The following is a 72,089-nucleotide window of genomic DNA, read 5'->3' on the forward strand; positions in this document are numbered from 1 at the left end:
TGGATGAAAAGCTAAGTTAAGGAGACATCTTCTACCTGGAAGAAGTGGTTCGTGATTTCGTCCATTGATTAGCTTGGAATCAGTCCTGGAAGTATGGTGGTAAAAACTCCTCTCTCTACTCAAATGGAAAAATTGTGAATGCTGAAAAATAATTTACTATTCCCACTTTTATATGGTTTTTGAAGCTAAAAAATATCATTTTTTATACTTAAACAATTTTGGGAAGGAAAATTATATTTTCGAGCAGTTATGATGATTTATTGAGTTTGAATGTGCAGGATAGGTGAAAAGGCGAGGATAAATCATTTTGACTATTTAATAGACTTTTATCAATTTTCATGCTCTTAAAAAATTACGAAAAGCGAAAATCATGGGGTCCTCTTTTAAGCCCTTTTCAAACTCTTTTTAAAATGAAAATATTGTTGAGTACTTGCTTGTTTGAACTCATAAAACTAAATGAACAATTGTCCACTCAATATAAGTTTACCCTTTTTACGGACTGAGTTAGGACTATTTACGAAAATGGTATACGTTGACCGAACATGGTCAATAGAGTTCGCTCTTCTATTATTTTATCCTTTTTCGGACCTATGAGACTAAAACTTACGTAAAAGAAATTGATGGAGTCTACTTATATTTTTCTTTTGACTCCCTAAAACTGAAAAATGTCGAGATTTACTTTCTCCAAGCTCATTAAAAATTTTACGTTAAAATAACTAAATGAGTTTCCTTTTTGTGTCCTTTTCAAACTCTTAAAAAGAAAATGACATTGAGTTACTCCTTTACTGGACTCGTAAAAAATCTAAATAGTATAGGACCCGTTAAGCATAGTAGGACCGAACGATTCCTTCTTAGGGTTCGTTAAAATTACTTTGATGGACTCATCTAAAGGATGAGCTTACAGTCCAAGCATATGTTATCCTCCTCAAGCTTGTAAAAAATAAAGAGGTACTTGCTAGTAATGGTGGGGGGGAATTGGGAAATGGTGTCCATTTTACATTGTCATTTCTAAAGGTAGCATGTCGCTCTTGAACACAGCACTTCGTCACACTCATGTCTGGGTTAGGAAATCCGTTTTTCTTACAATTAATCCAACTTCATTGAAAGTCTTCATGGTTTTTGCTATTATCATTAAGTCAAACGTTTCCAAGTCAATTGTCGTGCCATTATGTGTTCAAGGGAAATTCAACCTCAGTTCAAATCTTTTTTTCAATTTTCAATTGTGTCGGTCATCTTTGAGTCAGTCCTTGCAAAATATTTTCAAAACTTGACATTGGGTTTTGTGTCATAGGCTTTCCTAAGACGGGTCGCTTCCTATCGACTTCAACTCATTATCTAAGAAGCTGATCTAGAAACCTTTAGTACCTTGAGACTTGCATGCCTTAATGACAGGTTTCTTGCCTTCGATGACAGGTTCTCATCATAGAATTTTGATTGAATGATTTTATGAGTATTCGACTTCAGATCACTTATTCACACTTCATAGATTGTACTGGAAGTACCTTGAGAACCATTGTCATTATTGGTGGTTTCTCTCTCACTTGTTAACAATTCATATCATTGATCGGTAATTAAGTGGTTTTTGTCATGTCTGAATTTGAAACATTCACTTGCATGGCTAGATGCATACTATGGATCGAGAGATAGAGATCAAGACCCTGACTCTAGCTTCATCAATCTAGATTGCGAGGACATTTCATATTCATGATTATGTAGACCCATTTATGGAAGATGGTTGCGCCCATGCTATGTCTAGTATCTATAATATTTTGGTTTTTCCATGCTTGTTCATTGGGTTCGCTTTGTTTAGAGTATGGGAATGGCTACCTCAATGATGATTTTTGATATACAGTTACATTTTAATCCTTGAATGTTCCCTGCAATTTTCCAACCATTGTCTCTAATCTGATCCTTGGAATGATAAAAGCACTTGAATCTTTTAAACATATTTTACAGACTTCACACTTTAGGGGGAAATCTGTTACATGTCAATTTGTCGCCATGACACTTCATCAATTTATGGGTATTTTTACCATCCATGAACATGTTTGAATGAACTCCCTTAGAAGTTAAACAACACAAAATATCTTGAAGTAGATGAGAAGTTTGGGGAAAATATCTGTCACAGCTTGTCATGTTTCACTTGCGATGATTTTTCTATATTTTCCCATGCATTCGCTAGAATTAACTCTAGGAACAACGCAGAGCTGCACTTTGTCTACCACTATAAACCTGTGCAGGTTAATTCAAGAAAGTAAAAATAAAAAGTACATTCTAGAAACGTAGTTGGTCAAATATTTCCCAACTAAAAGCTTGCAGGTGATGTGATCCAGGTGGATATTGGTGGCCACCTGCCAAGTCCACTTGGACCCCCACCATTGTTTCTTTCAACTTTTTAGTTTCCTTAATTGTAGCACAATTTACTATTTTTAGCAGTTTTTTGGGTCCTGAACTTTTGGAGCCGTTCTAAGACCCTAAACGACATTTTTTGAGAAAAATGGGAGCACATGGGTCCATGGACTGATGTTCCTCTTCCCAAAGTTGTAGTTCTTCGACAGATCTTTCTAACGAGATACTGTGCACTTCAAACAGAGATGATATGCTAAAGTTACGATCCCGGGAAGTTGATGTACCAATTTACCTAAACGGGGCCCACAATTTGGCATTTCATCTTCTAGGGTTAGGTTTTTGGATGTTTAGGGATTTCCATTGTTTCTCAAAAATAAATAGGCCTTAGAGCCTCAATGTAACATAGTTCAGAGGCATGTAGCCACCACACCTCTTCCCAGAGATAAGCTACCATCGCCCTAGCTAGTTTATTTCCATTTATGTTCGTAAGCATATTTCAATATTTTACATTAATGAAATGAAGTATTATTTCCACTGCATCTTTGTGTATATGGTTATCTCTGTATTTTGTTGCGTTCTTGTTTAAATCCGGATCAGTGGTATTAGAGTAGTCTGCTTTTTTTCTCTGTTTTTCTTTGTATGTCCCTAACGAGGTCAAGATATAAGGAGTTAGGGCTTGAACTGGTTGAACCTTTGCAATAAAAACCTCGCAAATCCTGACGGCCTCCCATGGTGGATGAAAAGAAAGACGAGGGGGTAGGAGATCCTATCAAAATCTTTCTCGAAGAAGCCCTTGAGCGACAAAGGAACGTGATGACGGACAACTTTTCCCAGATCCTTCAATGGCTACCCAGGGGCAACGCATCGGCTTCCAATATCTACTCTAGAAATGCCACATCGTTTAAGGTACAAGTTAATTTTGAAATTCCCATATTCGAGGGTCAGATAGACGCAGATGTCGTTGATAAATGGTTAAATCTGCTAGAGGGTTATTTTTCTGGTCATGATTTTTCCAGTTGGTAAAAGATTATTTTCACTCTTCTTAAAGTAGCCCCCCACGTCAAGGACTGGTGGAAAACCTACTGCGAGCATAAGGATGAAAGTACAGGCTCACTATTTTTGGCTGCACCCACTTGGAATTCATTTCGGGATGCCATCAAGGAGTAGTACTACCCTGTCGGAAGCTATGAGGATCAATACATAAAGTGGACCACGTTGCGGCAGGGAAGGGACCAAGACGTGCCGAAGTTCACCAATATTTTCCATACCCTTCGCACAAAGTTGGGTATCAAGGATTCAAAGCAACATTTGGTCCTCAAATACTGCGGCTGCCTCCACAAGTACATCCAGGAAGAAATAGAATTCCTGAACATCTCCTCACTTAGCACCGCATACCAATATGCCGTCAGGGTCGAGCAAAAGTTTAAATAGAAGAAGCGAGACTTTGGATCTGCAAATCCGAAGCAAGGGAAAGGTGCCCCCAAATCGCAGAACAAAGGAAAAAGCCAAGGCGGGGAAACCCAAGACAACCCGCCAAAGTTGCAAGCAAAGAACAATGCCGCGAAGCCGAAAAAGGACACAGGTGTTGATTGATAAAAGGTTCCTTTTAAACTCCTAATTATCTTCACATTAATTATCAATCCGGGCAAGTCTTTCTATTTAAAGAGTGTACACAATATGTGGCGGCTATTTAACTCAGAGAGTAATGTTTCTAAATTACAGTATAGATCTTTTAAATACAAGAGTAAACAGATGCAGCAAGTAAATTCTAATTGCAATTAAAAGAAAACTCAATCCTTTAATGAAATCAAATCCTACAACAATTTAGGTAACAAAATATGCGATTCAAGTAACAACAGTATCAGTTAAGAGTATACAAGTGATAACTCTTCTCTTAGAAACTGATTTAATTTAAATCAAACGAATTCCTCTGTAAAACAACGATGATATCAATCTGAAAGCCTAACAGAAGTAGTTAATACTCATTATAGTTGATTACATCAAGCAGGATATTTATCTAGGAAACTCAATCCGAAGCGAAAGGAAACTAATTAAACAACAATGTTGTAAATTATATAAAACAGAGCTATTCTGTTAATGCAAAGAAATAAGGAACAACAACGAAATAAAATAACAGAAAGAAATAATACTATCAAACTGTCACACTTGCAATAATTGAAAATATATGACACTAGTGAAGTAGTGAATTCCACCAGAAGACGGGCCCTTAGCCACCAGCGTACACTACTGGTTACTTCAGATAAATTTAAAGGAACAACAACTCCTCTTATGTATTAGTCATGAAAGAGTATTACAACGTATTTGTTTTCTTTGCTACAACGAGAGTCTATAATTAAGAATTACAATAATAATAATAAACGTCGCCCCCCTTTTGCTTACAATCATTGCCTTTTATAATGAGAAAGGGGTAAAAATATAAATGGTAAATGCGATCACTCAAGATCTCTTGATCCTGAAGGATTCACACAATTTTCTAACTTCAGACATCTTTCCCTTCCCCGCTGATCCTTCTGATTTGTTTTGGTCTTATCTGTAACTGCCACGCTCCTTCCTTAGCTTGCTTCTTTTTCATTGTTCCTTAGTTAGGGAATAGTATTTGTCCCTTTTCTTACTTTCCTGCATAAAGAAGGATAATAATCAGCTAAGTCGTAACTGCAGATAATTTCTTCATTCTTACCACAATTCTTTGATATATTAACATATTAGGATAGAGAAAGGATACGAATGAAGAAAAAGGATAATAATTTAATAGTAAATGAATACCTTTTCCATGACCCAACATACTCCCCTGCTTACCCTTTTTCATGTCCTCATGAAAAACATGTAGTTCGTATGCAGAGTAGTCAAGGAATAAGCTAGAGAAGAAATGTCGTAAAGTGGTCTGAAACCATGGTTCTTGGCCAAGAGCTCAAAGATGTGCCCTATCTGTCCTTTAGGCAGTTCATATATAGCCTTATAACCTTCGTTAGGATACCAAACAATAGGGATATGGAAACGATAGCCTAGCCAATAAGGACCTTCCCTTAAGATGAGGTTGTTGTAAGTGACAAAACCTTTTGCAGCAAGCTTAAAATTTTTATAATTGAATGGCTCCCTATTTTGTACATTACTATTAGAAACTGTCCACCTAAACTTGGCTGCAGCCAAGGAGCTTTCCTGAATGGAGAGGAAGTATTCCACTCCCTTCTAGACAATCTCTTTCTGAATGGGCCCCAAGATTTTGATTACTCCTTCCCTTTTCATCAAACTTTTGTGATTGGCCAGCATTTGTAACGAGTGTTTTGGTTCACCTCTGACCCAAAGGTCCAGTCCATTTTCCCACCTTTGGAACGTGTTATGAGCCTTGAACCATTTCAGTGGATTAACAGTGAATGAAATGAAAGCCTAGAATTGCACACCCCCCACAAAAGGATTGGGTTTCTTTTCAATTTCTTCCTCTAATACAAAATTATGTAGATAAAATTCACAAAGCAATTTTTGAACTTTTACCCCATGTTGTTTACAACAATTTATAAAATCTTCAATTGTTTTCAACTCTATTGGTTTTCCAGCTTTGACAGCTTTGATCTTCAACTGTAAGTATCTTTCCAACAAAAATAGGGCATAATTATTGTCAGGAGATCTGCATGCCAATACATCAGTGTATAATGAGCAAATATTATCCATTTGACTCCTGACCTTTTCTAATTTGAGCTTCATTTTCTCAGTCCTCTCTTCTGCCTTTTGGTATTTATCAAATGCCTCACTTTCTAAGATGTTCATGTCTCGAAGTTGCTTCTATAATTCCTGGTATTTTTGCTGGGAGATTGTTTCTAGTTCAAGGTGTTCTATGGTAAGCCGAGCTTGTGTTAAATATTTTTGAAGATTCGATATACCAGGGTCATTTTTTGTCATAACCTCTTGAGCCTAAATGGTTTTCTGCGAATCCCTGCTGTAAGAAGAAATGATTATTGTCTGAGTTCCTTTATTATGGGAGGTCTAAGCCGCCGTCTGAGTAGCCATGCTGGAGGAGGGTACCATCTCCGTTTGAATAGCTAGGTCATAAGAGGGTACAACCTCTGTTTGGGTGGCTCCTTCTGAAAAAATTGCCTGTTGTTCCTTAACAGGTTGAGTAAGTATGGGATCCGTTTGAGTCCTTGCATATCTTCTTTCATCCTCTTCAGTTGTATTGCTACGTTTATTGTCTCTAGGGTTTTGTCTAGGACTTTCCCTGTTGATAACTCCCTTATTTTTTGTTTGAGCCTCTTCACTTTTTTTTGCAGCCTCTGTTGTTCCTTCCTGAGATTTTTAATTGTGGCTCTATTCTTTTTAGGGGGGGTGAGTGTTTGTTGGTCGTTTATACCCCCAATGAGCCTGGTTTCTCGTCTTGACATTGCTCTAAGAGGACTGTGTCCCCAGATTGATTGTCATCGTCTTGGTCTATCTCCATGTCCTCTGTTTGATCTATATTTTCTATATTTAGGTCTACCTAGATGGGTTCTTTTGGGGGTATATCGCTAGGTTGGCCCGCCTCTTCCTGAGTGACTTTTGCCCCTATTTCTACTTCACAAGTTACATTTTCTGATCTGCTCCTTTTGTGGCCAGAGTTTTCTTCTGATTGGGCTGCTCCAATGTTAAAATTGAGTGGGCTTTCAAGTTGTATAAATTCATTCATATTGGCCAAAATATGGGCCAATTCGATATCATGTAATAAGTCTCGTGGGGGACTTGTATTTGGTGTTGAGGGGAGTTCTATTTCATTTCTTTCCTTTTCACTAGAGTGCTTTATTTCTTCCTCATATTTTGACTCGAGGTCATCCCATCCTTCCAACTGTAAATATTGCTCATTTTCTGGACTAGATAGTTTTATGGGCTGGCTGCTACTACCCTGGGGATTTTCAACTGTTCCTAATCTTGTCCTTAATCTGGCAGAGTGTCTGCGTTTTTGTGGAATGTTTGCTGTGTGGGTAGTCCTCTTCCTTTTTGGAATAGGGTTAGGAGCAGGTATAGCTAAACCCCCTTCTATGGTGAATATTAATTCTCCCAACTTGTTTGCTGCTGGGCGAGATTGTAGCTAACTATCAACCTAATTAAACAATGATGACTTACGAATGTTTCTATGTGTCAGGATTTCCTTATTCTTTTAGCAAAATCATGCAGTAAGAAATTCAAAATGCAGGTAGATTTACTAAAAAATCTTGTTTCAATACTACTAACATTTTATGTTGACGTGGCCTTACCATGTATTTTCGCCCGTCACATGTAATGAAATTCTGAATGACTCTAGCTAGTTCTCCCCATAGTTCTCCAAGCGATGATGGTCGAACTCCTTTTCCTTTGATGATCAACTCTTGCCCTTCATATTTAAAGGATTCAATGGCATCCTGTAGATTTAATCGTTTATTCATCCACATGGGTCCTCCAGCTGGTAATCCAGAAACTTCTGCAATCACAACATCTGATACTATGATTTGTCTGCCCCTCGCCATAGACTGGTTGTTCTGTAAATTCAGTAGGAATTCAATGGAGATTGTTTCGTTGGGTTGCTGAAATCATGTGAAGTATGCAACCCACCCGACTCAAACTAGAATTTCTCTGGCAGCATTAGAAACAACTAGTATCAGTAGCTCCCTGCGCACTGTTCTTCCTCCCATATTACCTGAATTTTGCACACTATAAGTTAGCACAGGTAACACAGCAATAGACGAAGCCAACGATGGAACAATAAGTTGTTATGATCATTATATCAGATGATACTTTTTAGCATAAATACCGTTAAATACTTGCTATTATGGATTGTCATATATTCTTGCATAATCAAATAAAGGACTGACACACATGCATAAGTACTTTGGGAGTCACCCTCGCCCCCCTTTGAAATGATAGATTGCCTTTGACCAAATAAATGAAGGAAAATCATGCTGGTGGCGATGTACAGGGATGATGGAAGTGGTAAGGTACGCTATTTATGAAAGGATTGCAAGAGATATCAGAGTGCTGAAATCAATGCATATACGATAATTATCAATTAGTGAGGAGATGCTATGCGGTGATTTCGAAAAGGGAAAAAGGACATCTGACACAAAAAAAAAGATACTTTACCATCATCATTCCACTTAAAGCTTATTATGATTGATTTTTTAGAAGATATCCATGCATAAATGTTCAACATAAATTAGGAATATAATCACTTTGTAGTATAGATACCAAATAAGGAAAGGGACTTATAATAACTATTGATGTTGGAAATATGACTTCAATACCATCAACAGAGCTTCTGTTACCTGCAGGCATCTATAGCCTCGACAAAGTTTCTTTCTAACCCTTTGGAACCATGGTCCTTTATGTATAATAGGGAAAGTGCATTATGATATTAGAATGGAGACCAATGTGCTAGTTTGGTGACTAGATGAACATATTGCCATTCACTAGGAAGGAGAAAAAGGTGGGCAGGCTGGCTCGTGATGAGAGCTCCTGTTCCAAGGACTTTTTATTTCTTGATTCATCCATTGGATCATGTCCCTGGTGTGGTTGCCATAGTGGGAATTCCTCTTTGCTACTTCCTTATGATCATGGTAGGTTGGCTCATGATGAGACCCCCTATCCTCCATCTGTAACAAAATCATACAATCATTAATAAACATATGTATATATATATACATTTTTAGAACAACACTTCCTATATATACATAGAGGGTGGCTCAACTCTCCTTAGGAGTAGGAATGGTGGAAGAAGTCTAAACATATCAAATAGAAGAAAGTATGCCCTTCACCTTATTTGATGATAATGAACAGAGGGAGTTATAGGGTTTAGGGAAGAACCAACATGGTACAAGTAATCAATCACTTTGATTTATAATGGAAATGAGGACAATGAAGTGATATAGATGGCTGTGTCCTTTCTTTTTCGATCAACACAAAGAAATCTTGTTTAAAGATGATAATATTCAATACTTGTTTATTCCAGTAATCCTCAGATTTGTATCCTTTCATATCTATTTGTACCCTTGTGCCTAATAGAGTATCATAAAAAGTGAAATAATATTCACAAAACGCTTCTTTCCTAAAGAAAACCTCACACAAAGAGTGTTGTTCCTTGTAGGGAACAAAAAGAAAAGACACACAAAAAGGTGTTCTTCCTTAAAGGGAACAACACCTGTTCCTTAGGAGGAACAACAAGAAGAAAAACTACACACCGAAATTGTTGTTCCTTAGAGGGAACAACAACTATTCCTTAGGGAAAAACAACTGTTCCTTATAAGGAACAACAAAAAGAAAGAAAAATAATTGGACGTGAAATTGTTGTTCCTTATAGGGAACAACAGTTGTTTCTTAAAGGGAACGCCAACTGTTCCTTAGATGGAACAAAGGAAAAACAGATGCAAACAAAACTGTTTTTCCTTAGAGGGAACAAAGACTGTTCCTTAGAGGGAACAACAATTGTTCCTTAAAGGTAATAGCAACTGTTCCTTAAAGGGAACAACAAGAAAACAAATCCAGACAAAACTGTTGTTCCTTAGAGGGAATAGCAGTTGTTCCTTAGAGGGAACAATAGTTGTTCCTTAAAGGGAACATCAAAAAGAAAATACTCACGAAAGTATTGTTCCTTAGAGGGAACAACAACTGTTCCTTAAAGGGAACAACAAAAAGAAAATACACACGAAACTGCTATTCCTTAGATGGAATGATAACTGTTCCTTAGAGGGAACGACAGTTGTTCCTTAGAGGGAACAAAAACTGTTCCTTAAAGGGAACAACACAAAGCAAATATACGCGAAATTGTTTTTCCTTAGAGGGAACGACAATTGTTCCTTAGAGGGAACAACAACTGTTCCTTAAAGGGAACAACACGAAAATCAAATATACAGGGAACTGTTGTTCCTTAGAGGGAATGACAGCTATTCCTTAGAGGGAACAACAACTATTCCTTAAAGGGAACAACAAAAAGCAAATACACATGAAAGTGTTATTCCTTAGAGGGAACAATAGCTGTTCTTTAGAGGGAACAACAACTGTTCCTTAAAGGGAACAACACGAAAATCAAATATAGAGGGAACTACTATTCTTAGAGGGAACGATGACTGTTCCTTAGAGGGAACAATCACTGTTCCTTAAAGGGAACAACATGAAAATCTGTACACAAAATTGTTGTTCCTTAGAGGGAACGACAATTGTTCTTTGGAGGGAATAACAGTTGTTCCTTAGAGGGAACAATGAAGGAAAACTAGAAAAAAGGAGAATTTATATACAATTTATACAAGAAAATTCAATCAAAATAGAAAGAAAAATTTATGTACAAAGTTCAAAAACAAATGAATTATTTATTGGGTCGATGTTGAGGATGGATTGCCCTCCTCAACAAGAATTTGTATAGAGGAATCTTCCCGTAATTGTTGGCAAAAGGACTCCCTAGTAAGCGGTTTATGATAAAGTCATACTCGATGTCCATTTGCTTTAAAAGAGTAGCCAGACCCATCAATGGTGGCTAATGTGAGGGTGCCATTATCATGCACCTTTTGTATCTCATAAGGTCCTAACCATCTGGTCTGGAGTTTTCCCGGGAAATCCTGGAACCTAGAATCATACAGGAGTGCCCAATCTCCTTCATGGAAGATCTTCTTTTTAATAAGGGCATCATGCCATTTCTCTCTTTGTTGTTGGATCAGTGTAGTGTGCTGAAGAGCTGATAGCCGGATTTCATCCAATTCATTGATTTGATGTAGCCTATTAATCTGTGCTTCGTTTAAGTCTAAGCCTACCTCTAATGTTTGGATTTCAAATTCAATTGGGAAGATAGGTTCTTTGCTAAACACTAGTTGATATGGGGAATATCCTATGGTATTTCTCCATGTCGTGTGATATTCCCATAGGGCTTCTGGCAAATTGGATAGCCCAATCATGTCTATGTGATGCGACTGTCTTTGTGAGTATTGCCTCAATCACTTTATTTGTGCTTTCTACCTGGCCATTTGCCTGTGGGTGGTATGGAGTCGTGATTCTGCGAATGATATGATGATGCTTTAGTGTTGTAGTGATCTTATGGCCTATGAATTGTGGCCCTCCTTTCATAATTACCTCTATAGGCAAGCCATATCGCATGAATAGTTGGAAAAGAAAGTGGATTATCGAGTCCTCTGTTGCCCTTGGTAGTGCCTCTGCCTCCACCCATTTAGTCACATACTTTGTTGCAACTAATATATATGTCTTTTGATTAGATGATGGGTTTATTGGACAGATGAAATCTAACACCCATCGCTCAAAAGGTTCAATGACTATCTGTGGGTGCAGGGGCATCTCATTAGACTGGCCAGGGAATCCCATTCTTTGGCAACTGTCACATGCATGGACAAACTTCTTAGCATATTTAAAAATGGTGGGCCAATAATAGCCCATCTCTAAGAATTTGTGACTAGTCCTGTGATTTGCAAAATGTCTGCTACAAGGCCCATTGTGGCAAGCTTTCAGGATGTCGAAGATCTCGTCTTCCCTGACGCATCTTCTAATGTGCATATCGGCCCTTGTATGAAATAAATAGCCTCCGATCCAAGAGAATTGCATGCTACGCTGTACTATTTGTTTTCTTTCATTAGGCATCAGGTTCTTGGGTAACTTGCCCACTGCCAAGTAATTTGCGACATCCACGTACCACGATGTTTTCACAGTTACAACAAATAAATGTTCATCAGGAAACTGGTCTTCTACTGCTACCGAGTCATCTATCTTTGGCATTCGTGAAAGGAAGTTTGCTACTGGATTTTCCTTTCCTGGTCGATCTTTAATTGTTATATCAAATTACTGCAAAATAATCAACCATCTTGTCACTCTTCCATTTGTAACAGGTTTATTAGCTAGATATTTAATAGCAAAGTGATCAGTGTATAAAACCGCAGGGTATCCTATTATATAATGTCTGAATTTATTGATAGCATAGATTACAGCCAAAAATTCTTTTTCAGTAATAGTATAATTTAATTAAGTAGGAGATAGATTTTTGCTGATATAGTATATTGCATATGGCTTTTTATCTTCCTCTTGGCTAAGAATTGCTCCAATGGCTGTGTCTGAAGCGTTGGATGAAATCTGGAATGGTAAATCCCAGTTTGGGCCCTGTAATGCTGGGGCTGTTGATACAAGCCGTTTTAAATCTTCAAAAGCGATGTCACATTTTTTAGTCCAGATGAAATTGATATTTCATGTTAATGCATATAACGGTGCAACAATCTAAGAAATTTTTTTTTATAAATCTTTTGTAATAGCCAAAAAATCCCAAGAAACTGCGTACCTCAGTTTGTGTGGAAGGGGTAGGTATTAAAAGAATTATCTAAATTTTTACTGGATCTACCTGGATTCCAGCTGTTGAGATATAGTGACCCAAGATTAGGCCCTCGTTCATCATCATGTGGCATTTTTCATGGCTTAAACAGAGTTTGGTGGCAATGCATCTTTACATAACTTTCTCTAATGTTTGTAATGCTGGCTCGAAGTCATCTTCGTAAGGTGTAAAGTTATCCATGTACACCTCGAGCCCATCATTTATCAGACCTGAAAAAAAGCTAAGTATATCCCTCTGGAATGTGACAGGTGCATTACACAACCCAAAAGGTAATACCCTGTAAGAAAATGTTCCCCAAGGGAATGTAAAGGTAGTCTTATCCTGATCTTCAGGGGCAATCTGAATTTGGTTGTATCTGCTGAAGCCATCTAGAAAAGAAAAGAATTTTTTTCTTGCCAATGTGTCCAAGACTTGGTCAATGAACGGAAGGGGAAAATGGTCTTTTTGGGTTGCTTTATTAAGCTCTCTATAGTCAACACGTATATGCCACTTTCCATTCTTTTTCGGCACCACTACTAATGGAGAGACCCATTTTCTGTTAGATATCAAGTAGATGAAGTTTACATCTAAACTTTTTTGTAGTTCAACTTTAACAATATCTTTAAGATGAGGATTTAACCTCCATTGAGGTTGTCAAATGGGCATGGCATCTTTCTCTGTATAATGGTGGTGCATGCATAATTGGGGATCAATCCCTTTCATGTCCGGGTAATACCATGCAAAGGCCTCTTTCTATTTTCTCAGAAGTTGAACAAGTTTCTGTTCCTGTTCAAAAGTCAGGTTTTTGTTAATATTTAAAGTTTTTCCTGGCTCAATTTCTATGGTTTTGCTGTTATAAACAGAAGTTGTTGGTGTTGATTGGTCGTTAATATCTTTTAAGGGATCTTCTTCTATTTCGCTATCGAGGGCTGCTTCGATCATGTGACATTTTGGATGGGATACGGTATTTGGTTGGTTAATGTATGTGTTAATGATGTCATCTTCTGTTTGATCCTTGAATTCGAGAGCATCTTCTATAGTTAGTGGTGATCTAATGATTTTAGTTAGGTATGATACATGTTTTTTTCTAGTTTTTATTATTGTTAAACTTGGCTGAGCTGGAGGATATAAGGCTAAATTATTCACATTATTTCTTCCTGCTATAGTCATGCTGCATGTTTGACAACTTATGTAAGCATCCACAGTTGCTAATGAAGGTCTACCTAGAATTAGGGGATGTCCATCGAGTCGGTTTCTAGGATTGATGATCATAAAGTTTGCAGGGTACTCCCAAGGGTCTACAGACACCATTACATCCGGTAATGTGCCTTCTGGTTTGATTACCGATCGGTTAGCCAGCTCCAACAAGGTTGTGGTTGGGTCCAAGGATGTAATGCCAAGATTTTGACAAGTTGTTGTTGTAAGAATATTGATTGCTGCTCCTAAATCAACTAATGCATTAGGGAAGGAGAAACCATTTATTTGCAAGGTGACTATAAGGTTTCCTGGGTCCTCATATTTTACAGGTGTTTCTCTGCCTAATAGTAAATCAGATAAGGTACCGATTACATGGATAGTTGGGGTTGTTTTTATTTTCCTCTTTGAATTTTTCATACAAAATTCCTTAATAGTTTTTGCATAGATTGGAATGCTTTGAATAGCCTGGAGGAGCGATATTTTTATACACAAATTTTTCAATTCTCCCAGAAGATCAAAATCAGGATATTTGATTGGGTGTGGTATGATTAATATTTCTGGGAATGGTGGAGAAGAGGTGATCGTTTGATCATGAGTTTTCTGTTTAACCATGTTCTCCACTTGTGGTGCTTGTTCTACAGGTAACAAATCTTCAATTTGTTTATTTTTATCCCCCTCTGATTCTATTATCCGCCCAGATCTTAATTGAAGCTCATTGCACTCCCTTAACTCGGTTTCTGGCTCTGGTCCTTCAATAATTTGCACAGATTGAACCGGTTTGTTGTTGGGGTTCGGGTTGGGTTGGGCTAGGAGCTGCGGTCGTAGGTTGGTCTGAGGGTTCTGTTGCAATGTGTAGGGTGCTGGCAGTGTGGGTTGAGGTAGGGGGATTGTTCTTGCTGGTTGATTTGTAGGTCTTTTCCAGCTTGACTAACAGTTATGGTTCTATGAAGTCGAGGGTGGCCATTGGGATTGATATGCATTAATCTGCCAAAACGATGGGAAGTAGGAGGAATTTGGCCAATTGTTATTTTGATTTGATTGGTTGGGCCAAGGTGACATAGGGAATGGTTGTTGTGACCAATTGGAAAAAGGTGGCTGGTTCTGCCACATGACTCCTGGGTGTTGTTGCGAATTATATTGCGAATTTTGAAAGAAAGAAGATGGATCAGTCGGCATACCTGTTTGTTGTGGTTTCCATTGGCGATGATGATTTAGCAAGTAGACTGGTTCTGTTTCTTCATCTGCCTCCTTATTGACTGCTTTTAGCCCTGGGAGTGATGGGCAGCTTTTTGTAGCATGATATTTCGTACATATGGCACAATTTTGCACCATATCCAGCGGGCATTCTTTGTGACTATGCTTCTTCCTGCATCTAGGACAGAATATCGGCAAGTTTTGTTCTGCTTCCACCTACTTTTTCTTGGCTTGCATAATGTCCAATTGCGTTTTCAGAGTTCCAAAAATATCTGTTTTGAAATCCTCTAGAAGGTTGCCAATTTCTGCATGAGTTATACCTCCACTAAAGATTTTGTCATCCCTAGTGGTCATGTCGCGTTCTGCTGGTTTCAATCTCGTACTGCCTCTTGAGGACCTGATACATAATTTAATAATGTCAGCATATTCTTCTTGATATATATCACCTTTACCCATAATATTTAATGTTTCTATCCATTGTTCTTTCATCCCTTCAATCAGTGTAGTTTGTTATCAGGTAAAGACAGAGTTGCATAGGGAGACTACTGGAGGTTATATTGAAATCGTTCCACATATTCTTCTAATGTTTCACTGGGTCTTGCCACCATTTGGAATATTTTGTCTTTCAATTCCCTAGATCTGCAATAGTCTTAATATTTTCTTAGGAAAGAGGTTTTCATTTGTTCCCAATCATTTATTGTGCCTCCACCTAATCCCATAAACCATGACAAGGCCGCTCCTCTCAATGTAGAGGGAAACAACTTTAGTTTTTGGGGGTCGATGGTATAATCATAACCCCGGCACAATACATCAAACTCAAACAGGAATGCGTCTGGATCCTTGGATGTCAGTCCATGAAAGGTAGGAATGTTTTGGAGAGGGATGGCTTTCATGGGTGCGTTGATAGTTGTGTCAATCATGGGATACTGCGATGTAGAGGTTTGAGGTGTTTGTGGGTTGTTGACCATTTGATCAAATATGTGCCAATATCCTTCTGGTATCTCTAGAGAGTTATTCCTAGGATGATTCGAAGGGTTGGGAATGAGCTTAACAGAACTCCCTCGGTCTGGGGTACTGAGTGTTCTTTGTTGAATTACTACCTGAGGGGATCTTGGTTCCTCTATTTCCCCTGTTTCTCGTCCTCCTTCACGAAGATTACAAGAACTCCCTTCTTGTAAAGAAATTAGGTGAGAATTTTCAATTTCTTGAAAACTTTGCTCAGACCCTTCTGTTTTGCTATGGACCGCAACGAAGGCTACAGATGGTGAGCATGTGGCCCAAAGGAAGACAGTAGGCTGTCTGGAAGCAAATTTTCTAGGACCTACTGAGGGCTGAGATTCGGCTTTCTTTAAGATGTCATCTATGAAAGTTGATTGTCCAATGGTCACCGGCCCCTTAGATCTATCGGGCTTGGGTAGTGGAATTGGATTATTTTTAGGTTTTTCCTTCTTAGTCATTCACACACAATTCAAATGTTTACCTATACCCTAAGTTCTTAACAATTCTGCTAGAAAGTGGGCGGTGGAGTAGGCATTTTACGTGCTCTGTACGCAGGTTCTTACCTTTCATTTTTAATACCCAGTTCTCTCTCAACAAATAGGCAGCAAATACTTACTTCAGTTTTCTATAATTGTGTTGAAAAGCGGATAGAGGAGCAAGCACTTTACTTGCTCATTATGTAGGTTCTTACCTTCTGTTTTCAAAACCCAATTCTTTTTCAACAACAATCATCAGATATACATTACTCCTTAGAAATGGCTACACTCTCCCTGGAAATGGTGCCAAAAAGTTGACTGATAAAAGGTGCCTTTTAAACTCCTAATCATCTTCACATTAATTATCAATCTGGGCAAGTCTTTGTATTTCAAGAGTGTACACAGTATGTGGCGGCTATTTAACTCAAATAGTAATGTTTCTAAATTGCAGTATAGATATTTTAAATACAAGAGTAAACAGATGCAACAAGTAAATTCTAATTGCAGTTGAAAGAAAACTCAATCCTTTAATGAAATCAAATCCTACAACAATTCAGGTAACAACAATATGTGATTCAAGTAACAACAGTATCCGTTAGAGTACAATAGTGATAACTATTCTCTTATAAACTTATTGAATTTAAATCAAACAAATTCCTCTGTAAAATAAAGATGATATCAATTTGAGAGCCTAACAGCAGTGGTTAATACTCATTACAGTTGATTACATTGAGCAGGATATTTATCTAAGAAACTCAATCCAAAGCGAAAGGAAACTAATTAAACAACAATGCTGTAAATTATATAAAATAGAGCTATTCTGTCAACACAAAGAAATAAGGAATAGCAACGAAATAAAATAACAGAAAGCAATAATACTATCAAACTGTCACACTTGCAATAATTGAAAATATATGACACAGGTGAAGCAGTGAATTCCACCGGAAGCCAGGCCCTTAGTCGCCAGTGTACACTACTGGTTACTTCAGATAAATGGAAAGGAACAACAACTCCTCTTATGTATTAATCATGAAAGAGTATTACAATGCATTTGCGTTCTTCGCTACAGCAAGAGTCTGTGATTAAGAATTACAATAATAATAACAAATGTCATCCCCTTTTGTTTACAGTCGTTGCCTTTTATAGTGAGAAAGGGGTAAAAAGATAAATGGTAAATTCGCGCAATTTTCTAACTTCATAAATCTTTCCCTTCTCATGGTGATCCTTCTGATTTTTTTTGGCATTATCTGTAACTGCCACGCTCCTTCCTTAGCTTACTAATTTTTTGTTGTTCCTTAGTTAGGGAACAACAATTGTCCCTTTTCGTACTTTCCTACATAAAGAAGGATAATAATCAGCTAAGTCATAACTGCACATAATTTCTTCATTCTTACCATAATTCTTTGATATATTAACATATTATGATAGAGAAAGGATAAGAATAAAGAAAAAGGATAATAAGTTAATAGTAAATGCATACGTTTTCCATGACCCAACAACAGGAAAGTGGTGTGAGTTCCATAAGAGCTCCACTCACAACACAAGTGAGTGACAGGCCAAGCATTCACTGGTGGTTGAGCTAAAGGTTTCAGAATCAGATGCAGGTTCCGACTCTGAGTTAGAACCCAACAAGGGGAATGACAATGGGAAGCAAATTATCGATGTGGAGCCCAACACCACTATTGCCACCACGAAGATCCAGAAGGAGGAACCCAAAGATCCAGAGGAGGAGAAGAGTCTCCTCCACTCCCAGATGTGGGTAAAGGGCTCTCCGCTACAGTTCATTGTCGACAGCGAGAGCCAAAAGAAACTCATTTCGACAGTGGTTGTGAAGCGGATAGGCTTACCGACCACAACACATCCACAACCGTACACCATCGGGTAGCTTCACCAAGGATGGGATATTTGCATGAGCTAGCAGTGTTGCCTTCCATACAACATCAATCCCTTCATGGATAAGGTATTGTGTGACATTGCTCCCCTTGAAGTTTGTGATGTATTACTAGGACAACCATACTTGTGGAAGCGACATGTTGTGTATGAATCAAGACCCTGTGTTGTTATTGTTACTTTGGGAACTAAGTTGTACAGGATACCGAAGGTAGCACCGCTTACCGTCATCTCTTTGATTATTGCAAAACGATGCAATAAGCTCGTTTCCAAAATCAGGAAATTTGTTTTCCAGATGATACACCCTCAAGGAAAGAAGAAGATGGTGGCCACGACCTCTAGACAAGGCCCCTCTGCATGACAACTACAGATGGACAAGGTTATGGAGGAGTATGAGGACATATTCACCTCCCCCGTAGGGGTTCCTTTGCACTGTCAGGTCAAGCACTCCATCGATTTGACCCTAGGTGCGCCATTGCCCAATGGACCAATCTATCGATGCTCCATTTTGGAGAATGATGAAATCAAGAGGCAGATTTAGGAGCTGCTACAGAAATGTTACATCCATCCAAGTTCATCGCCCTGTGGGAGCCCAATTGTGTTGGTATAGACAAATGATGGGACTTGGAGACTCTGTATTGACTATCGGGTGCTGAACAAGATCACTGTCCATAATAGGTACCTGATCCCACGGATTGATGACCTCTTGGACCAACTAAAGGGGGCAAAATATTTTAGCAAGATCGATTTGAAGTTAGGATATCACCAAGTACCAGTCGAACCCTTCGATGTGTGGAAGACCGCCTTCAAAGCCAAGGAGGGCCTGTTCGAATGGTTGGTGATGCCTTTAGGATTGACGAATGCTCTTGCAACCTTCATGAGGCTAATGGATGACATCTTACGTCCATTCACTAACTCATTTTTAGTGGTATACTTGGATGACATCCTGATCTTCAACCAGAGTTGGGAAGAGCACCTCCACCACATCCGACAGGTTCTCCAAACATTGTGGCAACACAAGTTATGTGAAAATTTGGAGAAATGCACTTTTGGCATGACCCAGGTTCAGTATCTGGGATACATTATTGATGAACAGGGGGTGCATGTAGATCCATCCAAGATCCAATTCATTCGAGATTGGCCATCTCCAAACACTCAGACAGAGCTCCGCAGATTTCTAGGTCTTGCCAACTTCTACCGCAGTTTCGTGACGGTATTTTCTCATATCACCTGGCCCTTGACTCAAGTCATCAAGGGAGAAGCGAAAGAAAAATTCTTTTGGTCTAAATATCAATAGAGTGCATTCACAGAGTTGAAAGATCGCCTCTGCACGACACCCGTGCTTGCATTACCAGACTTTCCACAACCATTTGAGGTCGAGACAGATGCCACTGGCTATGCTATTGGGGCAGTCCTTACTCAACACGGGCATCCAGTGGCATATCACAGTGAGACACTTTCAAATATAGTTCATAAGTATCCCACTTATGACAGAGAGATGTATTCCATTGTGTAGGCCTGCTGACAATGGAAGCATTACATTTTGGTGAAGGAAACAATCATCCACACAGACCACCAACCCCTGTAATTCATACAGAACCAATAGGAAATTACAGAATGATCGCCATCAGAAGTGGTCCACATACCTGCAACAGTTCCATTTTAATATCAAGTATAAGAAGGGTAGCACCAATAATGTTGCAGATTGCCTCAGTCGACCACCGATCATAGCGTTAACCACTATGCTCAACTCTTGTGGGCACGTGACTTCTGATTGGCCACTTCTCTACAAAAGCGACCCAGAATTCGGCCACACATATCAAGCACTCTTAGAGGGTCAGCATGTTCTAGATTTTCACCTCCAGGATGCCCTGTTATGCCACCTGGGTCACCTTTGTGTTCCTTCAAGCAAGCATGCCAAGATGATTTGGGAAGCACACTACAGTCGAGCTATTGGACATTTCGGGGTTGAGAAACTGGTGGTAGTATTGCAGAAGTATTTCTATTGGTCGAATCTTCGAGATGATGTCAGGAAGTACATCAGATCATGCACTACCTGTGCCATTTCCAAACCAACCATCAAGAAGCAAGGCCTCTATACCCTGCTTCCTACCCCTAGTCGACCTTGGGAATCCATGTCCATGGATTACTTGTTAGGTCTTCCTTCCACTAAGCATGGAAATGACTGTTTTTGTGGTCGTCGATAGGTTTCGAAGATGGCCATTATGGCCGCTTGCAAGAAGAATATAACAACAGAGGCCATTTCTAAACTCTTCTTTGAAAGAGTGTGGGTACACTTTGCGATCCCACAATCTATCATCTCAGATTAGGACAGCAAGTTCCTTAGTACATTTTGGTCCATTCTTTGGTTGATGCTCGACAACAAAATCACTAAGTCCATAACCTTCCATCCTCAAATTGATGGCTAGACATAGGTTGTCAACAGGATGATTGTACAGATTTTGCGCATGTACAACTCAAAGCATCCACGGACATGGGACGAGAGCCTCCCCTATGTTCAACACAGCTACAACCAGGGTCTCCACAGCTCGACTGGCCACAACCCATTTCAGGTGGGCTTGGGATTCCAACCACTATGTCCCATTGATGTGGCCATGCTAGTTGCAGTTACTCACATAGATTCGGCTCATGTCCAATTCGAAACAGATAAGTAAAACAACTTCATTGAGCACATTCAACATATTCGCCAGCAGTTCCATGAAATTCTAGAGAAATCAAATGCCAAGTACAAGCAGTGACATGATCAACATCGGTTGCCACACAAGTTTCAGGTGGGCGACAAAGTCTGGTTACATTTGCAAAAGGAACACCTTACCAGAGCATATCGAAAACTTAGACCACTCTGATATGGTCCTTACACCATTACCAAGGCTATGGGAGACAATGCATTTGAGCTCAGCATTCCCCCATTCCTTGGCCTGCACCCAGTGTTTAATGTGGATCACCTTTGACCATACTTTCCACCATTACTAGACACATCTGACATTGCAGAACAACTCACACCCACAAAGTTAAATCCAGATTGCATAGAACAAGTTGCAACTAATCAGATCATGGACACACAGATCAAGCACACTCGCCAGCGTAATATCCAATTGTATCGAGTTGTCAAAGCAGGCCAACTCCTTCACTAGGGCAAGTGGCTCACTAGGGACCAAGTTTAGCAGAAATTTCCTCATCTCATGGAGGAACTCAATGCAATGGGGACCATTGCTTCCTAAGGGGGGAGGAATGATCCAGGTGGATATTGGTAGCCACCTGCCAAGTCCACTTGGACCCCCACCATTGTTTCTTTCAACTTTTCAGTTTCCTTAATTATAGCACAATTTACTATTTTTAACAATTTTTGAGGTCTTGAACTTCCGGAGCTGTTTTGAGGCCCTAAACGACGTTTTTTGGGAAAACTGGGAGAAAAATGGGTCCATGGGCCCATGTTGCTCTTCCCAAAGTTGTAATTCTCAGATAGATCTTTCTAATGAGATATTGTGCACATCAAACGAAGATCGTATGCCAAAGTTATGACCCTGGGAAGTTGATGTACCAATTTACCCAAACGAGACCGACAGTTTGGCATTTCATCTTCTAGGGTTAGATTTTTGGATGTTTAGGGTTTTCCATTGTTTCTCAACAATAAATAGACCTTCGAGCCTCATTGTAACACAGTTCACAGGTTGTAGCCACCACATCTCTTCTCAGAGATAAGGTACCATCGCCCTAGCTGGTTTATTTCCATTTCTCTTCGTAAGCATATTTCAGTATTTTACATTAATGAAATGAAGTATTATTTCCATTGCATTTTTTGTGGATATGGTTATCTCTGTATTTTTTTGCGTTCCTGTCTAAATCCAGATCATGATGACTATTTGAACTATAACCCTCAGATGATGCCCTTTTCTCATGGAAACCTAATAACTCAATTAAGAAGTCACATCCTCCTCTTTTGGATTTGACACTTCTTCCTCTTGGCCTATAAAATGACTAGAGGGATTGATGAGGTCAGAACGCAGAGAAGATAAACTTTTTCTATTAGTTTGAGAATGGAAATCTTGTCATCGAATGAGGGGATTGAAGGCATTTGGGAGGGACCTCATGGCATCAAGGCAAAGGTTGTAAGGCTCCTCTTTATCTTTGCTTAATACAAATGAACACTTTCTCCCATCGATTTGTCTTATTGGAATGATGAATGGCTTATAATTGTTTATAATGTCTATTAAGGAAAATTCAATTCCTAATTTCCTTGATCATTAGGTTAAGTTTTGTTTGGATTATTATATTTCATGTGCTTTTGATCCTTTTATGGTCGATGTCTGTAGGTCTTATCAAGAATTGAGGAGTTGCATCAAAACACAACAAGGGATCTTCATCTAGCATTTTGTGGAATAAGCAAGAGGATCATCCATTAGCGTTAATTCTTATAACTTAAACAAGTTTAAATTAGGGAAAGAGTCAGTTCAATTGTCTTGCTTGTTTCTAATTTGCGTCAAGGATCTAGGGAGATTGCTCTTGTCTACAAGAGGGATTTGTCCGGTGTAACAACCATGGTCAATCATGACCAATCATGGCCAATATGAAAATCAACAATGGGAAATCATGGTAAACCAATCATGCAACGTAAAATTGTGACAAAGATTGGCCTAGTATGAAAATCAACCATGGTGAACCATGATCACCCATGGTTCTACATCGCATTGTTATAAAGATTGTTTCAATATGAATATCAACCATGGTTAATAACGATGGTCACATTGTGACAAAGATTGTCTCATGGTCCAATGTCACATTGTGATAACCATGGTTAACAATGGTCCAACGTTGTACTATGACAAAGATTGTATCAATATGAAAATCAACCATGGTCAACCATGGTCCTATGATTCAATGTGACAAAGATTCTCTCAATATGAAAATCAATCATGGTCAACCATGGTCCAACGTCACATTGTGACAAAGATTATCTCAGTATGAAAATCAACCATAGTCAAGCATGTTTGTTTTAAGGTTTATAATACTTAGCCTAGGGTATATATACCTTGGTTTTACAATATTAATCCTTTGGGTTTAATATTATTCTCGTGAGTTTTAAGTATTAATCCCAGATTTATAATATCAATCCATTGACTTACTAATCTAAAAGTTCATATTCCTAAGATATAATATAATTGATAAGGTTCATAATTTTAATGCTAAAATTTAATATAAATCCCTTAAATTTATAATCTATTAGATTTATAATATAAATTCTTTAGATTTATAATATTAATCTTTTATATTTAATATAATTGCCTCACATAAAGATAACGGTCAACGCAAGAGTGGTGCTAATACTCTATCCATTACATTGAACTCTGATGTAATGAACTTATATAGATATAATTTTGCATTGAACTTACATAAATATAACTTTCCCAAGAGATGTGACATCACCACTAGCTTTATGCTCGAGAGAACCTAGGTAATCACAGTCCGATAATATTAATTTTTGTTGTTGAAACATGTGTCTAAGAATAAAGTTTACATTGGTTAAAGTGGATGTTATCCCAGGGTTTATATGCTCAATGATAACTTTCCTTGGTGCAATTAAGGTCGAATAAGGCATGGGTTAAATTATCCTTTTAGCCAAGGGTTTATCCGTATTTGGTTCTAATCAGTTAATGAGCCGTGACCTTATTGGATTTTCCCTTAAAATTTTATATTTGGGTGCTATTATAGACAATTTTAGGAATAAATATTTATATATTGGTTAACTTTCCATATATTTGGATGTTATTATAGATAATTCTAGGAATTAATAATTAGAGAGATTACTTTTTCATATATATTTAGATGTTATTATAAAAATTTTAGGATTTAATATTTATAAATGGCTTAATTTTTCATAGGTAATTTGTTTTACCTAAAAAATATTTATATTAAAAATATGAATTTTTTTACATAAATTTCAATAAAAAAATTCATCCTTAAAGTTTTTACTAAATATCTGAAATTATTAATTCAAATAACAGTGAAGACAGCCTATCTCTCTACCCACCTCTCTACCGACCCCATATAGTGTTGGTTTCGTAACTACAACCAGAAACGTTCAAAGATCATCTATAGTCGATGGCCGTATTTGGCGTCTCTCATGATAGTCTGAGCTGATGTTGAAACGACAGAGGATGTTCCAAATACACTTCTGAAAGCCTTGAAATACCGGGAGGATGATGCTTTTGAATCGTGAAACAGTGCACAAAAACAATCGAGAAAAGACACTGTATCTTAATCAATCCTCGTAATGTACAATTTCTTTTTGTTTTAATGTCGAGGTTGATTTGTTTTAATGTTGAGCTGGAGTTGGTGGTACTCCATATAATGCTTTTCTTCAATGGAAGCAACATGTAGGGAGGACCTTGGAGACCATTCATTCCTTTAGTCATTGTCTGCACACGCAGTACTCACATTTAGTCAATGCCTGTATACACAGTACTCATATTGTCAGTAGACATAGACAAATTTACCTACGTGGAGGAGAGTAAGTCACAGACAGCCGAGAGGACATGGAAGTGAATAATATATGAAATAGGCAGAAAGCCATGGATGGTACAACACTACATGAAAACAGTACGTGGAAGATTTGTATGTACCATTTCGTTTTTATATACATATTCCTTGCTAGTGGCTTCCATCTGGAACTTACAATAACACAGTTGTAACTGAATGATTGCAAAAATTTCTGGAAACTAAACGTAAAGTCATTATTAGTTTGTTTCATCTTGGAGGGCTGGTACTGCCCTCTGAGAGGTCCAAAAAAATGTGATCGCAGATATGACAATAAATTAATCTGTTTTGTTTTAAAGGTTGCAGCTATCTGGGAGGCCTAGAAAAATATATGGTGAGAGATATATAAGGACTATGATGCCTTCCTCCAAATCCCATGGAGAAAGGTTGTCTTTACATCTAATTGCTCAAGATGCAAATCTTCAACTGCTACTAGACTTAAAATAGTTCTAATTGAAGTAATTTTAGTGACAGGAGAAAATATTTCATCAAAATCAATACCTTTCTTCTGTGCAAACCCCTTCACCACAATTCTAACTTTGTACCTCTGTTTTCCTCCCTCTTCTTCCTTTAGCTTGTAAACCCATTTATTCTGTAATGTAGTTTTACTTGCACGCAACCTAACTAAGTCCCAAGTCTAGTTATGCATTAAGGAGTCCATCTCTTCTTCCATGGCTAGCTCCCACTTCTTCCTGCTTTCAACTTGCATTGCTTCTTCATAACATTTGGGTTCACCAGAATCAATCAACAATAAATAATATAATGAAGGAGAGTATCGTTCAGGGGGTATACTTATCCTGGTAGATCTTCTAACACCACTTTCAGGTGTTTGGGGTGCCTGTTGCTGTTGTGGTGGTTGATGTTTTTGTGGTTGTTGATTATTATTATTTTCAGGTACCTTTACTTTTTCAGTGATCCCATCAAGAACTGTGTATTCCTTGTTTTCTTTTTCCTGTTTCTTTTCCTGCAACTAATTCTTATACAAGGCCTTTTCATTGAATATTACATCTCTGCTCCTAATGAGTTTGTGATTTTCATAATCATATAAGTGATAACCAAAATCATTAACACCATATCCAATAAAGGTACATTTCTTTGATTTTGCCTCAAGCTTTGTTCTATTTTCTTTATTAATATGAACAAAGGCCTCACAACCAAAAGGCTTTAAAAAGTAGTAGTTTACCCTTTTACCCGTCCATGCTTCCTCTGGAATACCACCATCCAAGGGACTTGAAGGCCCTCTGTTTATTAGATAAATAGCAGTATCTATAGCATCTGCCCAAAATTGTAAAGGCAATCCTACATGTAATATCATGCACCTTGCACGCTTCATGATTGTTCTGTTCATCCAATCTGACACACCATTTTATTGTGGTGTTCTTGGAACTGTCTTCTCTCTACGAATTCCATGCTCTAAATAATACCTATCAAACTCTTTGCTGCAATATTCACCTCCATTGTCTGATCTGAGACACTTCAATTTCTTTCTTGTCTCAATATCAATCAAAGCTTTCCATTTCTTGAAAGTATAAAATACATCAGATTATTCTGAATACAATAAATCCAAGTTTTTCTAGTTGCGTCATCAATAAAGGTAACATAATAACGAGAGCCACCGAGAGATGATACCTAAGCAGGTCCCCATACATCTGTGTGCACAAGATCTAATTTTTCGCTCTTCTTTTCTTTCCCAACTCTAAGAAATCTGACTCTCTTCTGTTTTCCATAAACACAATTTTCATAGAAGCCCAAACCAACATTCTTCAAACCCGGCAACAAATTCCTTGAGTGAAGAATCTTCATCCCCTTCTCACTCATGAGTCCGAGCCTATGATGCCATAATGTTGCATCTGCTCCTTTGGAAGTTAAAGCATTAACAGAGTTAGAAATACCATTACATAAATACAATGTACTAGGGCTCCTTTGGTGACCTTCCAAGATTTATCTATGAAAGTTGTCACATAACCTTCACCGCCTATCTGCCCTGTTGAAATCATATTTTTCTTCAGATCTGGAACATGCCTTACCTCCTTTAGTATCCATTGGTTTCCATTCTGCTGTTTTACAAGAACCTCACCCATTCCAAAAATTTTACAGGGTTTATCATCACCCAAATGGACTTGTCTAAAATCTCCTTGAACATAGTCATAAAAATATTTCTTATCAGGTGTGGCATGGAATGAGGCCCCTAAATCTACCACCCAGGAATCAGTAATATTTTCGAAAGAAAGAATCAAAGCATCTTGTAACACCTCACCTGTCACATTTGCTTCATTATTTTTTTCTTGATGTGCATCTCCTTCTTTCCCCTTCCGAGATCTACAGTCTTTCTTTAGGTGTCCTTTCTTTCCGCATTTCCAGCACACTATCCCCAATCTGGGCTTGGATCTACCTTTCCTTGATTTACTGTGATATCATGAGCTCTTTCCTCTTTCCATTATTCTTCCCCTAGACTCTGCACTCAAAGCATTACCCGATGTCTCACCAGAGCTTTTCCGTCGCATTTTTTCGCTAAGGATAGAACTGACAACATCATCAAACTTTAAAGTACTAGATCCAAAAACATCGTTACTAATGGCCATTACTAAACCATTCCAACTTTCTAGCAATGAGCACAAGAATAACAGAGCTCTAACTTCATCATGAAAGTTTACCCCTATAGAACTTAATTGACTTGTAACTATATTAAAATCATTTAAATGGTATACAAAAGATCCACCTTCCGACATCTTCATATTAAATAATTGTTTCATAAGAAATACCTTTTTTGAGGACGAGGGTTTTTCATATAGTTTCACCAACACCTGAATCAAACCCTCTTTCGTTGTTTTCTTCGAAATTTTGAAGGCGACCGATGCTGTGAGGCACAACTATACTATTATGAGTGCCTTTCTATCAAGAATGTTCCATTCTGCATCTGTCATAGTTGTTGGATTCTTTGTTTTTCCACTCACTAGTAGGTACAGATCTTTTTGATACAAATAATCTTCCATCTGTATCTTCCACAGCGGGAAGTTTTGGCCGTTAAATTTCTTGACCCTAAACTTACCATATTTTTCCATTGCTCCCACTCGAACCAGGAACCCTTCTCTCCTGCGAGTTTGTCAGCCAAATAGAGCTTCGACTTTGATACCAGCTGTTAGAAAAATATTATATATGACAGAGAAATGCAAGACATATAATATGCGTAAAAACACAAAAACATAAAACCAGAGAGACACAGATATATGTGGTTCACCCAGTTTGGGCTACGTCCACCTCGAATAGCCAGTCCTTCCTTTCTATTATCCAGCAAAATGAAGAGACACAACCTACAGCAGATCCACTGTAATATCCTTTGTTTTTTCTCATAGTCTCACCTATCTGTTTCTCACTCTGAGAATACACATATATTCCACAGCCTCAATACAATACCCTCATACAAAGAGAGCGGTTTCCTTCTAGGGAAAAAAACCCTAAACTAAACATAAATTCTGCCGTCAGATCATCTGCCTAATGAATAGCCCAGATTGACTAGAAATTACTATACTTTTACAAGGCAATTTTACATCTGTTTGTAGCTTCAGGGGCATTGCCCTCGAAACCCCCGCCGGGGGACCGTTGGCCCCCAGACCCCCTAGCCGAGGGGGATGGCCCCCCTCGAACCCCTGCAGGGGGGGACAAGTCCCCCTTGCATGGAGGGGTGTACAATATTCCTGGGTATACATCTGGCTGAAAAAAATACCTCTAAATTAGGATGATAATCATGCTCCAAACCCAACAATTGGGAAAACAGTTTCCTCAGTACATTTCGGTCGAGTCTCTAGTCGATGCTAGACACTAAGCTCACTAAGTCCACAACTTTCCATCTCCAAACTAATGGCCAAACAAAGGACGTCAGCAGGATTATTATACACAGTTTGCACATGTACGACTCAAAGCATCCACGCACATGGGATGAGAGCCTCCCCTATGTTCAACACAACCATAATCAGGCTCTCTACAACCTAACTAGCCTCAACCCTTTTTAGGTGGGTTTGGGACTCTAACCACTATGTCCCATTGATGTCGCCATACCATTTGCAGCTACTCAGGTAGATTTGGCTCATTTCAAGTCCAAATTCGATAAGGCAAACAACTTCATTGAACACATTCTGCACATTCACCAATGGGTCCATGACATATTGGACAGAGCCAATATTAAGTATAGGTAGTGGCATGATCAACATCAGGATCCACACAAGTTCCAGGTGGGCAAGAAAGTTTGGCTACATTTAGAGAAGGAGTTCCTCACTGGGCTGCACTACAAGCTTCGCCCACTTTGATATAGGTCATACACCATCACCAAGGAAGTAGGAGACAATACCTTAAAGCTTTGTATTCCACCATTCCTTGGTCTACACCTATTATTCAATGTAGACCACCTTCGTCCTTAGTCTCCACAATTGTTGGACACATCCGACATTACAGGACAACTCACACAAACAGAGCTAAATCCAGACTGCATGGAACAAGCAACAATTGATCGGATCAGGGACACATAGATCAAGAAAATCCGACATCAAAGGATCCAATTATATTGAGTTGTCAAAGCAGGTCAACTCCTTCACTAGGGCAAGTGGCTCACTAGAGACCAAGTTCAACAAAATTTTCCTTATCTCATGGAGGAACTCAACGCAATGGGGACCATTTCTTCCTAAGGGAGGAACTTACCCTGTAAATTCCTACACTGAGGCCAAGCCCCATTGGCTTTTGTGATGAGAAAAGCACCCTTATTTCTATTTTTAGCCATTAGGTCAGTGGGAATGGTTTCTCCTTCTTCTTCTCCCCTTGTAGGCTCTTCAAAAATCTCTGGTTGCACTCCTAATGGGTCCTCCAATTCACAGCCACCGAAGAAGAGGGAAGGTTTCCTATTTGAAGTGGTGGGGGTATTTGGTAGAAATTTTTCTAAGTTATTCCTATTCCTACAAGGCATGAAAGAAGTGTTTTTGTTTTGTTTTGTTTTTCAAGCTTTGAGACTAATTGCAGAATTCAAATAACTAACTAAATGGAAACTAACTGCTGAATGAAATCTCACTTGTAGAATGGAAGGAAAGAAAACCAACTTACAATTACTTTTGCAGAGATGAAGCTAATAGAAGAATGAAATAGATAAGAAATGGAAGAAAGAAAGCATAAATCACATCTTACTCAGACTCTTCCCCGGCAACAGTGCCAAAAATCGATGGTCACTAGTATTGCAACAAGAATGCTGCAACTCCTGGGGCTACCAACTTTACTTTATCAACCAGGGGTTAATACAAACTTGGAGGTAACAGTGTTGTATACACAATCATATGTAATGGGTCCACTCTTTGTCACTACTGAGCTGGTAATTTACCACTATGGTTTCTCAAACCAGCCTTCTATTGATTTAGAAGAAGCTTGATTACCAATGAAGAAAGGGGAATTTTACCCCAATTGAGAGAATGGAAATATTGTCTACTGCAGTAATGAAATACTTAAATAAATGCTTTAAACATACCACTCATCTAACTATTTGTTAATAGATCTTGCTTCAGAAGAATCCTAAGCTAACATGTGTGTAATCCTAAATAGTGTAGGCATGCAATCTGTGATAATCAAACACTTTATTGCTATGCATATGAATGAACACAATAACTCTTTTTTCCTTTTTGTCCTTTTTTTGTGAAAATGTGAATGCTAAATCTTCCTGGTGATATGGTAGGTCAGTTAGAGATGGTTGTGAAAGATTAGATGGCTTGGGAAGCCAATAGGGGTCTTGTCCTATCTTTTAGGATTCTTTTTCCACAAATTGGCCTCAAAAAAGGCCACTTCAGGTTGTCCTACAAGATGTCCTAATGCACCAATAGGATGTCTTAATGCTCCTACAGGATCCGGCCAAGAGTAATATGAGTGATTTTGAAGGTGGTATAGGGCTTAAGGAAGGTGAATGATCGAATAAATAATGCAATGGAGTGGCTATGAATTCCTCAAAGCTCAAACCAAAGTTGGTAAGATGGTTGAATTTTCTCAACAAACCTAGAAAGTTGTTCTTATGGAATGATGAATTGGTTAATGGACTTAGTGGCTTTTGGTGATCATGGGAGGATGAGCTTAGGCTAGGGCTACTGACATGAGATCTTCCTGCACTATTGAAACTCCTGTAATACATACATCACTCGGATTTACCCATGAATCATGTCAAACAAGAAAGGTTTCCAATCAACATAAGAAAACGTGATTCCATTATTTAGCTGCCAAGTTCATGCATGGAAATACTTGTAGAATATTGTGAAATGCCATTAGATCTAATACAACGCTGAAGATATCAAAAATAACAACTGAAACCTATTCTTGAAAACTGAAAACATGCTGGCCTAAGTAGCAAAAAATCCTAAATTCCATAAGAAATCAGAATTCTATCTTTTTTGGGTTGATTAGGAGTTTTTCCTCAAACCATGGTCCCTGAAGGAAGGAGTGAGTCCAAATACGCCTGCTATCAACATTTTCGGTATTCCTTTATCTCTCTAAAGCTATGGCTAAAGCTATGCACAAATGGAAGAAAACTAATCAACTTCACTACTACTTGCAATGAAACAATGCTAAAATCAATTCAATAATTAATCTATGAAATAACCTAAGCATACGAGTACAATAAGAGAAACCTCTGCTGCTAGGGTTGGGCTCCAACCTAGGAGCTTCAACCCTTTGATTCAACTCAGTGATGGATAAAGGAAATGCTCATTCTCATTATCATATCAAAAAATTACATAATAGTTTTTTTCTACAAAACGTTAACTCAAAAATGCTTAGTGCTCGTACATAAAAAAAATTGAATCCTAATGAGGCTCTAGGCCTCCTTATTTATACAGCTGAAGTCTCCAACACCTTCCTTAAATCTAGGGAGGCTTAGCTCTCAAACTCAAGATAATTGGTCCTTGGCTGTCACTAGCTCAGTTGCCCATGATCTCCCTGACTCGGCTGCTTGCAACTCCTAGCTAGTGTGATTTGATTGAGGGATATTCGAATGGGTGAGGAATTAATGAGGAGCATCTATCTCCTATAATCTCTCCTACTTGTCTCATTTGAGTTCCTGCACCGTAATTAGCCAAAATTTCCATGATTTGCTCCCAAAAACCTCCAATCAATGCACATTAGACCACTAGACATAAAATCTTACTTTTACTCATTTCATTAAGCAAAATACAATTAAAACATATAAGGAATTATAAGAGGAGTTGATTTTAAGCTTGGAGGTGTATTAAGGTCAATATAGTTACCCAATGATGAGCCTTATCACCTTTTATGTTTGATGGTTGCAGGTCTTCTCAAGCATTGAGGAGTTGCATCAAATCACAACAAAGGATCTTCATCGAGCATTTCGTGAAATAGGTAAGAGGCTCATCCATTAGCCTTAATTCTTATAATTCAAACAAGTCAAACTTAGGGAAAGAGTTAGTTCAATTTTCTTACTTGTTTCTAGTTTCCATCAAGGATCGAGAGAGATCTCTCTTGTCCAAAAGAAGGAATTGTTCGGTGTAACAACCATGGTCAATCATTCTCAATATGAAAATGAACCATGGACAATCATGGTAAACCAATTGGCCAACATAAAATTGTGACAAAGATTGTCGTAGTATGGAAATCAACCATGGTGAACCATGATCACCCACAGTCCTATGTCGCATTGTGACAAATATTGTCTCAATATGAAAATCAACCATGGTCAATAACAATGGTCACATTGTGACAAAGATTGTCTCATGGTCCAACGTCACATTGTGACAACCATGGTCCAACGTTGTATTATGACAAATATTGTCTCAATATGAAAATCCACCATGGTCAACCATGGTCCTACGACGCAATGTGACAAAGATTCTCTCAATATGAAAATAAATCATGGTCAACCATGGTCCAACATCACATTGTGACAAATATTATCTAAGTATTAAAATCAACCACGGTCAACCATGTTTGTTTTAGGGTTTATAATACATATCCTAGGGTATATATACCTTGGTTTTACAATATTAATCCGTTGGGTTTAATATTATTCTCGTGGGTTTTAAGTATTAATCCCTTGGGTTTATAATATCAATCCATTGGCTTACTAATGTAAGGGTTCATATTCCTAAGGTATAATATTATTGATAGGGTTTATAATATTAATGCTAGGGTTTATAATATTAATGCTAGGGTTTAATATAAATCCCTTGGGTTTATAATCTATTCGATTTATAATATAAATTCCTTTGGTTTATAATATTAATCTTTTGTGTTTAATATAATTTCCTCAAATTTATAATGCCTTCAATTTTTAATATTAATAATCCTTTTGATTAATAATATCAATATTTATTTAACAAAGTCTTTCGATAGAAATCACATGAGAGAACTTTTTGGCCAACGCGTTTCGAACTGACAAGTTTTGGAACCACACTTGTTGGTTCGAAACGTGTTGGCCAAAAATTTCTCTCATGTGATTTCTATCGAAAGACATTGTTTAATTAATTATGGATCACAAAAACTTGAATACAAAAATATCAATATTTATTATATTAATGATATTATTATATTATTAATAATATAAATAATATTAATTTAATATAATATTAATGGTTTTAAATTGCTATTATAATTGATTATTTGACCATTAGGTTTAAAGGATTTATTATGATATACCATAATCATGGACTTTAACAACCCTAAATTATGATATTTACCTAATGTAACTAGATTATAGGGGTTATAATGTTTGTTTATTTATTTATTTGATTTTATTATTATTATTATTACTATTATTTTTATTATTTATTTATTTAATAACTTAATTATTAATTATCTTATTGTGTTTATAAACTATTACTAAATACTATTGTTTAGTAATTTGATAAACAATTACGAAATATTATTATTTGGTAATGGTCTTTTACTTTACTTTTATTTTAATTATTTTTATTTTCTATAACTTAATTCTATTATTATTATTATTATTATTAACAACTTGATTCTTCTTATTATTCTTATTCTCTTCCATCTTATTTGTTTATAAGGAATGGTCCCTTATTACCTTTAAAAATATTTTATAATTCTATTTTTATAAATAAATAATTTATTATTAATTTTAAAATTCTTTATTTATATATTTATATATTTATTTATTTATCTTACACCTAATATAACTAACTTTATATATATATATAAAAAAAAAAAAATTTACCTACTAAGGATACCATTTATTTTTATTTTTTCATTAAATAAATAATTTATACTATTATATTTATTAATTTATAATTTTTCATTTTATTCAATTAATAGATAAATAAATATTTTATTATTAATTTATATTTCTTCATTTATATAATAAATAATTTATTATTATTTTATAATTCTTCATATATTTATTTCTTATCTTACACCTAATATAACTAATTTTATATATTTATATATAAATTTATATATAATTATTATTACATTATAATTTATTTATTTTTATTTTATACCTGATTTAACTAAATTTGACCTTGCTCCTTAAGTTAACTTTTTACCCAGGTAACCGTTGGTGTCTCTGCTCTAGCTATTTAAACAGGCTAAGCTGGATCTGTTTTTCAACTTGTCCTGATGATGAATCACACTAGTTGGTTCGAAACACGTCGACAAAAGATTGATTATGTGATTTTGCCGAAGATTATCTAAACAATTATTATCTTCTGAGGCTCGGTGAAAGAGTTAAAAACATACTCTATATATTCTTTGCTGAAAGAGTTCTGAGGCTCAGTGAAAGAGTTAAAAACATACTCTATATATTCTTCGCTGAAAGAGTTCTGAGGCTCAGTGAAAGAGTTAAAAACATACTCTATAAATTCTTCGCATATATTCTTTGTGAAAGAGTTTTGAGGCTCGGTAAAAGAGTTAAAAACATACTCTATATATTCTTTGCATATATTCTTTGGTGAAAGAGTTTTGAGGCTTGGTGAAAGAGTTAAAAACATACTCTATATATTCTTCGCATATATTTTTTGGTGAAAGAGTACTCTATATATTCTCCGCATATATTCTTCGGTGAAAGAGTTTTAAGGCTCGGTGAAAGAGTTAAAAACATACTCTTCGCATATATTCTTTGGTGAAAGAGTTTTGAGGCTCGATGAAAGAGTTAAAAACATAATCTATATATTCTTTGCATATATTCTTCGGTGAAAGAGTTCTGAGGCTCGATGAAAGAGTTAAAAACCTACTTTATATATTCTTCGCATATATTCTTTGGTGAAAGAGTTCTGAGGCTCAATGAAAGAGTTAAAAACATACTCTATATATTCTTCGCATATATTCTTCGGTGAAAGAGTTCTGAGGCTCAGTGAAAGAGTTAAAAACATACTCTATATATTCTTCGGTGAAAGAGTACTCTATATATTCTTCGCATATATTCTTAGCTGAAAGAGTTCTGAGGCTCCGTGAAAGAGTTAAACACGTACTTTATATATTCTTCACATATATTCTTCGGTGAAAGAGTTTTGAGGCTCGGTGAAAGAGTTAAGAGCATACTCTATATATTCTTCGGTGAAAGAGTTCTAAGGCTCGGTGAAAGAGTTTAACATGTACTCTATATATACTTCGGTGAAAGAGTTCTAAGGCTCGGTGAAAAGTTAAACATGTACTTTATATATTCTTCGCATACATTCTTCAGTGAAAGAGTTCTGAGGCTTGGTGAAAGAGTTAAAAACGTACTCTATATATTCTTCGCATATATTCTTTGGTCTGCGGGCTGGGGTGGGCACGGGCGATCTGCAGTCAGGTTTGCTGATATCAAGTGCACACATTCCTTATCTTTTTCTTTTTCTAATACATATTTTCTCATATAATTTCAAGTATGAATATTTCACCACAGTTACCAAAGATTACCAAGGGCAGACCTAGCACAGTTACTCTACAAGGCCTTTATGAGTATATAGAGTCTTTAGAGAAACGTAGAGAAGAAAGAGAAGCCAAGCTACAAAAAGAGTTAGAAGCCATGCTGGAAAATAAATTTGCATCTCTTGAAGACACGATCCAAAAACAAATAGAAACTAAAATAGAACTACTAGAGAATAAAATGGAGGCAATGGAGACTAGATTGCAGGTTATAGAAAAACAAAACCAAGATACTAACCAACCATCCCAGCAAGGAGATGTTGATACTTTAGAGAGTCTTAAAATGAAAGACATGATTAAAGAACTAGAAGAAAAAGTTAATAGCTGCCTCACCCTAAATAATGTGGTAGATAAGCTAGATACCAAACCAATTAAAGATGAAATGAAAAAATTAATAGAATTAGACCACGAACATAACAAAAGGGCCTTGAACCTTATAATATTCAGTTTAAAAGAGGAAGTAGATGAGGATACTTTAGCCTTAGCCCAGAAAGAATTACATAATATATTACAAATTGAAACAATGTGTCTCACAGAAGCAACAAGGTTGGGGAAATTAACCAAGAATAAAGGAATACTAATCCGCATAATGGTGAGCTCCACTGGTCATAAGTACAACATACTTAGTAAAACCTCAATTCTAAAAGGAACAAGAATATTCATAAATGAAGATCTCATTCCAGAAGATCAAGCAGAATTAAGAAAGGAGGTTCAAAAGGTAAAAGAAGCTAGAAAGGAAGGAAAATGGGCAATAATTAGAAATAGAAAAGCCTTTATTTGAGATAGAAACCAAAAAGATAGTAATCAATAGCAATTAAACATGCTCCGGATCCTTTCTTGGAACTGTCAGGGCTTCCCATGGAACAAAGGCCCCAAGCTAAGTTGGATTTCAAATGATGTTGATATTATTTTTCTTGTTGAAATTTGGGAGCACGAAGAATCTAAGGTCCCTAACATAGATGGCTTTACGCTACGGTCTACTTGGAACAAGTGATCCTCCCGTAGAGGCATTGGGGGAATAGCTTGTTACATTAAGAAGAACATCTCCCCCCATGCTAGGATTTATAAAAACGACCCTCACAACCAATATAGTTGGATAGAGATCAGAGACATTAATAATAAAAAGTCCTACATAGAAATATGTTATTTCCCCCAATCAATTCTAACTTCTATAAGAAGAAGATTCTAGATAAAACTAACCCTTACAATGGTTTAGAGAATGATATCTAGCCTAAGAAATGACGGTAATATCCTTTTAATAGGTGAATTTAATGCTCGAACTTCAAACAACCAAGCTATTATTCTAAGCAATCATTCCAACCCTAATCCTCTTTGGTTAGATGAAGACCCTACTTTGGCTAGTAGGTACAAAAGGAGTTCTGAAGACCTTGGGGAAAATTTGTTTGGGTCGGAGCTAGTCAAGCTTTGTAGTGCTCAAGATCTCATAATTTGCGACGATCTAAAGAAGTGGCCCAATTCCAGCAAGATGACCTGCATCCATGGACTTGGTAGCAGCGTGGTAGACTATGTTATTTCCGATCTCCCATTATACAACGAAATAATAAATTTTGACATCTTAAACGACCACAAACCTGACTCTGATCATAGGCCTTTACTTATAATTCTCAATTTTGTCATGCATAGAGTTCCCACATAAAATAATACTTACAGCCAAAAGAACTTAATATTTGATAGAAATAAAAATGATCTCTTTCTAAATGAATTAAAAACTAATTTGCTTCCTTTATCTAGTATAGACAACATAGAAGACCTCTATCATAATTTTACTACAACCCTCTCATATTCTATTAACAAGTTCTCAATTGAAGTTTCAAATAATAAAAGAAATAGCAAAACCGATCCATGGTATGACAAAGATTGTAAAAGTGCGAGGAGAGCAATTAAGGAAGCTGTTGATGAATCTATTAAAATGAACAAGACAAAAATATATAAAGCACTAACTAAAAGGAAAAAGAGGCAGTACATTCGTCAAAGACAAGAGAATCTCTTACACCTCTCTAAGGTAGCTCCTAAGAAATTTTGGAGGCAGATTCTGACTAGGAAGACTAAAGATAATAATAAAATTTCTCTTCACGATTGGAATTCCTATCTTAAAAAGCTTTATGAATCTCCAAATGTCATGGATAATTTGGAAACCCTGCGCACAACGAAAGAAGTTTTCTCTTTAGAAGACATTAAGTTTGGGGTTAATCGCCTCGCTAATGGGAAAGCTAAGGACAATGAAGGTTACCAGGCGGAAATCATAAAAATTGGAGGTCATGTCCTCATCCCCCACATCCACAAGCTTTTCAATCAAGCAGTCAAGCAAGGGTTCCCTAAAACTTGGACTGAGAGCCTCATTATCCCTATTTTTAAAAGTGGGGATACAAATAACACCTCTAATTATCGGATAATTATGATCAGCCCTCTCTTAGCCAAGTTATATGGTAGTATTTTGGAAAATAAGTTAAGCATATGGCTCGAAAGTGAAGGTAAGCGAGCTAAAGGCCAAGCAGGTTTCAGAAGGCATCACTCAACAACAGACCACCTCGTTACGCTTAGGATCATTGCGGAGGAATGTCATAATGATAAATCCAATTTATTTTGTTGCTTTGTGGACTTTAGAAAGGCTTTTGATACGGTTCCTAGATACAACCTTTGGAATAGATTAGAAGAGCTAAAGGTTCCTCTTGAGTTGAGAGCTGCCGCTATAAGGTTATACGAGAATGTAATTGCCAAGCTAAAGAGCAATGAGGGGTGGTCGAAAGATATTAAGTGTAACATCGGAGTTAAACAAGGTTGCCCCCTCTCCCCTACCCTATTTGGCATTTACATCGATAAGCTCGAAGGCTATTTAGAAGAAGCAGGATGTGATGGCACGATCTTAGTTGGGATAGTCGTCATCCTTCTTCTTTATGCTGACGATATTGTTCTTTTGGCAAGGTGCCCATTTGATCTTGATAAGTAACTCAAGCTTCTTAAGGATTTCTGCTCTACCATGGGTATGACTATTAACATTGACAAAACAAAAGTTATGATTATCAAATCCAAGGACACTTACGCTAATTTTATGTATGACAATAGTAACTTGGAGGAAGTGTATTCTTACAAGTACCTAGGAATTGATATTCATCACAAGCTCAATTGGAACCATAGAATTGAGAAAAGGATTAATGGGGGGTGGAAAGCTTATTTTGGTCTTGAAAATAATTGTAAAACAACAAACCTTGTAATGTTGGATAAAAGGAAGTTCCTCTTTGAAACTTTAGTTAATCCTGTTATCTTAAATGGCTGTGAGGTTTGGGGTTGTAGCATCTCCAGAGAATCATGGAGAAAGATTAAGCAAATCCAGAAGCGTTTTATAAATTATAACCTGAAAATTAAAAGTAATACACCCTATCCTATTCTCCTTATAGAAGCAAGTATTTCCCCTTTTGAGAGGCTAACTGTGATAAGGTTTTTGTTGTACAAGCACAAAATCAATAACATAGACGATCATAGACTTCCTAAGCTAGCTTTAAATTCCAGCCAAAACCACCTAAGGTTCAATTGGGGGTGGCATAAAGACACAAGGGCCTGGTTAAACTATTGGGAGATCAATGAGAATGATGCATTGCAAAACATAAATAACATTAAAGATATTGTTACTTCTAAGTTAAAAGAAAAAATGTGGTGTGAGAAAGATTTAGCTGCTAAAAGAAAATTAAGTTATTATAAGAAGGTCATCAACCCCACCCTAGAAGATCAAAAGTATCTCTCTATTTTAACTAGCTCAAAGAAGAAAATTAATATAGCAAAGATTAGAATGAATTCTCATGAGCTCCATAGTGAAACAGGTCGTTGGGTAGTTCCTAAAACGCCATGGGTGGAAAGGATCTGCCATATATGTGAGAATAGGAACATCGAGGATGAAAACCACTTCCTCTTAGAGTGCCCCACGTACAACCACATTAGATCTCAATTTCACAATCTTTGTTACAATACTGACCTTCCTAGCCTTTTACAATGTCAAAATTATAGTGAGCTCGGGAGGCTTCTCTCTGAGCTTTTTGAGCATAGGAATAAAATCTTAAATCAAAATAAATAATTTGTTTCTTTAGGTCCGATAGACCAATGTTTGGTCTTAGCGGACGTTAACCACCATCATCATCATCATCAATATAATATATAATAATTTTATTCTAATAATAAAATAAAATGATATTTTATAATATAATTATTATTATGTTTATATATTTATTAATATCAATAATAATATAAATATTAAATCTATATTCATTAAAGTTTATTAAGATATATTAAATATATTTATTAATTTAATTGCGCTAGTGGTATAAAGATAATATATGGGTGCAATCTATAAATGGTAAAAATTTTAATATTATAAAAACTTAATAAATTTAAATAAAATTAAACTTTTATTTTAATTATATTTAATAAATTATTATTTTAAAATTTCAATTAAGAGTAAAAATTAATCTTACTCTAAATATAAAATTTAGAAATATCTCCAAAATCTATAATAAAACAAAAATAACTAAATATTCTAGCATAACAATAGAATTCACATAAAGATAACGGGCAACGCAAGAGGGGTGTTAATAGGTGCTAATACTCTATCCATTCCATTGAACTTAGATATAATTTTGCATTGAACTTACATAAATATAACGCATTGAACTTACATAAATATAACTTTGCCAAAAGATGTGAGATCACCACTAGCTGTATGCTCGATAGAACCTAGGTAATTACGGTCCCAGAATATTATTTTTTGTTGTTGAAACACGCTTCTAAGAATAAAGTTTACATGGGTTAAACTGGATGTTATGCCAGGGTTTATATTCGCAATGATAACTTTCCTTGGTGGAATTAGGGTCTAATAATGCATGGGTTAAATTAGCGTTTAGCCAAGGGTTTATCTGCATTTGGTTCTAAACAGTTAATAAGCCGCTGGTTTTTTTTTTAAATTTTTATATTTTTTTTTAAAATGGGAGGGGTTAATTCTCAGAAGAAGCATTTATGGGCTTTCTTTTTTGTACATATATACCTGTCACAAACTGACATCCAACACATCTTGTTACATTCACATTACAACCACATTGAAATTTATATATGCTGCCTGCTGCGCAGCGTTACAAATCAAGGTTAGATGGCTCGTGGGGTGTGTGACAGCGGACTTCCCCAACCATTGATCCATGCACTAGTGTGCAAAGAAATCTTTAAACTTTTATATTTAAGTATTATTATAAAAGAAAATAGGAATTAATATTTATTAATAGGTCAATTTTCATATATATTTGAATGTCATTATAAAAAATTTAAGAATTAATAATGTGAAACAGTGCACAAAACCAATCGAGAAAAGACATTGTATCTTAATCAATCCCCGTAATGTACAATTTCTTTTTCTTTTAACGTCGAGGTTGATTTGTTTTAATGTTGAGCTGGAGTTGGTGGTACTCCATATAATGCCTTTCTTCGATGAAAGCATCATGTTACACAGTAGGGAGGACCTTGGAGACCATCCATTCCTTTAGTCATTGTCTGCATACGCAGTACTCACATACACAGTACTCATATTTTCAGTAGACGCAGACAAATTTACCTACGTGGAGGAGAGTAAGTAACAGACAGCCGGGAGGACACGGAAGTGAATAATATATGAATGAGGCAGAAAGCCATGGATGGTATAGGAACTACATGAGAAGATTACGGGGAAGATGTGTAACCATTTCGTTTTTATATACATATTCCTCGCTAGTGGCTTCCATGTTGAACTTACAATAACACAGTTGCAACTGAAGGATTGCACAAATTTCTGAAAACTTCACGTAAAGTCGCTGTCGGTTTGTTTCGTCTTGGAAGGTGCAGCCCTCTGAGAGGTCCAAAAACATACGATCGCATATATGACAATAGATTAATCTGTTTTGTTTTGCTTTGGAGGTTGCAGCTAACCGTAATAAATATTGAGCATGCTATATAAAGTATTAATAGGGCAGTAATTATATATACCCATGGTTCGATTTTGGCAAACCAAAATCAAACCGTAAACATATACACCTCGGCTCAATTAATTTCCTATAACATGTTATTTATTTTGGGCCGCAGCGATCTGAGAGGCCAGGAAAATATATGGTGAGAGATATATAAGGACTATGATGTCCTCTGCACAATTTTTATTTATTAATCTAGAAGATGGAAGGATATTCTATTAAAGAATAAATTGATGTTATCATAATTATAATGCATACAAGGATGGAATAACATTTTAGGTAATAATAAAATATGGTTATATAATTATGTCAAACGCGAATTAATTGGCATGTGTTATTAATACATCACTATCAAAAACCAATTTTTTAATATGGTATCCAAATGGAACAAATCTCAAATTCTATCATTGAGTGTCATCTAACCTGAGTTATCTAATATATATTTGTGAAAAGAATTTTATTGGGTATTTGGTATTCTATCATTGACTGTCATCTAACATGAGTTATCTAATATATATTTGTGAAAAGAATTTTATTGGGTATTTGGTGAAATTTGTGATTGATATGACGTTGGCAATCTAAAATTCCATCTCAAACTACCATTCTACTTAGTCTAAAAAATCACAAACTTCATTCCAATTTACTATTCTACATATCACATTACTATATCATTCTATATATCAAGTTAGTCAAAAGAATCTCAAACTCCATTCCAATTTACTATTCTACATATCACATTACCATATCATATGAGTAAGAAAAAAAACATTTCAAATTACAATTAGACATCACTGATCAAGTTACCATTTGACATATCAAGTTAGTGATCGTAAGAAGCTCAAAAAGTAATTTGGCATAGAGAAGAGAGTTTGCCATAGAATTTTGAAAATGTGTCAAAATAGTAATAATTTCTAAAAATGATATTATAATTTTTTTAATTAAAAAAATTGAAATATCATATCAATATATTTTCAAGTTAAAATAAATATTAAATTATATTTATATTATTAATATAAATTAAATTGAATATTCAAATCATGAGTTTATAAAAATATTTTCGGAAAAAATCACATCATAAATTCTTTGTCCATGCCTTTCGAACCAACGAATGTGATACATCATCAGGGCAAGTTGAAAAAATCATATCAAGGCTCCATGTTAAATAGGGATGGCAAATCTTCCAACAGTTAAGTTTGACTGGAAAAAACGGCTATATCGGACTCAATTGCACCCAGGTCATAATTGAACAAAAACGGTTAGATTGGTCAAAAAAACACACACAGATATATATATATATATATATATATATATATATATATATATATATATATATATATATATATATAGATATATAGATATATATATTGGTTTTAAAAACTTGTTCACTTAACTTAAATATTAATGTTATAATGGGTCCATTTAGTTAGTTATAACAAAGGCAATTTGAATTATAATAATGTTATTAAGGTATATCATTAATGTTTAATATTGATGATGATGATGATGATGATGATGATGGCTAACGTCCATTGAGACCAAACTTTGGTCTATCAGACCTAAAGAAACAAATTATTTAGTTTGATTTAAGATTTTATTTCTATGCTCAAAAAGCTTGGAGAGAAGCCTCCCAAGCTCACTATAATTTTGACATCGTAAAAGGCTAGGAAGGTCAGTATTGCGACAAAGATTATGAAACTAAGATCTAATGTGGTTGTATGCGGGGCACTCTAAGAGGAAGTGGTTTTCATCCTCAATGTTCCTATTATCACAGAGATGGCAGATTCTTTCCATCCATGGTGTTTTAGGAACTGCCCAATGACGTGTTTCACTATGGAGCTCATGAGAGTTTGTTCTAATCTTCACTATATTAATTTTCTTCTTTGAGCTAGCTAAAACAGAGAGATCATTTTGATCTTCTAGGGTGGGGTTGATGACCTTCTTATAGTAACTTAATTTTCTTTTAGCTGCTAAATCTTTCTCACACCACATTTTTTCTTTGAACTTAGAAGTAACAATATTTTTAATGTTATTAATGTTTTGCAATGCATCATTCTCATTGATCTCCCAATGGTTTAACCAGGGCCTCGTGTCTTTATACCACCCCCGTTTGAGCCTTAGTTGGTTTTGGTTGGAATTTAAAGCTAGCTTGGGAAGTCTATGATCTCCTATGTTATTGAGCTTGTGCTTGTACAACAAAAGCCTAATCATAGCTAGGCTTTCAATAGGGGAAATACCTACTTCTGTAAGGAGAATAGGGTAGGGTGTATTGCTTTTAATTTTCAGGTTATACGTTATAAAGAACTTATGGATTTGCTCAATCTTTCTCTAGGATTCTCTAGAGATGCTGCAACCCCAAACCTCACATCCATATAAGATAATAGGAGTGACTAAAGTTTCAAAAAGGAACTTCTTTTTATCCCACATTACGAGTTTTGCCGTTTTACAATTATTTTCAAGACCAAAGTAAGCTTTCCACCCCCCATTAATCCTTTTCTCAATGCTATAGTTCTAGTTGAGCTTGTGATGAATATCAATTCCTAGGTATTTGTAAGAAAACACTTCCTCCAAGTTATTATTGTCATACATAAAATTAGTGTAGGTGTCCTTCTTGGATTTGATAATCATAACTTTTGTTTTGTCAGTGTTAACAATCATACCCATGGTAGAGCAGAAATCCTTAAGAAGCCTAAGTTGCTTATCAAGATCAGATGGACACCTTGCGAGGAGAACAATATCGTCAGCATAGAGAAGAAGGATGACAACTAGCCCAACTAAGATCGTGCCAGAAGATCTTGCTTCCTCTAAAAAACCTTCGAGTTTGTCAATGTAAATGCCAAATAGTCTTTAAATATTATTATTATTAAAATATTATAATGTTAGAGTAGTAATAAACTTACTAATTTAAATAATAATGTAATTTGAACTCATTTTGATTAGTTATGTCACCGGTGATCTCACAGAAGCATATTCAAATCATATTTATATTGTTTTTCTTATAATGAAAATAGTTTTATAATAATTTTATAATTAAAAATATATAAAGTTATAAAAAAAAATTATTGCAAAATTTAAAGGTTTTTTTTTAATAAAGCCAAAGACTATTTATATTGAAATAAAATATTATTTATATTTATTAAAAAATTATAATTAAAAAAATATAAAATTACTAAATATTATTTATATTTATTAAAAATTATAATTAAAAAAATATAAAATTACAACCTAAAGAGAGCAAGGTTGCTTCAAAATTAAAGGCAGATATGTTTATTTATACAAAAATCAAATCTCTAATATAAAAATTAAAGGCAGATATGTTTATTTATACAAAAATCAAATCTCCAATATAATACAGTTTATTTATAAGAAATTTCAATTTGAAGTGTAAAATAAAAAATATAAAAAATTGAAAATTTTCTCTCTAAAATGTGGATATTCATGTGTAAAATTCAATCATTATAAAAAATGCGTATTTTATCATAATTGTAAGAGATAAAATAATGATAATCCCATATAACATATTAGTTATCACAAAAAATATTATTAAAAAATTATTTTTATTTTTTAAAATAATTTGTAATATTATATGTAAATTGTAAGTAAGTGATCATTGGTCATAATGATTGGATAAAATGATCTTGTGTTTAAATGGTGTAAATTTCTTATATAAAACCTTATGTTGCATGAGACCCATCCTCACCATAACTCATGACATTCACTCCGTTCTGGTGATCCGGGGACTTCAGAGCTTGTCGGAGAAGTTCCAAATTTGTCGGGGATTCGATGGAGAACTTGGGGACTTCAAGGTCATCCCCTAGCCATTCCTCGAAAAATCGGGGACTTTTGGGGACTTCCAAAATGTCCATCCATAAATCGAGGACTTCCAGACGTCCCCAATGTAATTGATCCAGGTGGATATTGGTGGCCACCCGCCTATTCCACTTGGACCCCCACCATTGTTTCTTTCAGTTTTTCGGGTTTCCTTAATTGTAGCACAATTTACTATTTTTGATAGTTTTTTGGGTCGTGAACTTCTGGAGCCATTTTGAGGCCCTAAATGACGTTTTTTGGGAAAACCACTTGTGGAAAATATAATTCTTCACCTCAGTATTCATTGTCAAAAGTTGTAGTCCTCGGATAGATAATTCTAACTAGGTAACGTGTGCATCAAACGAAGATTGCATGCCAAAGTTACGACCCCGGGAAATTGATGTACCAACTTACCCCAACAGGGCCCATTGTTTGGTGTTTCATCTCCTAGGGTTAGGTTTTTGGATGTTTATGGTTTTCCATTGTTTCTCAATAATAAATAGGCCTTCAAGCCTCATTGTAAGACAGTTCAGAGGCATGTAGCTGCCACATCTCTTCTTAGAGATAAACTACCATCGCTCGAGCTAGTTTATTCCCATTTTGAATGTAAGCATATTTCAGTTCTTTGATATTAATGAAATGAAGTTTTATTTCTGTTACATCTTTGTGTGTATGGTTATATTTGTAATCTGTTTCGTTCCTGTTTAAATTCAGATCAGTGGTATCAGAGCAATTTGTTCTTTCTCTATCCTTCTTTGCATGTTCCCAAAGAGGTCGGGGTATAAGGAGTTAGGGCTCAATCTAGTTGAACCTTTGCAAGATGAGCCTTGCAAACCCTGATGGATGCCCATGGGGGAAGAAAAGAAAGAAGAGGGAGCGGGAAATCCTATCAAGATATTGCTCGAGGAAGTCCTCCAGAAACAAAGGAACGAGATGATGGATAACTTTGCCTAGATCCTTCAAAGGTTGCCCATCGGCGGTGCATCCACATCTAGCAGCCACTCTAGAGGTGCCATCCCTTTTAAGGTACAAGTAAACATTAACATTCCCATATTTGATGGCCAAATACATGCAGACGCCGTAAATAAATGGTTAAATCTACTATAAGGATATTTTGTGTTCATGATTTTTCCAGCCGGGAAAATATTATTTTTTCTCTTCTCAAAGCTGCCCCCAACGTCAAGGACTGGTGGGAAACCTAGTGTGAGTAGAACGGTGAAAATATGACCCCACTATTTTCACTCGCACCTACTTGGAATTCGTTCTAGGACGTCATCAATGAGTAGTACTACCTTGTCGCGAGCTACGAGGATAGATACATAAATTAGACCACGCTACAGGAGGGAAGGCACCAAGACGTGTGGAAGTTTACTAATGTTTTTAATACCCTTCACACGAAGCTGGGTATCAAGGATTCTAAGAAGCATTTGGTACTCAAGTACCATGGCTGACTACGCAAGTACATTTAGGATGAGATGGAGTTCCTGAACATCTCCTCACTCAACATGACATACAGATATGCTGTCAAGATCGAGCAGAAGCTTAAATAGAAACAACGAGACTTTGGGTACACAAATCCAAAGTAAGGGAAAGGTGCCCCCAAACCGCAGAGCAAAAGACAAAGCCAAGGTGAGAAAACCCAACCAGCCAAAGTCATAAGCAAAGAAAAACATCGCCAAGCCAAAGAAGGAAATGGGAAAGTCGTGTGAGTTCCATAAGAGCTCCACTCACAACACAAGTGAGTGTGGGGCCAAGCTGAAGGCTTTTGAATTAGATGCATGTTCTGACTCTGAGTTAGAACTCGACAAGGGGAATGACAAAGGGAAGCAGATTATCGATGCAGAGCCCAATGCCACCGTTACCACCACGAAGATCCAAAAGGAGAAACCCAAAGATCTAGAGGAGGAGGAGTGCCTCTTCCACTCCCAGATGTGGTTAAAGGGTTCGCCGCTACAGTTCGTTGTCGACAGCAGGAGCCAAAAAAACCTCATTTCAATAGAGGTCATGAAGAGGTTGGGCCTACTGACCACAACACATCCACAACCCTACACCATCAGTTGGCTTCACCAAGGACGAGATCTCAGTGTCAGCGAACAATGTCACCTTCCCTATAGCATCAAGACCTTCATGGATGAGGTATTATGTGACATTGCCCCTCTTGATGTTTGTGATGTATTATTAGGCCAACCATACTTGTGGAAACGACATGCTGTGTATGAGTCAAGGCCTCGCATTGTTATTGTTACCTTGGGAAATAAGTTGTAGAGGATACCGAAGGTAGCACTGCCTACGACATCTCTTTGGTCACTGCTAAACAATGCATAAGCTCATTCCCAAAACTGGGAAATTTTTTTTCCTAATGATTCCCCCTTAGGGAAAGAAGAATATGATGGCCACGACCTCTAGACAATGCCCCTCCATAGGAAAACAACAGATGGACAAGGTTGTCGAGGAGTACGGGGACATCTTCACCTTCCTCGCAGGGGTGCCTCTGCACTGTTAGGTAACACACTCCATCGATCTGACCCCATGTGCGTCGTTGCGTGAAAGGACCAATCTATCAACACTTTGTTATAGAGAATGATGAAATCAAGAGGTAGATTTAGGAGCTGCTAATGAAAGGTCACATCCGAACGAGTTCATCACCCTGTGGGAGCCAGACCATGTTGGTACATAAGAAGGATGGGACTTGCAGACTTTATATTGACTATCAAGCACTGAACAAGATGACTATCCAAAATAGGTACTCAATCCCATGGATTTATGATCTTCTAGACCAGCTTAAGCGAGAAAAATATTTCAGCAAGATCGACTTGAAGTTTGGATATGACCAAGTACTAATCAAAACCTCTGATGTGTCTAAGACTCCATTCAAAGCCAAGGAGGGCCTTTTTGAATGGTTGGTTATGCCTTTCAGGTTGACGAATGCTCCTACAACCTTCATGAGGCTGATGGATGACATATTGCAGCCATTCACCAAATCATTTGTAGTGGTATACTTGGGTGAAATCTTGATCTTTAGCAAGAGTTGGGAAGAGCACCTCCACCACATCCGTGACGTTCCCCAAACACTCTCGCAACACAAGGTGTGTGCTAATTTGGAGAAATGCACTTTTGGCATGACTTAGGTTCAGTATCTGGGATACATTATTGGTTAATGGGGGGTGCATGTGGATCTAGCCAAGATCTAAGTCATTCAGGATTGGCCATCCCCAACCACTCTAACAGAGCTCCATATATTTCTCAGTCTTGCCAATTTCTACCGCAGGTTCGTATTGGGGTTCTCTTATATCACTTGGTCCTTGAGTCAAGTCACCAAGGGAGGAACGAAAGTGAAATTATTTTGTTATGAATCCTAATAGAAGGTGTTCACAGAGTTGAAACATCACCTCTGCTCTGCACCAATGCTCGCGCTACCTCACTTACAACAACTATTTGAGATCGAGACAGATGCCTCTAACTATGCTATTGGGGCAGTCTTTACTCAACATGGGCATCCAGTGGCATATCATAGTGAGACCATTTTAGACACAGTCCGTTAGTATCCCACTTATGACAAAGAGATGTATTCCATTGTGCAGGTCTTCTGATAAAGGAAGCATTACATTTTGGGGAAGGAAATGGTCATCCACACAACCCACTGCAATTCATATAGACGCAAGGGAATTTGTAGAATGATCACCATAAGAAGTGGTCCAAATACATGCAATAGTTCTATTTGAATATCAAGTACAAGAAGGGCATCACTAATAATGTTGCACACTGCCTCAGCCGATCCCCGATCATGGTGTTAACCACCATGCTCAACTCTTGTGGGCACGAGACTTCTGATTGGCCACTTCTCTATAAAAGCAACCCAAAATTTAGCCACACATACCAAACGCTCTTGGAGGGTCAACAGGTGCTAGATTTTCACCTCCAGGATGCACTGTTATGCCACCTGGGACATCTTTTTGTTCCTTCAAGAGAGTGTGCCAAGCTGATTTGGGAAGCACACTACAGTTGGACTGTTGGGCATTTCAGAGTTGAAAAAACAATGGCAATATTGCTGAATTATTTCTACTCAACGAATCTTTGAGAGGATGTTGGAAAGTACATCAGATCCTACACTCCCTGTGTCATTTCCAAACCGACCACAAAGAAGCAAGGCCTCTATACTTCGTTGCCTACACACAGTTGAACTTGGGAATCCATCTCCATGGATTACATGTCGGGCCTTTCTTCTACTAAGCATGGAAACGACTATGTTTTTTGTTCATCGATAGATACTTGAAGATGGCCATTATGGCGGCCTGCTAGAAGAATATCATAGCAGAAGCCATTGCTAAACTCTTCTTTGAATGAGTGTGGGTACACTTTGGGATCCCAAAGTCTATCATCTTAGATTGGGACAATAGTTTCCTAAATACATTTTGATCGAGTCTCTAGTCGATGCTAGACACCAAGCTCACTAAGTCCACAGCTTTCCATCTCCAAACTAATGGCCAAACAAAGGACGTCAGCGGGATGATCATACACAATTTGTGCATGTATGACTCAAAGCATCCACACACATGGGATGAGAGCCTCCCCTATGTTCAGCACAACCATAACCGGGCTCGCTACAACCTAACTGGCCACAACCCTTTTTAGGTGGGTTTGGGACTCTAGCCACTATGTCCCATTGATGTCGCCATACCATTTGTAGCTACTTAGGAAAATTCGGCTCATTTCGAGTCCAAATCCGACAAGGAAAACAACTTCATTGAACACATTATGCACATTCGCCAATGGGTCCATGACATATTGGACAGAGCCAATACTAAGTATAGGCAATGGCATGATCAGCATCAGGAGCCACACAAGTTCCAGATGGGCAACAAAGTTTGGCTACATTTAGAGAAGGAGCGCCTTGCTGGGCTGCACTACAAACTTCGCCTGCTCTGATATGGGTCATACACCATCACCAAGGAAGTAGGAGACAATACCTTCAAGATTCGTATTCCACCATTCCTTGGTCTACACCTAGTGTTCAATGTGGACCGCCTTCATGCCTAGTTTCCACCATTGTTGGACACATCCGACATTGCAGGACAACTCACACCAACAGAGCTAAACCCAGACTGCATGGAACAAGCCACAATTGATCGGATCACGGAAACATAGATCAAGAACATCCAACATCAAAGGATCCAACTATATTGAGTTTTCAAAGCAAGTCAACTCCTTCACTAGGGCAAGTGGCTCACTAGAGACTAAGTTCAACAAAATTTTCCTCATCTCATGGAGGAACTCAATGCAATGGGGACCATTGCTTCTTGAGGGGGGAGGAATGATCCAGGTGGATAATTGTGGCCACCCTCCTATTCCACTTAGACACCCACCATTGTTTCTTTCAGTTTTTTAGTTTCCTTAATTGTAGCACAATTTACTATTTTTGGAAGCTTTTCAGGTCATGAACTTCGAGAGCCGTTTTGAGGCCCTAAAGGATGGTTTTTGGGAAAACCACCAGTGGAGAATATGAATTTTCACCGAGATCGTATGGAAAAGTTACGACCCGGGGAAGCTGATGTACCAGCTTACCCGAACGGGACCCATAGTTTGTCATTTCATCTTCTAGGGTTAGGTTTTTTTATGTTTAGGGTTTGTTATTGTTTCTCAATAATAAATAGGCCTTCAATCCTCATTTTAAGAAAGTTCAGAGGCATGTAGCCGCCACATCTCTTCTCAGAGACAAGCTACCATCGCCGGAGCTAGTTTATTCCCATTTTGTATGTAAGCATATTTCAGTGCTTTGATATTAAAGAAATGAATTTTTATTTCCGCTACATCTCTGTGTGTATGGTTATATCTATAATTTGTTGTGGCCATGTTTAAATTCAGAGCAATGGTATCAGAGGGGTGTGTTCTTTCTTTATCCTTCTTTGCGTGTTCCGAACAAGGTTGATGTATAAGGAGTTAGGGCTCAATCTGGTTGAACCTTTGTAAGATCAGCCTCGCAAACCCTTATGGACGCCCATGGTGGAAGAAAATAAAGATGAGGGATTGGGAAATCCTATCAAGATATTCCTTGAGGAAGCTCTCAATAAATAAAGGAATGTGATGATGGATAACTTTGCCTAGATCCTTCAAAGGTTTCCCATCGGCGATGCATCCACATCTAGCAGCCACTCTGGAGATGCCACTCCTTTTAATGTACAAGTAAACTTTGACATTCCCATATCTGAGGGCCAAATAGATGCAGATGTCATAGATAAATGGTTAAATCTACTAGAAGGATATTTTTATGTTCATGATTTTTCCAGCCAGGAAAAAGTTAATTTTTCTCTTCTCAAATTCGCCCCCCACGACAAGGGTTGGTGGGAAACCTATTGTGAGCAGAAGGATGAAAGTATGCTCCCATTGTTTTCTGTCACACCCACTTGGAATTTGTTCTAGGACGCCATCAAGGAGTAGTACTATCTTGTCGGGAGTTATGAGGATAGAGACATAAAGTGGACCACATTGCAGAAGGGAAGGGACCAAGACTTTCCGAAGTTTACTAATGTTTTTAATACCCTTTGCACGAAGTTGGGTATCAAGTATTTTGAGAAACATTTGGTAGTCAAGTAATGTGGTTGCCTAAATAGGTACATCTAGGAGGAGATGGAGTTCTTGGATATCTCCTCACTCGTCATGACATACCAATAAGCCATCAAGATCGAGCATAATATGAAATAGAAAAGGCGAGACTTTGGATCTCTGAATTTGAAGATAGGGAAATGTGCCACCAAACCACAGAACAAAAGACAAATCCAATGCGGGGTAGCCCAAGACAACCCACCAAAGCTGCAAGCAAAGAAAAACTTTGTGAAGCCAAAGAAGGACATGGGAAAGTGGTGTGAGTTCCATAAGAGCTCCACTAACAACACAAGTGAGTGTCGGGCCAAGCAGTGACTCGTGGCCGAGTTGAAGGCTTCTGAAGCAGAGGCATGTTCCAACTCTGAGTAAGAACCCGACAAGAGGAATGACAAAGGGAAGCAGTTTATCAATGCATAGCCCAATGCTACTGTTGCCACCATGAAGATCCAAAAGGAGGAACCCGAAGATCCAGAGGAGGAGGAGTGCATCTTCCACTCCCATATGTGGGTAAAGGGTTCCCCTCTACAGTTCATTGTCGAGAGTGGGAGCCAAAATAACCTCATTTCAGCAAAGGTCATGAAGCGGCTGGGCTTACCAACCACAACACAACCATAATCGTACACCATCAGGTGGCTTCACCAAAGACGGGATCTCTGTGTTAGCCAGTAGTGTCACCTTCCATACAACATCAAGCCCTTCACGAATGATATATTATGTGACGTTGCCCCTCTTGATGTTTGTGATGTATTATTAGGCCAAGCATACTTGTGGAACCGACATACTTTGTATGATTCAAGGCCTCATGCTGTTATTTTTACCTTGGGAAATAAGTTGTACAGGATACCGAAGGTAGCACCGCCTACCACCATCTCTTTGGTCACTGCTAAATAATGCATCAGCTCATTTCCAAAACTAGGAATTTTTTTCGCTGATGATACGGTGGCCATGACCTCCAGATAGCACCCCTCCGCACAAAAGCAATAGATGGACAAGGTTGTGGAGGAGTATGAGGACATCTTCACCTCCCCTATAGGGGTGCCTTTGCACTGTTAGGTCAAGCACTCCATTGATCTGACCCTAGGTGCGTTGTTGCGCAAAGGACTAATATATCGGCACTGTGTTATGGAGAATGATGAAATCAAGAGGCAGATTTAGAAGATGCTGTAGACAGGTCACATCCAACCAAGCTCATCGCCCTGTGGGAGCCAAATCATGTTGCTACAGAAGAAGGATGGTACTTGGAGACTTTGTATTTACTATCGGGCGCTGAAAAAGATCTTTTTTTAGAATAGGTACCTGATCCCACAGATTTATGACCTTCTGGACCAACTCAGGTAGGCAAAATATTTCATCAAGATCCACTTGAAGTCTGGATATCACCAAGTACCAATCGAACCCTCCGATGTGTCGAAGACTTACTTCAAAGCCAAGGAGGGCCTTTTCAAATGGTTGGTTATGCCTTTCAGGTTGGTGAATGCTCCTACAACCTTCATGAGGCTGATGGATGACATATTGCGGCCATTCACCAACTCATTTATAGTGGTATACTTGGATGACATCCTGATTTTTAGCCAAAGTTGGGAAGAGCACCTCTACCACATCCGAGAGGTTCTCCAAACACTGCCACAATACAAGTTGTGTGCCAATTTGGAGAAATGCACTTTTGGCATGACTCAGGTTAAGTATTTGGGATACATTATTGATGAACGGGGGGTGCATGTGGATCCAGCCAAGATCCAAGTCATTCAGGATTGGCTAGCCTCAACCACTCTGATAAAGCTCTACAACCTTCTCGGTCTTGCCAATTTCTACCACAAGTTCATGTTGGGGTTCTCTCATATCACTTGGCCCTTGAGTCAAGTCACCAAGGGAGGAGCAAAGAAAAATTATTTTGGTTTGAATCCCTACAAAAGTTGTTCGTCGAGTTGAAACATTGCCTATGATGTACACGAGTGCTCACATTACCAAACTTGCAACAACCATTTGAGATTGAGACAAATGCCTTTGACTATGCTATTGGGGCAATCCTTACTCAACATGGGCATCCAGTGGAATATCATAGTGAGACGCTTTTAGACATAGTCTATTAGTGTCCTACTTATGATAAAGAGATGTATTCCATTATGCAGGTATTTTGATAATGGAAGCATTACATTTTGGGGAAGGAAATAATCATCCACAGAGCCCACCAACCCCTACAATTCATATAGATGGAAGGGAAGTTGCAGACTGATCACCATAAGAAGTGGTCCACATACATGCAATAGTTCCATTTGAATATGAAGTACAAGAAGGTAAACACCAATAATGTTGCAGACTACGTCAGTAGACTCCCGATCATGGCGTTAACCACCATGCTCAACTCTTGTGGGCACAAGACTTTTGATTGGCCACTTCTCTATGAAAGCAACCCAAAATTCAGCCACACATACTAGACACTCTTGGAAGGTCAGCAAGTGCCATATTTTCACCTACAGGATGGATTGTTATGCTACCTGGGACGCCTTTGTGTTCCTTAAAGGGAGCGTGCCAAGATGATTTTGGAAGCGCACTAAAATTGAGCCGCTAGGCATTTCAGGGTCTATGAAATAGTGGCAGTATTGCAGAAGTATTTCTACTCATGGAAGCTTCGATAGGATGTCGAAAAGTACATCAGATCTTACACTGCTTGCACCATTTCCAAAGTGACCATCAAGAAGCAAGGCCTCTATACTTCTTTTCCTACCCCTATTTGACCTTGGGAATACATCTCCATGGATTACCTGACAGTATTTCCTTCTACTAAGCATGGCAACAATTGTGTTTTTATGGTCGTCGATAGATTCTTGAAGATGGCCATTATGGTGGCTTGCTAGAAGAATATCACAGCAGAAGCCACTCCTAATTCTTCTTTGAACGAGTGTGGGTACAATTTGGGATCCCATAGTGTATCTCTCAAATTGGGATAGCAGGTTCCTCAGTACATTTTGGTCCAGTCTCTAGTCGATGTTAGACACCAAGCTCACTAAGTCCACAACTTTCCATCCCCAAACTGATGGGCAAATAGAGTTTGTCAATAGGATAATCATACACATTATCCACATGTATGACTCAAAGCATCCACGCACATGGGATGAGAGCCTCCCCTATGTCCAACATAGCTATAATCGGGCTCTCTATAGCCCAACTGGACACAACCCTCTTTTAGATGGGCTTGGGATTCTAGCCACTATGTCCCATTGATGTGGCCATACCATTTGCAGCTACTCAGGAAGATTCGGCTCATGTCGAATCCAAAGTCGACAAGGTAAACAACTTTATTGAGCACATTCATCACATCTGCCAATAGGTCCATGACATATTGGAAAGATCCAATACTAAGTACAAGCAGCGACATGATCAGCATCAGGTTCCACACAAGTTCCATGTGGGCAACAAAGTTTGGCTATATTTACAAAAGGAGTGCCTTGCTGGGCCACACTACACGCTTTGCCCGCTGTGATGTGGGTCATACACCATCACTGAGGAAGTAGGGGACAAAGCCTTCAAGCTCTGTATTCCACCATTCCTTGGTATGTACCCAGTGTTCAATATGGAACGCCTTCGACCCTAATTTCCACTATTGTTTGACACATTCAACATTACAGAACAACTCACACTAACAGAGTTAAACCCAGACTGCATGGAACATGCCACAAGTGATTGGATCAGGGACACACAGATCAAGAACACCTGACAGCAAAGAATCCAACTATATCAAAAATTCAATGTAGGCCAACTCCTTCACTAGGGCAAGTGACTCACGAGAGACCAAGTTCAGCAGAAGTTTCCTCATCTCATGGAGGAACTCAACGCAATGGGGACCATTTCTGCCTAAGGGGGGAGGAATGATCCAGGTGGATATTTGTTGGCCACTCACCTATTCCGCTTGGACCCCCACAATTGTTTCTTTCAGTATTTTATTTTTCTTAATTGTACCATAATTTACTATTTTTGTAAGTTTTTTAGGTCCTAAACTTTCAGAGCCATTTTGAGGCCCTAAACGACATTTTGTTGGAAAATCACCAATGGAGATTATGAGTTTTCATCTTGGAATTCACTATCAGCAGTTATATTCCTCAGATAGATCTTTCTAACAAGGTATTGTGCGCGTCAAACGAAGATTGTATGCCAAAGTTATGACCCCTGGAAGTTGATGTACCAACTTACCCCAACGAGGCTCATAGTTTGGCGCTTCATCTCCTAGGGTTAGGTTTTTGGATGTTTAGGGTTTTCCATTATTTATCAATAAGAAATAGGCCTTCAAGCCTTATTGTAATACAATTTAGAGACATGTAGCCACCACATCTCTTCTTATAGATAAGCTACCATTGCCCGAGCTAGTTTATTCCCATTTTGTATGTAAGCATCATTTAGATCTTTGGTATTAATGAAACGAAGTTTTATTTCCGCTACATCTTTGTCTGTATGGTTATATATGTAATTTTTTGTGTTCATGTTTAAATTCAGATCAGTGGTATCAGAGCAATCTGCTCTTTCTTAATCCTTCTTTTCATGTCCCCAACGAGGTCAGGGTATAGGGAGTTAGGGCTCGATCTGGTTGAACCTTTGCAAGATCAGCCTTGCAAACCCCAATGACTTCCCATGGGGTAGGAAAAGAAATACAATGGAGCAATAATTCCTATCAATATATTGTTCAAGGAGGCCCTCGAGAAACAAAGGAACATGGTGATGGATAAATTTACCTAGATCCTTTAATGATTTCCCACTGATGGCGCATCCACATCCAGTAGCCATTCTGGAGGTGCCACTCCTTTTAAGGTACAAGTAAGCTTTGACATTCCCATATTTGAGCACCAAATAGATGCAGACGCCGTAGATAAATGGTTAAATCTACTAGAAGGACATTTTTCTATTCATGATTTTTCCAGCCAGGAAAAGATTACTTTTTCTCTTCTCATAGTTGCCCCCCACGTCAAGGGCTGGTGGGAAACCTACTTTGAGTAGAAGGATGAAAGTACTCCCTCACTATTTTCAGCTGCACCCACTTGGAATTCATTCTAGGATGCCATCAAGGAGTAGTACTACCCTATTGAGAGCTATGAGGATAAATACATAAAGTGGAGCACGCTGTGACAGGGAAGGGACCAAGACATGACAGAGTTTACCAATGTTTTTCATACCCTTCCCACAAAGTTGGGTATCAATCGTTCTGAGATACATTTGGTACTCACGTATTGCAATTGCCTATATAGGTACATCTAGGATAAGATGGAGGTACCGATACGTTGTTAAGATCAATCAGAAGATTAAACAGAAAAAGTGAGACTTTGGATCTGCGAATCCGAAGCAAGGGAAAGGTGCCCCCAAACCATAGAACAAATGAAAAACCCAAGGTGGGGTGGCCCAGGACAACCTGCCAAATCTGAAAGAAAAGAAAAACACCATGAAGTCAAAGAAGGACACAGGAAAGTTGTGTGAGTTCCATAAGAGCTCCACTAACAACACAAGTGAGTGTCAGGCCAAGCTGTCACTTGTGGCCGAGTGGAAGGCTTTTGAATTAGATGCATGTTCTAACTCTAAGTCAGAACCCAACAAGAGGAATGAAAAAGGGAAGCATATAATCGATGCGAAGCCCAACATCACCATTGCCTCTATGAAGATCCAGAAGGAGGAACACGAAGATCTAGAGGAGTAAGAGCGCCTCTTGCACTCCCAGATGTGGGTAAAGGGTTCCCCGCTACAGTGCATTGTCGACAGCGTGAGCCAAAAGAACCTCATTTTAGCAAAGGTCGTGAAGTGGCTCGGCTTACTGACCACAACACACTCACAACCATACAACATCGGTTGCTTCACCGAGGACGGGATCTCTGTGTCAGCCAGTACTATCGCCTTCCATAGAACATCAAGCCCTTCACGGATGAGGTATTATGTGACATTTCCCCTCTTTATGTTTGTGATGTGTTATTAGGCCAACCATACTTGTGGAAGCAACATTTTGTGTATGATTCAAGGCCTCACGCTGTTATTGTTACCTTCAGAAATAAGTTGTAAAGGATACCAGAGGTAGCACTGCTTACCACTATCTCTTTGGTCACTGCAAAATAATCCATAAGCTCGTTTCCAAAACTGGGAAATTTGTTCTCCTAATGATACGCTCTCAGGGAAGGAAGAAGACGTTGGCCATGACCTCTAGACAACACCAGTTGGCTCTGATTATATTGTGACCCCTTATACTCCTATATATAGAAGGAAGGTCTTGTCATTTGTATCATCCAAGAATTTTTCATTTGTGTAATGTAAAGGAGGTTTCCTCCTCGAAGAGGTTTATTTTGAAGTCATTGATCTATCTATTCTTCTATTTTGTGAGCTAGATTCATAACATTTGGTATTAGAGCTTTGGATTCTAGGGTTTCGTTGCTTCAAACACGTCATTTTGGAATTTTCAGTATAAACTATTTTCTATGAAGTTTCAAAAACTAAAATTAAAACCCATTTGAGTCGAAAGCTTTCTGAAGCTCACGTCCGAATTTCATATCATTTGTCCCTATATTTTTGGATATATGAACTGAGGAAGTTATGGTGTGTGTAGGCTCTAGAATTCTATCTCAAACAAGTCATTGTGGAATCTTATCTATAACATTTTTTCTATAAAGCTTCAGAAGCAAAAATTAAAACCAATTTGAGTCGAAGTTGTATTGCAACTCATGTACAAATGTGAGAACTTGGTTCACTATATTTTTGGAGATATGATCCAACAAATTTAGGGATTTTGCATGCTCCCGAATTCCATCTGAAACAGGTGACCTTGGTACAATCATGATAACTTTCTCTCTAAACATTGGATTCAAATTTCGTAAAACGGGACAGAAAGATGACATACTGTAGTTTTTTGTGTATCATTTTCAGAACTGAAGGTTGAAATAGTGACACATGGCACGTCATATAAGTTCGCTCTACCGAAGGTGGTCACGCTTGTTTGACTCCCTTGTAACCCCTGTAGGTACCCCTTCGAGTAGTAGTGCATTAGACATAACCGCACACGAACTTCCTTCCACATATCCTCTGGGTATATTAAAAGCCCCCTAGGCTCACTGAAAACCTCGCATTAGATAAACCGTCGGCCATCTTGCTGCTACAGTACACTGTAAACAACACTCGAGGAGATTGCTCGAACGTATGATAGGGTAGTCGGGTAGTACGGCTAAGGGTATGGTTGATCCTCCTTAGTTAGTTCCCTAAAAGATTGGGCCAAGTACTATTTTTGGACCCTTATGTATATTGCGATCTGTAGGACCTACCACTCCTTTGAGACCATATTTCTTGGGATGCTTACCAGAGACTTAGCCCATAAGATTTAGGACGACAAGCTAATCGTAGTGGTACCATTCACTTGCTTTCTTCAATTTTCAGCCAGTCCCAAATTTTTTCTAAGTGATGACAGGTGACTAAGATCTGTGTATGGTAGAAACCAAAGCTCAAGTCATGGCCAATGAGAGGATCGCGAGCCTCGAACAAAAGTTGGAGGCTTTCCAGATCCTAGCAGACCAGATGTAGGAATTCATGGCACAATTCAAAATCAACACATCGTGGTTGCATTTAGAGGAACATGGTATTAATGAAGACCTTGAAGGAGAGTCTATCCATCATATTAACTTCCATGGAAATCACCCACATTCCCACCCTCAGCCACCCAAGTTGGACATGTATAAATTTGATGGCTCTAATCTTGCTGTATGGGTAACACAAATGGAACAATATTTCATTCTAAATTATATCCGAGATGATCAAATTAAACTATGTGTGGGAGCCCTCTACTTAGACTAAGAGAGATGGAAATGGTGGCAGTGACATCAGAAATGCTATCCTGGGAACATAACTTGGCAGGTGTTCTCAAAATCTCTTTGTGACGGCTTTGATAGAGAGTCTAATTTTTTGGGTCGCCTTACTAAGCTTCGATAGATAGACACAGTAAAATACTACATTGTGGCCTTTGAGACATTGGCCATCCACACAGAAGGTCTGGGAGATGAATTCTACTTGGAATGTTTTATAAGTGGTCTCAAAGAAGCCATCCAAGCCCATGTCCGAATGTACCACCCACCTACATGGATGGACGCTTGCACAAAGGCTATCGAAATGGAACATGCTTTAGCTTCCCAATCGCCTTGTTCAAATTTCATAGCCAAGGGATGCCCCACCCAGGCTCAAGGCCCTACCCAAACACTTATGGTTCAAAAGGTGTCTCCAACAAAAATGGCTAAAAGAAGAAAACAAGGATTGTGCTACTACTGTGATGACAAATACTCCCCGGGGCATAAATGTAAGGAACCCAAATTCTTTCAAATTTATGCTACTGATCCCAGCTCATCTAAGGAAGCCCCACCACTTGAGGGACCAGAGGATGATGTTGAGGACACCAAATAGGATAATGAGCTCCGAGCTATGCCAAAGGAACTAGTTATCTCGCTACATGCTTTGGTTGGCATTTCTGCACCACAAACTCTCAAAATCATAGGCTTTATTAAACATCGCTCGGTAGTAGTATTGATTGATAGTGGAAGCACTCATAAATTTATCCATCAATGAGTTTCCGAAGCTGTTCATTGTTTTGTCAGGGCAGTCTCTAATTTCCATGTCTAGATTGTTGATGAGGGGACAATGAAATGTGAAGGCAGTTGCGAAAATATCAAACTTCAGATGGAAGACTACCAACTAAAGACCCACATGTTTGCGATTAACATGGGTGGTTGTGACATTGTGTTGGGTGCTGAATGGCTTCGCACACTAGGCCCAATAAAAATGGATTTTCGGGAGTTATATATGACTTTTAAGTAGAATGACCACATGCATACCCTCCTTGGACTCCACGCAGGTGCTCTTCTAGCACCATCTCGCATCGAATGGAAAAGTTGTTGAAAAAGGGCCATCATGGAGTTATCGCCCAGTTTAATGCCATCCAGGCCATCAAGCGTACTACTCTTCATATTCATGTTGAGATGCAATAGGTCTTAAACTACTGCCCACAGGTATTTGACAAACCTAAAGAGCTTCCACCCTCTAGGGGGGAACATGATCATGGCATCACTTTGGTCCTAGGGGCACAACCATCAAATGTGCACCCATATCGATATCCTTTCGCCCAAAAGAATGAAATTGAAAAAATCATCAAAGAAATCCTTGAAGCCAGTGTTATTCGTCCTAACATCAGTCCTTATTCATCGCCAGTGGTCATGGTGCTCAAGAAAAATGGGGAATGGCACATGTGACCAGACTTCAGGGCCCTCAACAAGCTCATTGTCAAAGAAAAATTCCCTATCCCAGTTGTTGATGATCTACATGATGAACTACATGGTGCTCAATTCTTTACAAACCTAGATCTTTGCTCTAGTTATCACCAAATACGCATGAAAGAAGTAGGCATTCCCAAGATTGCTTTTCGAACTCATGAAGGCCATTATGAATTCTTGGTCATGCCATTTGGTCTCTGTAATGCCCCATCCACTTTTCAAAGGCTCATGAATCACCTGCTAAAACAATATCTCTGAAAATTTGTCCTCATTTTCTTTGATGACATTTTAATCTACAACCTAACCTGGGAAAAACATATTCAGCATGTAGACCTGCTCTTACAACTACTTTGTAATCACAAATTATTTCTCAAATTGTCCAAGTTCTCTTTTGGCTGGGAATAAATCGAGTATTTGGGCCACATTGTGGGTCGTGAAGGTGTCTGGGTGGATCCCAAAAAGATACAGGCAATGCAAGATTTTCCCCAACCAAAATCATTGAAGAGTTTGAGGGGATTCTTGGGTCTCACTGACTACTATCACAAATTTTTCCACAATTATGGGCGCATTGCTAGACCCCTCACTAACCTTCTCATGAAAAATTCATTCATCTAGACTGATGCAGCACAATAGGCATTTATGTCTCTCAAATAGCCCATGTGTTCCACTCCCGTATTGGCACTACCAGACTTCACCAAATATTTTGTGATTGAATGTGATGCTTCAGGTACTGGTATTGGTGCTATCTTAATGTAGGAAGGTCAACCCTTGGCTTTCATCAGCCAACAACTAAGTGGGAAACATCTGGGACAATCTACCTATGAGAAGGAAATGATGGCAATATTACATGCAGTAGAAATCGCCATCCATACTTATTGGGGTGATGTTTCCAAATACACACACACCATCAAAGCCTCAAATATTTTTTGGAGCAACGTCTATCCTCACCCTAGCAAAATAAATGGGTGGCCAAATTGTTTGGTTATGACTATGAGATAATTTACAAGAAAGGTCATGAAAATGTAGTAGTGGATGCTTTATCATGCCAATTTGAGGATGAAAGCACCCTCCTATCAATCTCTCTTCCCATACTAGATTAGATTGAAGAAGATTGCAAGGAATGGTTTTCACACCCCTCTCTCTCCCAACTCATTAATAAATTGAGAGCAAATCCTAATTCCTCAGTTCGCTACTCTTGGAAGGATGAGATTCTTTGCTACAAGGATAGAGCAGTTATATCGCCAACATCCACCCTCAAAACACACATTTTAGTAGAGTTTCACTCATCTCCCACTGCAGGCCATGCAGACTTTCAGAAGACTTATGCTCGCACTCGTCGTTCTTTCTTTTGGATAGGCATGAAAACTGACATTCTTACTTTTGTAACTGAATGTGATGTGTGTGAATGCCACAAAGGAGAAACAATCAAGTCATCAGGCACCTTACAACCATTGCCAATCCCTGCCTCAGTTTGGACAGATGTTTCTATGGATTTCATTATTATTCTTCCAAAGTTAGGCAACAAATCAGTCATCATGGTGGTTGTGGACAGACTTTCTAAATATGCTCATTTTTGCACTCTACCCCACACATTTACCCCCACTTTGGTGGCTCAAGCTTTCATTGACCAGATCTTCAAACTGCATGGCATGTCCACTTCCATTGTGTCTAATAGTGACTCGAATTTCACTAGTAACTTTTGGCAAGAACTTTTCAAGCTACAAGGCACCCAACTCCAATTTAGTACTTCCTATCATCCCCAAACTGATGGTCAAACTGAAGCAGTCAACAAATTTTTGGAGACATACCTATGGTGTTTCACTTTAGAAAAGAAACATTAATGGGTACAGTGGCTGCCATTATCTGAATGGTGGTATAATACTAACTGTCATGCAGCCACCAAGATGACTACATATGAAGTAGTGTATGGCCAAATCCCACCGTCACCTATTTCTTATATCCCCAGATGCTCTAAGGTACAAGCAGTGGATCAAATCCTACAGAACTGTGCAACCATGCTAGCCTGTCTCAAAGATAATCTCCATTAAGCTCAAAATCGAATGAAGCAGTAGGCCGACCAAAATTGTTCCGAGTGCACATTTCAAGAAGGGGATCAGGTATTCCTATAGTTGCAACCATATAAGCAAACATCATTCAAAGAAAATGGATGCCAAAAATTAGCTCCAAAATTCTACGGACCTTATCAAATACTTTAGCGCATTAGAGCAGTAGCCTACAAGCTGGCCTTGTCACCAACTTCAAAAATCCATCCAGTCTTCCATGTATCATGCCTCAAGAAAGTGGTGGGGAACAATTGTAGAATTCAAACCACTCTACTTGAATTTCATGAAGAAGGTTCACTCTAGCTTCAACCTAAATAGGTCCTCGATATGCGAGAACGACAACTACATGGCCGCACGATCAAGGAATTCCTCGTCAAGTGGAAAGACACCTCTCCAGAAGATGCAAACTGGGAACTAGCCACTATTCTTCAGAAGTTTCCGCAACTTCAGCCTTGAGGACAAGGTTGCTTTTTATAGGGGAGGGCATGTTAGGGTCCAACCCTAACTCATTTATTTATGTAATAGGGTAGAGACATAGTTATAGTTAGTTAAAGAGTCAATAAAGCATATATTAATAATTGTAGGTGGTTAACCCGCATTTAAGAAAGGGACCACAGTTAGTTGCAAACGGGCCATGGTATTAGATAGATGGTATTGAGAGAACCATAGTAATGACCCATGGTATTGTATGTATGAATCCTATATAAAGGATAGAGACTACATATTGAGAAATATCGAGTCTTATTTTGTAATCGAGCTCTACTGAGCTAGAGGTTGTCCCCTCGAAGAGGCAAGTGAACATTGCTTTCATCTCTGAATAACAAAATACTTGTTGTTTTTCTCATTTTATTCTATGTTCTGGGTTGTATTTCTTCACATATTTTGTATTCTGGAATTTCTCGTAGGTCAAGAGCATAAAAATTTGTGCCCGCGTGGCTAAATGAAGGGCAGCGCTGGCACACAACTTTGTAGTAGTGAAAGTAATGGTCATTAGTGGCAAGAGCTCGATGGTATTAATATCAATTATGCCATCCTTGGGAGGTGCACCCCTGCAAAAGTGTCATAGATACCCATCAGTAGTATCTCCTCCTGTCCTCTGTCAAAATAATGAAATGTCGGCTCCCCGATGAGATGGCCCAGTCAAGAAATAGATGGCATCAGCGTCATTGGTAATGCAATGATCTATGATCATGAAACATTGTTCTTGGACATTCCAGGTTCTTACCATCCATGTCATTAGGTCTACCTAATCTTGCATTCCAATAATGAGGCAGTATTTTAGGAGGCCACAAGTTCTTAGAGCCTGCATGGTAGCTGGATCTGTCAAAGCTGCCAAATAATTGGCTTCATTCTCTCTTTCCCTCCACTCCATTTTGAACAATCAATTAGCTTGAAATGACCATTTCAAAAGGATTAGAATCATTTTTGAAAACCATCTCATGTTTTTGAGGCCCAAAAATTGCAACAAAAAAAACCTTGCCACCTACGCTGCCACCGTTTTGCAGACAGGGTGCAGGTGCGCGGATTGTTTCAGGGAAAATATGCATAGGCTGCAATTTTCCATATGGGAAATTTTACCTGCCTGCGTGAACCCAACTGAAAGAAACCAACACGGGGCCAAGGGCACATTTCTTAATAAAATCTTCCCCAAAAAATTAACTGAAAGCTTAAAATGGAATTTTAAATGGATGAAAATCTAAGTTAAGGAGAGATCTTCTACCTGGAGGAAGTAGTTCGAAATTTCGTCCACCGATTAGCTCGGAATCAATCCTGGAAGTCTGGTGGTAAAAACTCCTCTCTCTGATCTTAAATGGTAAAAATGCAATTGGTGAAAAATAATTTAATATTCCCACTTTTATAGGGTTTTTGAAGCTAAAAAAATATTATTTTTATATTTAAACCCTTTCGGGATGGAAAATTATATTTTCAAGCAGTTATGATGATTTATTGAGTTTGAATGTGCATGATGGGTTACAAGGCAAGGATAAATCATTTTGATTATTTAGCAGACTTTTATCACTTTTCATGCTCTTAAAAAATTACGAAAAGCGGAAATCATAGAGTCCTCTTTTAAGCCCTTTTTAGACTCTTTTAAAAATGAAAATATTGTTAAGTACTTGCTTGTTCAAACTCGTAAAAGTAAATGAACAACTGTCCACTCAGTATAAGTTTACCCCTTTTATAGATTGAGTCAAGACTATTTACCAAAAAGGTATACGTTGACCGAACATGGTCAATATAGTTCTCTCTTGTTTATCCTTTTTCGGACCTAAGAGACAAAAACTTACGAAAAAGAACTTGATGGAGTCTACTTATGTTTTTCTTCTGACTCTCTAAAACTAGAAAACATCGAGATTTACTTTCTCTGGGCTCGTTAAAATTTTATGGTAAAAGAACTTGATGAGTTTCCTTTTTGTGTCCTTTTCAAAATCTTTAAAAGAAAATGTCATCAAGTTACTCCTTTACTGGACTCATAAAAAAAACTAAATAGTATAGTACCTGTTAAGCATAGCGGGATCGAACCATTCCTTCTTAGGTGATTTGAATTAGAGCAGATTAGTAAATGTTGTGCTAATTCTCCATTCAGAATAAAACACAAGATGCTTATCATTTGCTTCTCAAGTTCTTAAGGATTCACCATTTTTGCTTAATTAACTAATTCCCATGAGAGTTTCTTATGTAAATGTTATAAACAATTTAACATAAAACATATGTTGAACAACAACAAAATAACCGTAAAGAACATCAAAATACAACACACAACATAGAGATTTGATGAGGAGTTCACCCCTCTTGGGCTATGTCTCCTTGGTCCAGCTTCCAATGCTTAGGTATCTCTAATATTCCCAAAATTACAACAAAATTGTGTTTCCCATCCTCAAATGCCTCTAAAACCCTGTCTCAATGAGTTCAAAATAGCCAAAACTACTAGAATTCACTCTTTTTGCACCTAATTTGGACAAGAAATGAAGAAGTTATGACCTCTCCCAGTTCTCCCACAATTTTTTCAACGAACTCCCCTTTTTTGGCCACTTACCATCAAATTCAGCCTGAAATCCGCCAAATTTGCCACATTTCAACCACCGGAGCCATACTTCATAGTGGGTTCGAAAATTGCAATTAGTGTTGGCAGAGAGACGAATGGAACAACTCCTTTCAAAAAACTGCAATGAGCGATTTGCGATGGAAGAATTAACGATTTATGCACCATGATTGATCTGAAATCACTCATGAATGATCTCAGTTAATTAATGAAGGTATTACAAACTTATGTGCTAGTGGGTGTCTATGTTATTTTATGCAAGGGATAGATAAGATTGCGAAATACACAGACATTGAAACAGTAAGAGAACATAGTAAGCAAACACATAAACACAACAAATTTAACAAGGAGTTCACCCAATCCTCCTGGGCTACATCTCCTGGTCCAGCCTTCAGTGGTGGCCTTTCTATTGTGTCTTAAAAAGCAGAGTTTTACAACAGTGACCTCAAATTGAGTCTCACTTAATAGATAATGATCAGTAGGACTGTACTTGGATTCCCCAAGTCTCTAGAGTACACAGACTCCCCTTACTAAATCTCGACCTCAACTGGTCTCAGTGGTATGAGTCCAATTTGGTACTCAATACCTGACAGGTATACACAGAGGAGTTGCTTGAACCTCTCAATCCTTCTATAGAGTTCACAGACTCTCGAACTCTCTCTGTCTCTGTCTACTCAATGCTGCCTTTGCTCTGTAGGTTAGCTTGGCTTCTCTATTCTCTGCAATTTTTGCTTCTCTCTATCTTTGCTCTCCTTTATTGTTTTTCTCCTCTCCCCTGCTTTCTCTATCTGCTCATGCCTTAAAGCCAATCTGCTCCCTGACTGTTCATTTCTGCTTCCCGGCTCTCTAGATCTCTTACCTCTGTCTGCTGGAATTCTTCTGCTCTGCGTCATCATCACTGTAACGCTTCACATAGAGGTGGCCACCTGTTTCCTCATGAACTGAGTGTCAGTTCTCTTTGAATGGTCGTTATTTCCATTGCTTCAAGATTTCCCGCGAAACTGATTCCTCTGCCAACTCATTGGTCATGCCGAATCTCAAGTCTTATCTACCTCAACCTATTTACCTGTCGAATCCGGTCATCCATTAGATTGATTCTTTGCTGTTAATCTGGGGCCTCCAGATCCTACAGTCTCTGTCCATATTGCGTAGGTAAGTAGCATGACCTTTACCCGCACGATGAGAGCGGTTTTCTCTTTCATCCACTGGACGCGTGTCACCCATTGTATGGAATTGGGTGGGACTCGGTCGAACCCGCTTACCACTTGAGGGCCTTCCGATATCCTGCCAGTTTTAGCACAGGGCTCACCTTCTGACGGAATCGGCGATTTCCGTGCAGTTCTATGCTTTTCTGCGTGACCAAGCACTCGGGGCTTTCCTTCATTGAGGGGGACGCCCTGCGATACACAATTAGAACTAGTGCTAATTGCGTATCAGAAGTTGCCTCCGTTTTTGGATCTGACTTCTTGTTTTTCCAGTTTGCACCAGCACGCGGTTACCATGGGCCAACGGTCTGCGCGCTTTGACCGAGGGTCCTCGTTGCTCCATGTTGACCACAAATTTCCATTGTTCAGAGGTTATTTCTGATAAGCTCGACATCCATAGCACTTTGAAACTTTGGTATGAGTTTTACAGAGTTCAGGTTACTGTAAGAGTGTTTGAGGATCCAATTCGGATCACGGCCTTCCCACTAAAAAAAAAGACTTTTGGACCACCAAAATTTGGTTTTCAAGCATCGACTAAGTGAGGGTATAGTTGTCTCACTTGTCCAATCTCTATCCATTTTGCACTGCTTGGCTTTGAACCCTTGAGTCCAATCATGAGGTACTCAACATCTCCCCTACGCATCGTCCTCACCTTCCTGTCCAGAACTGTGTCTTCCTACAATTCATTGAGATTTTCAGGTAACAGATCATCAATGGAAGGAAATTGACTCTACTCTTTGGGATCTTCAATTAATGAAGGTTCAAATAGTCTCAAGCTGTCTGCATTAACAACTGAGTAGATGTGCATGTAAGTTGGTAAATCAAGGCAAAAAGCATTCTCACCAATTTTCTCAAGTATCTTGAAAGGTCCATACCTTATCACTTTAGCTTTTTACCTTCACCTTGCATTCTATCCTTGCTGATATATAGCCAGACTTGATCACCAACTTGGAAACTATGCTCCATCCGATGCTTGTCATGCCTTGCCTTGTATTTGTCTTGGCTCTTTTCCAGCTGTTCCTGTACTGCCTGGTGAATCTCTTGGATTTGTTCAATGAACTTGGTTGCCTTGTCCACATCACTGTGTCCATCAACTGCTATGTCTTTATCAAAGACAAAATCCAAGGGAGACCTTGGTGTGAAACCAAAACAAGTCTCAAAAGGAGATCTCTATGTAGAAGAATGTTTTGCTCGATTGTAAGCATGCTGCACATAACACAAATGTTCATCCCAAAGTTTGGAATGCTTGCTGCAATAGCCTCTGAGCAACTGGATCACTATCCTATTGACCACTTCTGTTGAGCCATCTGTTTGTGGATGAAAGGTTGTGCTTTTCTTCAGTTTGGTTTTCATCAGTTCCCACAGACTCGACCAAAACTTCCCAACAAATCGGGTGTCTCGATTAGATACAATGGAAGTGGGTAATCAAAAATGAACCCATACATGCTGAAAGAACAACTTTGTAGTTTGTTAAGCTGTAATCTGTTTATTACAAGGTATCAAAATACACATTTTGCTAAACCTATCCACAACAACATACAAATAGTCATGACCTTTCCTAGATTTAGGCAGTCCTCTAACAAAGTCCATGGAAACACTTTCCCAAGGGTGAGAAGGAATTGGCAGTGGAGTGTACAAGCCTATTTTTCTATTGCTGGGCTTGCTTTTAGCACACATGGTACACCCTCTTACATATCTAGAAACTGTCTCATTCATTTTGGCCAATAACAAAATCTTTGCAGCTGTGCAACCGTTTTACTTACCCCAAAGTGACCTGTTATCAGAGAAGTGTGTGCTTCCCGAATTATCTTTACTCTTTCAGTTTGTGGAATGCATAGCTTCCCACAATGATACAAGAATTGGTCCTTAATGTGATAATCCAATTCTTCTATTCGTTTGCCTTGACTTAAAGTTGCATATACATCTTTAAAATCCATATCTTGAGCATATTGTTCAATGTAGCTCTCATGCAATACTGAGTTATGCTTAAGTATAGTAGATGCATTTATAATTGGTCTAGATAACATATCTGCAACTTTATTGTGTGTGCCCTTTTTATATCTAATGACTAAATGAAATTGTTGTAGAAAACCCATCCATCTATAGTGTCTTGATTGCTGCAACTTAGTTTGGGAATGTAGATATTGAAGTGGTTGATGATCAGTATGTATAAATGTCTATTTGCCCATTAAGTAATGTTTCCACTTTTTCACACTCTGTACTAATGCATACAATTCTTTATCATATGTGGGATAGTTAACTACTATAGAATTAAATGTCTCAGAATGAAAACATATGGGTTTACCATGCTGTATCGACACTGCTCCCATGGCATAGTCACTAGCATTTGTTTGGATCTAAAATGGTCTTTGAAGATCACGTAGTGCTAGTACTGGTGTTATACTAATCTTTTCTTTCAATGTGTCAAAGGCTTTCTGCTGTTTGCCTCCCCACTGAAACACCTTGTTCAATTCTGTTAAAGCATGTAAGGGAGCTGCAATTAAGGAAAAGTTAGAAATGAACTTTCTCCAATATTATGTCGCTCCTAAGAAGCTTCTAACTTCTGTAGCAGATTTGGGTTTAGGCCAGTTTACAATGACTGCCACCTTAGAGGGATCTATCTTCAATTCACCACCCCCTACTATATGACCCAAATAATTCAAAGATGTTTTGTCGAATTCACGTTTTGAGAGTTTAACATAAAGTTTTTCTCTTTTCAAAACATCTAGTGTCTGCTTAACATGCTTTAAATGTTCTTCCCATGTTTTGCTAAATATAAGAATGTCATCCAGATATACAATAACAAAATCATCAAGAAAAGGTTTGAGTACATCATTCATTATTCTCATGAAAGTAGCAGGAGCATTAGTTAAGCCAAAAGGCATAACCAACCACTCATACAATCCTTGCCTTGTTTTGAAAGCAGTATTCCATGCATCTTGTTCTACAACTCTGACCTGATGATATCCACTATGCAAGTCTAACTTGGAAAAATAAACAACTTCTTTCAATTGATCTAATAGATCATCTATGCAAGGAAGGGGATAATGAATTTTTATCGTTATCTTATTCAGTGCTCGGTAATCAATGCACATTCTCCACAAGCCATCTTTCTTTCTCACCAAAACGATTGGAGACCCACATGGTGATGTGCTAGGTCTGATGAACCCCTTCTCGAGCAACTCCTGCACCTGCTTCCTGATTTCTGCATTCTCTAAAGCAGACAACATGTACATTCCAATGTTAGGCAAAGGAACATCTTGCTGCAAATTAATATCATGCACTATTTCCTTTTTGGGTGGAAGACGTTTAGGTTCTTGAAACAAGATATCATATTCTGAAACAACTTTTCCTAAATCAGCTTGCTATTTAGCATCACAGCCCTCAAATACATTGGTTTTATCAGGTTCCTTTTCCTTTACAACCATCAGTAAAAATTGTTTGCATGAATTTACAATTCGTTTCACCTGCCCTGAGTTTATAAGAGTATAATTATTCTTGAGCTTATGAGCTCTTACAAAGTATTCAATTCCATCTTTAACGAGTAGGTACTTGTTCTCAGCTCTATAGAAAATAGCTTTTCTATCATACAAGTAAGGACTTCCTAAAACAATTCCACATATATCTAGAGGAACTATATCTAACTCAACCTCAGCTACAAATGCTGACCCAAAAGAAAACTTAAGTTTACATTGTCTGGTCACTTATAGTTGTGCTTTATCACTTAACCAACCTAATGGGTATGGTTCTTGTGAGGTGTAGTCAGTAATCCAAACTTCTTTACAATTGCTTCAGAAATTAAATTTACTTGTGAGCCACTATCAAACAAAGTATCAATATTTTGATGCTTGGAAATAACTCGAATATGGAAAAGCTCATGTCTTTTTCTCTCATTTTCTTCATCATTAATAGATTGTGCAGAATTACTAGTAGATGCTTCAGAATTTTTACCTTTTATACCTGTGGCTGCAATGGTTGCTTCATCTCCTGAGTCCGACCCCAAATCTTTCTGAATAGTTGCAGCAGTCTTCTTCTTCTTGCCCTCGAACTTCTTAGGTCTCAGCTCCGGATGCAGAATCCAATAGTGCTCATCATCGTGCCCATCCTTCTTACAGTGAGTGCATGAGACTTTCTTTTCTGTGCAGTGTTGGCCTTCCTCTCTTTCCATTTCTGTTTTCTTTTCTCCTTATTCTTGCTTGCAATGGGCTTGGGTGATCCTCCGACTTCTGGGTTCCCATTCT

General features: G+C 38.0%; 1 pseudogene; it reads right to left on the reverse strand.

The window, feature by feature from the left end:
* Positions 1-24,528: 24,528 nt before the first annotated feature.
* On the reverse strand, positions 24,529-41,409 carry LOC149211593 (cellulose synthase-like protein H2; annotated as a pseudogene).
* Positions 41,410-72,089: the final 30,680 nt, after the last annotated feature.

The sequence above is a fragment of the Pinus tabuliformis genome, chromosome 1_1, assembly GCF_031772625.1.
Source record: "Pinus tabuliformis cultivar Carrire ecotype Pingquan chromosome 1_1, CPIR1, whole genome shotgun sequence".
Taxonomy (NCBI): domain Eukaryota; kingdom Viridiplantae; phylum Streptophyta; class Pinopsida; order Pinales; family Pinaceae; genus Pinus; species Pinus tabuliformis.